Raw genomic sequence first — 72089 nt, forward strand, 5'->3', positions numbered from 1 at the left:
GCAGGGCAATTGCTCTGCAGATTGACATGGATGAAAATTAGAAATGACCCTTAATAATAGTGATAATAATAATAATCATAATAATTGTGGTATTTGTTAATGCTTACTATGTGCCAAGTACTGTTATTAAGCCCTGGGCTGGGTAAGAGCAAATCGGGTTGAACACAATCCCTGTCCCACATGGGGCTCACCAGCTCAATCCCCATTTTACAGCTGAGGTAACTGAGGCACAGAGAAGTGAAGTAACATGCCCAAGACCACACAGCAGACATGTAGCATAGCTGGGATTAGAACCCGTGACCTTCTGATTCCCAGGTCTGTGCTCTATCCACTACGTCATGCTGCTTGGCCCTTGGGACTCAAGGGATTCACAAAGAAAAAAGTTGGGACGGTATGTGAGGGACACATGAGAAATACTGAAATAGTCAAAATCACAAAAAAAAAAACTACAGATGAAGCACAGTGAATATAATAAAAGCAGTTAAACCTGAATTAAAAGGTGGGAGGGTTGCCGAGTCCAACCGTTCCCCAAATCCTAGCCACACCAAAATCAACCCCAACATTCCAAAGGTTGGGAAGACAAGCTGTCACATGTCCTCAGCCTGTTGTGTTGGAACAAAGAAGCAGCCCGCTGGCTGACCTTCCCCCCATCCCCTCGCCCCCATTAAGTGTCCCCGTCTCGTTGAGATGCCTTTGACTGGAAAGTGGAATATGCTGTGTTAGGGATGCCTCGGCACCAGCGGGCTGTGGACCTGCTCATGTTGATTCCATGTGAACTTTGGAAAAGATCATCTTGTTACATTTAAATATTTGAATACCGATGCTTCCTAATGAGCTGGAGTATTCTCTATCTTGAATGACAAATCTTGAAGGGCAAGCTGTAATTGTTTACATAGCTTTTGTAAGAATGAGCGAATCACCCTAATCTAGATGTTCAATTTCAGTATCAGGCTCAGATAATGGATAGAAAAATGCCTGAATACAGAGGGTGACCTCATGAGAAGCAGTGGGCCTGGGAGTCAAGGGTCTCAGCGACTTGCCTGTTGTGTGATTTGGAGTCACTTTACTCCTCAGGGCCTCAGTTTCTTCATCTGTAAAATGAGGATTCAATTCCCCCCTCCTATTTGGACTGCAAGCCTTGTGTGGGTTTGTAATGAATGTGCCTGCTACATAATAAACACTTAACAAATAAGTATTATTATCATTAATATTCTCATTAATATCCATTTGCATGTTATGATCTTGTTATTACATTCTGATAAAGCCAAGCTTGCACCGGCAGCTGGAGAGCTACTGTCTGGGAAGAACTAGACTGTCAGCCCATTGTTGGGTAGGGATTATCTCTATTTGTTGCTGAATTGTACTTTTCAAGCGCTTAGTACAGTGCTCTGCACACAGTAAGCACTCAGTAAATGCAGTTGAATGAACGAATGAATGAACGATTGAATGAACTGGGCCACGATAGTGAGAAGAAGCTAACGGGAGAGGAGGAGAGGGGTGAAATGGAAAAATCCTTCCATATAATGTTCCAAAACTTGGTGATTTCTTTTCTTAATCTCCTCTAATTATGTAGTGTGAATTGACAGAACGAAACCGGTAGTAATGTTTTATACTTTTCATTTGCTCATTTATTTCCAATCTTGAGGAGATCATGCCCTGATCTAGCGAAGGAACCTCCTCTAGGCCAAGCAGGCAGTGGGATTGGCTTCCGGTTGGGCCTGACTCTGCACAGCGGCATGACAGGTCACTCTAGAGAGTAGTCTACATTGGGACAGCGAGACCCTTCCTGTTTTTAATAATAAGGGGAGTTGCTAAACTCTTACCCTGTGCCAAGCGCAGTGGTGAGCACTGGGATAGATACACAGTGTTTTATGCAGGGGAGATGGCTCTGGGGGCAAGCAGCTGTGGCTACAACAGAAATAACTTTATAATATCGCCAAGATCTACACTTTCCTCTCCACCCAAACGGCAATCTTACTGTTACAGACAGACTACTGTGTCAGCCTGCTCTCTGATCTCCCTTCCTCCTCTCTCTCCCCGCTCCAGTCTATTCTTCACTCCGCTGCTCGGCTCATCTTCCTGCAGAAACTCTCTGGGCATGTCACTAGCCTTCTTAAAAACCTCCAGTGGTTGCCTATTGACCTCCGCACAAAACCAAAACTTCTTACTCTAATAATAATAATAATAATGTTGGTATTTGTTAAGCGCTTACTATGTGCCGAGCACTGTTCTAAGCGCTGGGGTAGACATAGGGGAATCAGGATGTCCCACGTGGGGCTCACAGTCTTAATCCCCATTTTACAGATGAGGGAACTGAGGCACAGAGAAGTTAAGTGACTTGCCCACAGTCACACAGCCGACAAGTGGCAGAGCTGGGATTCGAACTCATGAGCCCTGACTCCAAAGCCCGTGCTCTTTCCACTGAGCCACGCTGCTTCTCTAAGCAGCAGCCACGCTGCTACTCTAGGCTTCAAGGCTCTCCATCACCTCACCCCTTCCTACCTCTCCTCCTTCTCTCTTTCCACTGCCCACCCCGCACGCTCTGCTCCTCTGCCGCCCACCTCCTCACCACCCCCCGTTCTCGCCTATCCCGCCGTCGACCCCTGGGCCACGTCCTCCCGCGGTCCTGGAATGCCCTCCCTCTTCACCTCCGCCAAACTCATTCTCTTCCTCTCTTCAAAACCCTACTTAAAGCTCACCTCCTCCAAGAGGCCTTCCCAGACTGAGCTCCCCTTTTCCCTCTGCTCCCTCTAGCCCCCTCTTCACCTCTCCGCAGCTAAACCCTCTTTCCCCCCCTTTTCCCTCTGCTCCTCCCCCCTCCCTTCCCATACCCTGAGCACTGTACTCATCCGCTCAACTGTATATATCTTCATTACCCTATTTATTTTGTTAATGAGATGTACATCACCTTGATTCTATTTGCTATTGTTTTAATGAGATGTTCATCCCCTTGAGTCTATTTATTGCTATTGTTCTTGTCTGTCCGTCTCCCCCGATTAGACTGTAAGCCCGTCAAAGGGCAGGGACTATCTCTATCTGTTACCAATTTGTACATTCCAAGCGCTTAGTACAGTGCTCTGCACATAGTAAGCGCTCAATAAATACTATTGAAGCAACTCCTGCCTTGGGCCTGCTTGGCTACTTGATTTGAGTGGATCATAAAACCAAGTTGGATTGAGGTAATCAAATAACCAACTCATTTGAGTCAACCAAACAGCTAGTGTTGGCTTGAGTAAATCAAGTCATCAGGCACACCCAGTGGGTCAAGTAGGTTTAAGGAAGAGGAAAGATCAGAGAGAAAGGGGGTTAAATGCAGGGCCTTGACCATTGTGACCACAAGGCCAACTATTAAGGATCATCCAAGGATAAGGACTCCTTCCTTCAACACCTTTCCTCCTTCAGGGATGGATAAGCAGTCCTGGGAGACCTTCTGAGGGTGAGCCATAAGAACAGTTTGAAAGTCAGTACTTAGCAAACATACTTAATCATTATTCATTCATTCATTCATATTTATTAATAATATAATAATGGTATTTGCTAAGTGCTTACTATGTGCCGAGCAATGTTCTAAATGCTGGGGTAGATACTTGGTAATCAGACTGTGGGGCTTACAATCTTAATCTGCATTTTACAGATGAGGTAATTGAAGCACAGAGAAGTTTAGTGCCTTAAGATTGGGAGAACACAGTACAACAATTAACAGACACATTCCTTGCCCACAAAGAGCTTTCAGTCTGGAGGAGGGGACAGACATTAATATAAATAAATAAATAACAGTTATGTGCAGAAGTGCTATGGGACTGGGAGTGTTGGGGGGATGAACAAAGGGAGCAAATCAGGGTGACACAGAAGAGAATGGGAGAAGCAGAAAGAGGGAAGGCCTCTTGGAGGGGTTGTGCCTTCAAAAAGACTTTAAACAGGGAAAGAGTAATTGACTGTTGTGTTCCAGGTCAGAGGGAGGGGTTGGAGGCGAGATAGACGAGTTTGAGGCACATTAGAATTTCTACTGAACAAGGAACAGCAGCAATCAATTTACTCATACATTCAGTGGTATTTACGTAGCAGGTAGCTTCTACTGTGTGAAAAAGTACTGGGGAAGTGTACGATGAAGGGTAAATAAAACACAGCCCCTGTTCCTCAAGATCTAGAAGTGGGGTCCACCATCTAGAAGTGGGATGCACCATCTAGAAGGGGGGCTGGAAGGATGGTGAAAGATTGAGCAACGATTGACTACATAAAGACACCAGACATAAGAAGACCAGGACAACGCGATGAGCACGGTTCTTGCTTATGAAGGTTGGGGTTGATGGAGCCATTTTCTAGCTCCTCCCCCCACAGGCAGGACTGTCCAGAGTCCAATAGTTCTGGCAACCACAGCCTTCCCGGCGTTCTATGCTCTGTGGAAGCACCTGTTGCTGCTGCTGCTGCTGTTGCTTCCGATGTTTTTGTCTCACCCCAAATACAAGTCGAGTCAGGACCCAAATGAATGGATGGGGAGAGGAGGTCCCTGTTTCTGGAGGCCCAGGAGGACAGAAGCCATTGCTGCTGGCATTGCTTCAGTCTCTTTCCTCCCGGTTTGGCTGCTTTGGTCTACAGTACATGGCTCTATGTCCTAAGCCCTCTCAGACTCTTCCATTGCCGTCGAGAAAAGCATTCTGATAACTGTTGCCTTTCCTCGGACTATGGAGGGTCCCGTTCCCATCATGCTCCACACTCGCCAGGCTGGGGATAAAAGCTACTCCTGCAGCCTTTCGGGCTCCTCCATCCCTACTGACACGTTGAGCCTTTCTGTGCATTTCTTTGCGTTGTGTTTTAAGGTTTCATCGCTCTTGGTACATTCTTCTCCATTTTCCCTCTCTTCACTTCAATTCTTCGATTGAGAGGCCCACGTGGGCCAGGGACCCTATCTAATTCCCACCTGTGTATTCTCTCCCAGCACTTTATACAGGGCTTTGCACTCAGTAAGCGCTTAATAAGTACTATTACTACTACTATGTGCAAAGCACTCTACTAAGATCCAGGAAATAAATTTATGAAAGAAGTATAGACATAGTACTTGGTCCCCAGGAGACTCATATTCTAAGAATGAGAAAGAAGAAAGGGGTGGATTGGGGGTGGGGGAGAGGGTACGGATGGTGCCAGATGCATAAGGAAGTCAAACAAAAATACAAAAGAGAAAATTGTGGTATTTGTTAATGGCTTATTATGTACCAAATACTAATCACTGGGGTAGATACAAGACTATCAGTTCAGATGCAGACCCTGTCCCTCATCGGTTTCATAGTCTAAGGATGAGGATTTCTAAGCTTCAAAAGTCACAGCTGCAACTAATCAAGTCCTTCCCCAAGACGACTGGCAGGATTGACCAGAGCCCCAGCATGATGGCTTAGGGGCAGAGAGAAAGAGAGATAGAGAGACAGAGAGACTGAGAGAAAACGAACCTGGGTAAACCCTTCTGAAGTGACTGAAGAAAGGCTATTTCTACAGGTGATCAATAGAGACTATTACCAAGAGATCCTGTAATCACCAATCAAGTGTTCAATCTCCTGGGATTCACAGTAAAGAAAGAAAAATCTGCATCCTTCCCCAAAATTATTCCTTGGTCAAATTTCCAGAAAATTAAACCTCCTTATTCTCAAACTATGAGGTCATCTGCCTTAGAAAAATGTAGTTCGGCCCTCCGCTGAACAAAATAATAAAGTTTATTAATCTTATTCCCAGATCTTTGAGATCTTCCACTTCCATACATAACTGTTCTTCTAGAATCGCCTAGAAAGTTTCAAGTTGCAAGTTGCAAGTTGCAAGTTTCTATTTCCTAGAATGCGATGCAGAGTTATGAAATGATTTCACTTTCCATTTCTCTCATTGGTACCAGAAGTACGAAATACCAAGAAGTATTGGTACCAGCTGATGCTTTTGTCGTATTTAAACCCCAGTTACTCTGACTAGTCAACCCACTTTCAGAGTCACCTTTCTGAAGGGAATGCCATCTGGATTTACTGCACTTGCATAATCTGGTACCTGCTGATAAACAAGGACCATGAGGTAAATCTTCATTCTGCTTTTCTCTCCTGCAGCTTCATTGTTTTTATCTGACTTTCTCAACAAACTAATTTTCTTTCATTCAAATTCTTGAACAGCTTTCCTACCCCTTGGATTTGATTCTCTTTTACTTTGAAAGGCAGATAAATTTGGCTTTGAGATGCAGAGCTGTTGCAAAGATGCTAGAATCACTATTTTGAATGTTGAATTGACTTGTGTTCAGATTGAATATGTGCTCAGGTATTTTAATGTATTCTCCCAACTGCATGGTACAGTGGTCTGCACAGAGGAAGAGCTCAATAAATTCTATTGATTGATAAAGTCGATGGAAAAATCTACGAGTGCATAATGAACATGTATCACTGATTCACGTAGGCGGTGCTCTTGAGCTAAATGCCATTCAGATAAATTCAAGCTCTGCACCGCAGCTAATGAACTGCTGCCTGGGAAGAGCTTTCCTCTGAAATATGCACAGCAGACCCTTTTTCAGAGTAGTATTGTCAACATTCTATATGTGCTTTGATCTGTTGGAAGCACAAGTTCCACTCTGCTTCTCCCTCCCCTCCTCACAACTCAGATGATGAGCTGAGCTGTTCTTCAAATGCTTCCCCCTCCCCCTCCCGTCCAATAAAGAAATGTTGTTGATGCAACGTGTCCTCCTCTGGCCTCTCACAGTTTGTGTTACTCCCACAGAAAGGGCATAGGACCGTTAGTAGCTGGGAGACCTGCCAAACAAAGTACTTAATGGCTCTTTTTCCCAAGTTTCAAAAAGCTAGGCTGCTTTTGCTTCCAAAATGTTCCCATCTCCACAGTGGTGCACAGGACTCCACAGACATATTTTCCCACAAGTAAGATTGGGGACAATAGTCAACAGGCAGGTTTGTTCACTAATCTGATCCTGCCTGGGGGAACCAATCAGAGGAGGACCGGCTTCCAAAATGTTCCCATCTCCACAGTGGTGCACAGGACTCCACAGACATATTTTCCCACAAGTAAGATTGGGGACAATAGTCAACAGGCAGGTTTGTTCACTAATCTGATCCTGCCTGGGGGAACCAATCAGAGGAGGACCGCCGGTACGGTGTTGCTCCAACTACTGGAAAGCAGAGTTTTCCCAGAAGCTATCATTTGTTACTGGGGACGTATGTTAGCAAGCCTTCCATGAGTTATTTAAGATCTGTTAGAAATAAGAGAAATTAAGGATTACTCAGCAAAAAACCTGAAGTTAAAGAGCACCAGAGTCAGGGAGACAGTGAAGAAGCAGCGTGGCTTATTGGGTAGCACATGAGCCCGAGAGTCAGAAGGATCTGGGTTCTAATCCCAGCTCTGTTGCTTGTCTGCTGTCATTTAAATTCTCTTAAGACCACAAACCCCATATGGGACATGGACTGTGTCTAATCTGATTAATACAAGTGAGTATCTACCTCAGTCATTCATTCATTCATTCAATAGTATTTATTGAGCGCTTACTATGTGCAGAGCACTGTACTAAGCGCTTGGAATGAACAAGTCGGCAACAGATAGAGACAGTCCCTGCCGTTTGACGGGCTTACAGTCTAATTGGGGGAGACGGACAGATAAGAACGATGGCAATAAATAGAGTCACGGGGAAGAACATCTCGTAAAAACAATGGCAACTAAATAGAATCAAGGCGATGTACAATTCATTAACAAAATAAATAGGGTAATGAAAATATACACAGTTGAGCGGACGAGTACAGTGCTGAGGGGCTGGGAAGGGGGAGGGGGAGGAGCAGAGGGAAATGGGGGGAAAAGAGGGTTAAGCTGCGGAGAGATGGAGGGGGGGTGGTAGGGGGAGTAGAGGGAGAAGGGGTGCTCAGTCTGGGAAGGCCTCTTGGAGGAGGTGAGTTTTAAGTAGGGTTTTGAAGAGGGGAAGAGAATTCGTTTGGCGGAGGTGAGGAGGGAGGGCGTTCCAGGACTGCGGGAGGATGTGGCCCAGGGGTCGACGGCGGGATAGGCGAGACCGAGGGACGGTGCCATAGAATACTACCTGGCACATAGTAAGCACTTAACAAGTATCATAATTATTATTATTATAATTTAGTTCTCAAAGCTAGCACATAGCTTTAGATATGCACAATCATCTATATTTGTTCCTTCGTACCCACTGGGGCAAGCCGCTTTGAGTAGTTAGACACTCATGGCTCTGACACTTCTTGACCCCCTGAGTTCCCCATCCTAACTCGGGCTGGTCTCGGTGTGGGCATCCCCTGTCCCACTGGGTAGACAAGCCAGGTCCAGACCAGCTGCTGTCCTTTGCCAAGCAGCTCCAAAGGAACCCAAGCTTGGTCCCGGTTCCCTTCACCAGATGCGGAAATGCTGAGGGCTGTCACATCCTTAGCTCGTGATTGTCCACACACTGGGGTGACCTGGACCACTTGCCCTTGGGCACATATGCCATACCACCTCACCAGTTGAGCATGCCTAGAGTCCACGCTTTGGGAACAAACTCCTAAATTACTTTGTTGGGGATCCTTATGGGTGTGGGGCAGATGGTCATAGCTGGAGTTGGCAGGTGGGGGGTTGTGGGAGAGGGGAGAGCTTCTTCCTCTTATCTTCTGCATAACTTAACTTAACCCTCCACTCCCTAGTCTCCACTCCCATCCTCAACAAGCTTTTTTGCCAGGCTCCTTTCTCTGCCCCTCCACTCCCCACCAGGTAGTTTTGAGTGAGAATCTCCCTGGAATAGTGCAATTTCCATGATAATGCTTCTCCCCTGTCCCTCCCAGAACTCTGACTCAAAAACATGTTAGCCTGGGAATTTTGGCAGAGGGTGTGCTGAATGTAGGGAACAAGGACAGGGTAGAGATAGAAAAAAAGTCTGGGGAAGCACTGAATGTACTGTCCATGAAAAAATTCCTGAGAGGCAACAAGCAGCCTGAGTGCTGAACCAAGAATCATAACGGCCTCCACATCGGAGTCAGACCTTTGGTTTTGTTTGTTTTTGGTTTTTCTACAGTATTTTAAGTGCTTATTATTTGCCAGGCACTGTACTAATCACTGGGATAGATACAAAATAAGTTGGTCACAGTCCCTCTCCCACATGGGGCTCACAGTATTAATCCCCATTTTACAGATGACTGAGGCCCAGAGAAGTTAAGTGATTTTCCCAAGGTCCCACAGCAGACAAATGGAGGAGCCGGGGATTAGAACCCAGGCCCTTCTGAGTCCCAGGGCTGTGCTCTATCCACCAGGCCACAGTGCTTCTCATAGAGAAGTTAAGCAACTTGCCCAAGGCCACTCTCACAGCAGGCTAGTGACAAAGCCACTCAAGAATGGCTGACCATCTCGAGTGGCCAAGTCCCCATTATTTTTTCATGTATTCCATAATGATCTGTCAGGATCCCAGCATGCAAGGTTCTTATTGCCCAAATGTTTAGAAGTAAAGGAGAGCTCCCCTGCAGCTGCTAACCCGATGCCTTTGCCAAACCAACAGAACACTACAGTGAGAGACACACTGGAAAAAGAAAATAAACATTCTGCTGGAGAAATGCAAAGCAACTTTCTTTCAAATAAATATACATGAGTTTATTTTATTTCTCTTCCCATAACCTTTCTGGAACTCCTTACCATCACTCAGTCACCTTGGCCCCTCCTACCTCACCTCGCTATTCTCTTATTACAACCCAACCAACGTCCTTTACTCCTCTAATACCACCCTACTCACTGTTCCTCCATCTCATCTACCTCGCCATCGACCTCTCTCCCACTTTCTGTCTCTGGCCTGAAATGCCCTCCTTTTTCATAGCCAACAAATAATTACTCTCCTCCTTCAAAACCTTACTGAAGGCACATCTCCTCCAAGAGGCCTTCTCTGATTTAGCCCTCATTTCCTCCATTCCCTTCTGTGCTTCCAGGACTTGACCACTCCCTTTATTCGCCAACCCACTCTTCTAGCGCCAGCCCTCAGGACTTATGTATAAGGCCATAGCTCATTTATTATATTAATATCTGTCCTCCCCTTAGACTGTAAACTCGTTAGGAGATTAGCTGGTCACCTCTGCCTAAAGTGGATCAACTGACTTTTTAATAAAGTAAGGTGACCCACTGAGTGTTGTATGAAAGACAGTAGGTGCCAGGAGTCATTTATTGTCTTAAGTGAATAAAAGCTTAAAATCAGATCGAATCAGATTGAATAATCAATGCAAAAAGTGCCAGGCACTGTTCTAAGCATGGGGGTAGATATGAGATAATCGGGTTGGACACAGTACCTGTCCCTGGATTTTGGCAGAGTGCTCACAGTCTCAATCCCCATTTTACAGATGAGGGAACTGAGGCACAGAGATGTTAAGTTACTTTCCCAAGGTCACCCAGCAGACAAGCGGCAGAGCTAGGATTAGAACCCATATCCTCTGACTCTCAAGCCCATACTCTTGCCACTAGGCATAAATCATGGAAATTATGAATGGAATATTTTCTAAACAATCAAAGATGAGTGATTGAAATGCAAACACCTCCCTTTATGAGGGGAGGGTGAAGAAGGAGGAGAGACAAAAGATGCTTTTGGGTCACAGTCCACCCAACCTACTCATCTGGGATTAAAATTTTTCTCCATCCTTTCTCCAACCTCATCCAGTTTTCCAACCCCTAAGGAGTAAATCAAGTTAACACTAGAGATGGAATCCTCTTTGGCTGTTTTAGAGCACTGAAGAAGAATATAGTTTGAGGATTCTTTAAATCTGCTTCCCCACCTTTTCTCCACCCATCTCACCTTCAATTCTTTCAAAATAATGGGACGTGAGTTTCAAAGCCCCCACTGCAGGGAAATATTTCTTCTGGCTCAATAAGCATCCCCAATTTATAAGCCTTGCTTAGAATTTGATTCCGCCAGTGCCTATGATCCTCCCAAGAGTTGTGTCCGTGCATTCATTCTTTAAGATAAATGCATCAGTACAATAAGATATCACTTCAGTGGATAAAAACCGCACCCTCCAATCATGAAAGACAGCTGGAAGAATTATAGAAATGGGAAGGAACAGTTTACAAGACAGTAAGCTATCATCCTCCTTTAGGCTTTTACCTCTTCCTACCCACCAGACACAGGTCCTTTCCTTCACCCTATTTGCTAAAATGGAGCAAGCAGTCCTTGACACACAGTAAGTGCTTAACAAATGCCATTAAATAAATAGTAGAAATTGCCCTCCTCGATTGCCTAATGACTGATTGGCAGATGAATCAAAGGAATCTGATCAAGCCTGCAGGAAATGATCAGTCAGTCATATATATTGAGCGCTTACTGTATGCAGAGCACCCTACTAAGCAAGCCTACTGTGTGCAGAACACTGTACTAAATGCCTGGGAGAGTACAGTATAGCAATTAACAGACATTCATTCCTTGGCCACATGGAACTTACAGTCTAGAGGACTGTAATTAGAGGATTCTGTTCAGAAACAGGTCATACATAAATAAACCCCTTCAACTAGGTGGAGGACAATTAGATAAGGGAGACTAGGCAATTCAATTCAATCCTATTTACTGAGCATTACTGTGTGCAGTACTAAGTGCTTGGGAGAGTACAGTATAACAATAAATCAACACATTCCCTGCCCACAGGGCACAATTGGAGTTCAGTGAAATACACTTTTAGTAATTAGCACCCAGGTATTCTTCTCTAGGCATTCCTGTGTTTAAGGTCAGGAAGAGAATCAGCGAGGCCCTGAAAGTCTCCCCTTGTGGTGCTGCAGGTTCTTGCCCTGTATAAAATGCTGGAGAAGCAAACTGACTGCTTTCCCACCAGTGCTCTCCACCTTCTCTCCTCCACTCTTGCTGGTGTTGCTGGGCCTGAAGACAATAAAAATGTCCCAAAGGGGGAACCGTTATTTAATACATTTTAGTAATAAATGGGCACCAATGAATGGTACATATTCATATGAAAGAACCGGTTGAATCATCTACAATGTAGGAACCTGTTTTGTGCAGCCTCTAAGTGTTATCATTTTTATCCATTCTAGTGAGAAGACCCAGAATTCCTTACTTACTGTTCTGCAGCAATTGACCTGCCATTTCACATGGGATTTACAGGAGAAAGATATCCCCCTCAAAGATCTGGAAGATAGAATCTGTGAGCAGATTGAGTTTCTCATCACAAAATCCAAATTCACCATATACAATCTCTTGGCTTATGCCAAGCACTTAAAAGGCCAAAATGAGGAAGCCTTGGAAAGCTTGAGAAATGCAGAAGAGGAAATTCAGATGTATTCCAAAGGAGAAGCTGAAACTCGACGTCTGGTTATCTGGGGAAACCGTGCCTGGGTACATTATCACATGGGCAATCTTGCTGAAGCTCAGAACTACATAGACAGGGTAGAGAGAATGTGCAGCAAGCTTTCAAGCCCCTACCGCTACAAGGTGGAGCAGCCAGAAATCTTCTGTGAAGAAGGGTGGGCGCTATTAAAGCTTGGAGGGAAATATTATGAAAGGGCTAAGGTGTGTTTTGAAAAGGCTCTGGAACAAGAACCCGACAACCCGGAGTTCAATTCTGGCTTTGCCATCTCAGTGTATCGTCTAGATGACATAGACAGACAAGACCATCCTAAAAAATGTTTCTCCCTAGAGCCTCTGAGGCAGGCAGTCAAGCTGAATCCAGGTGACCCATACATCAAAGTGCTTTTTGCCTTGAAGCTTCAGGATGTAGACCAGGAAGCTGAAGGGGAAAAGTACATCCAAGAGACCTTAGTTGAGCACTCATCGTCACCTTACGTCCTCCGCTATGCGGCTAAATTCTACAGAAGGAAGGGCTGTGTCGATACATCTATGGAACTTTTACGGAAGGCCTTGAAGATTACGCCCAAGTCTGCATTCCTGAACCATCAGATAGGGCTTTGCTACCGGGTAAAAATGATTGAAATAAAGAAAGCCACAAATAAGCCACAAGGAACAAATAAAGAGAGGGTGGAGAAATTAGGTAGATCAGCCATATATCACTATTCACTGGCCATAGAACAGAAACCAACATTCATATGTGCATGTATAGACCTAGCCTTCTTGTACATCGAGGGAGGTCAGTATGAAAAAGCAGAAGCTGTTTATCAGAATGCTTGTCAACTGGAGAAAATTACAGATCTAGAAAAACAAAAAATCAATTTGCAATACGGTCGCTTTCTACAGAGCTGCAAGAAATCTGAAGACAGGGCCCTTACTCACTATGTGAAAGGCTTAAAAGTAGAAAAGGAATCACCTGCAAGAGAAAGCCTGAAGAATGTGGTACAGAAAATAGCCACAAAGCGACTGGAACAAAATGCATCAGATTCGGAGAGTCTGGGTCTCCTTGCGTTCGTTCACCAGCTGAAGGGAGAAAGGAGGGAAGCAATTGACTGCTACCAGAAAGCCTTGAAGCTGGATCCTGCTAACGACGAATACTCCAGTGCTTTGTGTCAGCTGCAGCTCAAAATATAAGCCTGGGCCTTTGCTTCAATCAACCCACATCCTGCATAAATACCCTCCTTAGTGTTTTTGTTTAAATACAAGTGTGGTTAGTGTTATCTTTCCAATGAATTAAACTCACAATCTTTTCATCTTTAGTGATTAACAGCTCAGCAACAAGCTAGGCGCTCTCCTCCCCTGTTAACTTTTCTAGAGATCTTGGTCAGTGACTCATTCATACCTCTTCCCCATAGAGGAAAATGGCAGCATTAAAAGAGTTTAAGTATTTTGGAAAAGATTGTCATGTCCCTTTGGTCTTCATCGTTCCTTTTAGGATCAGGCAGGGGGTTTGGCTGAAGAGACTTTAAATAATAGGATAAACTACTCAAGTGGAAGATGTTTGTTCTCCTCCTTCTAATGTATTTTAGTGTTTGTCTCCTTCCCTAACTGTAAGCTCCTTGAGGGCAGGAATTGTCAAATTATTGTTCTACTCTCCCAAACACTGAGGGGAGTGCTCAGTAGAGGGTAAGTGCTTAATATGCTCTACTGGTAACTATTATTCTATGGATGTGTATGTTTGTATGTAGGAGGTGTAAGTGTGTGTGTGTGTGTGTGTGTGTGTGTGTACACGCATGCCTGTGCATATATGAGTGTTTGGAAGAAATAGTCTACCCTTTATCTGGAAAAAAAGAGAGAGAAACAAACTTCAAAGGATTCCACACTGGCCTGCTAAATATTAGAAATCGAACATAAAGTGATCAGAAGTGTCCATTAACAAAAAAGAGGAAATTTGGGGAAAACTAAGTAGATCCACAGAGGGCCCAGGGAGTTGTAAGAAGCAGAATCAAGGTGGAGCTGGGAGTCATCAGAAAGCTGAAGGCTCCATCATCTTCAGATGATAGCACCAAATGGCTGAGAGCCCTTCCCTTCAGGACTTGGTGCACAGGGGACAAAAACCAAGATTGCCTGCCCTGAGTGAATATAGTGAATGCAGTTACTAGGTTACTTGGGTTCCTCAGGACCTAAAATGGAAGCAGAAGACAGGAATGCCAAGGTTCCGGGGTTCAGGAAGATCCAGGCCCAAGGTTTTTCTCTACTGGTATGGGAACACCTATTCCCAGTGGCAGAGAGCTCCCATTACATGCACCTCCCTAGCAAAGAATCTGAGCCTTGTGATTAGCACAAGAATAACTGTGGTTGCTAAGTTCTCCCCCTTCTTTTGGGTGCACCTACCAGTGAACAGACTTGATGCAGATTAAATGATTTCATTATTTCTACATTCATATCCCTTGGTCCCATCCCTGCCATGACATGGAGTGCCATGGACCTTTCTGAGATGTTCCTTTTCTTCCCAAAGAAATAGGGCATGGAGAGTCATGTAGCTTTAAGGGTGGTTGGCTAAAGCCCCGCACTAATCCTTGGGACCCCCATCACCTAGCTTCAATCATTTTCAACTAGAGGCTTTCAGTACCCCCTTACTTCTGTGTCTCCCATCTTAATGACTCCATTTCTTCTCATTAGTAACAGTAATAATGATGATGATGGGAATGTGTCTACCAATTCTGTTATATTGAACATTCTCACATATTTAGTATAATGCTCTGCACACAGTAAGCACTCAATAAATGCTATTGCTTAATCGAGTGATTGGTCTGTATCTTTTCTCCAGCAGCTGATCTTTCGCCTACTTCACAAGCCTGGATTTCCATTTTACACCTGGCCTCCCACCTGACATCCTATTTGCAATCCTGGCTTTTTTGCCTCACATTTTTCTTTGCCTTTCTGGCCTTCTGTCTTACATTCTTCAGCCGGACTGGGTTAACCTAGAACCTGCACCCAGAGTCTCCTGGTGTCCTTCATTCCCCCAAGGCCTTTACCCACGGTAACCATGTGTAGCACTGATGCCACGGGCTTGTATCACGCGGGACGAACTGTGTAAGTACATGTGGGAGTATTTTTTTTAATTGGTATTCTTTAAGTGCTTAGTACGTGCCAGGCGCTGTACTAAGTGCTGGGGTGAATACAAGCTAGTCAGGTTGGACACAATTCGTGTCCCACATGAGGCTCACAGGCTTAATCCCTCTTTCATAAATGAGAAACTGAGGCACAAAGAAGTGAAGTGTCAAACAGCAGGCCAGTGGTGGAGTGGGGATTAGATCCCAGATCTTTCTGACTCTCAGGGCCGTGCTCTATCCACTAGGCCATGTTGCTTCTCAGACTAGGAAGAGGCTGCCAAAATGAGGATGATGACGATGATGATGATGATAATGATAATGGAGTCTCCTATCCAGTCTCTGCTTCACTGACACCATCCTCTCCTGGTTCTCCTCTTATCTGTCTGGCAGCTCAGTTTCTTTTGTGGGCTGCTCCTCTGCCTCTCACCCCCTAACTGTGGGGGTCCCTCAGAGTTTAGTTCTGGGTCTGAGTCCTTTTCTATTCTCCGTCTACCTACTCCCTTAGAAAAATCATTTGCTCTCCCATGGCTTCAACTACCACCTCTAGGCATATGACACCCAAATCTTTGTTTCCACCCCTGGACTCTCTCACTCTCTGCAGTCTTCTTCCTACCTTCAAGACATCTTTACTTGGTTGTCCTCACACCACCTCAAGCTTACCATGTCCAAAACAGAATCCTTATCTTTCCACCCAAACCCTGTCCTCCTGCTGACATTCCCATCACTGTAAATGGTACCACCATCCATCTTGTCTCACAAGCCCATAATGTTGGTGTTATCCTTGACTCCTCTCTCTCATTCAACCCACATATTCGATTACTCAGTAAATCATGTGTGTTCACCTTTTAAAACATTGCTAAAATCCACCCTTTCCTCTCCATCCAAACTGCTAACACATTTAGAAAATCACTTATCCTATCCCACCTTCCTATCCCACCTCTATTAATGTATCAGCCTCCTCGCTGACTTGCTGGCCTTCTGTCTCTCCCCATTCTAGTCCATACTTCACTCTGCTGCCCTGATAATATTTCTACAAAAAGGTTTAGGACAAGATTCCCCACTCCTCAAGAAACTCCAGTGTTTACCCATCCACTTCTGCATCAAACAAAAACTCCTTACCATTGGCTTTAAAGCACTCAATCACCTTACTCCCTCCTACCTCACCTCGCTACTGTCCCAGACCTCACACTTCACTCCTGTAATGCTAACCTTCTCACTGTACCTCAGTCTCATCTATCTCGCCACTGACCCCTTGCCCACATCCTGCCTCTGGCCTGGCACCCCCTCCCTCCTCAAATCTGACAGACGATTACTCTCCCTAAAGGCGTATCTCCTCCAAGAGGTCTTCCCTAACTAAACCCCTCTTGCCAATTCTTCCACTCCCATCTGCATCACCCTGACTTGTTCCCTTTGTTCTTCCCCACTCCCAGCCCCACAGCACTTATGTACATATCTATAATTTTATTTATTTGTATTTTATCCGTTTCCCCTGCTCTAGACTGCAAGCTCACTCTAGGCAGGGAATGTGTCTGTTAATCGTTGTAGTGTACACTCCCAAGCACTTAGTACAGTGCTCTGCGCAAAGTAAGCGTTCAAGAAATATGATTGAATGAATGAATGATTCCCAGGCCCAGTTTTTTCCAGTAGGTCATGCTGCTTAAGCACTTAGCACAGTGCTCTGTACACAATAAGCAGTGAATAAACAAAATTGATTGATTGATTGATTGATTGATTGATTGCTTCCTGCTTGAAGAAGGAGAGAGCCATGGTCTGGTGAATTTGAGGGTGGTCCAAGGAGGGGAAAAGACAGATCTGAAGCAGAAGAGACAAGATTGAGATGCAGTGAGTAGATTAGCTTGAGAGGAAAGTTATTTGCAAGCAGGTGTTGTAGGAGGGGAGAAGAGTGGAGAGCTAAGAGGGAGAGAGCTGATGGAGTGCCTTACATTCGGGACTAGGAGGTTCTGCTGGATGCACACAGGAATGGGTAACTGCTGAAGAGTTTTCAGAAGTGGAGAATGATGCTTTAGAGAAATAATCAGGGCTTCAGAGGGAAATACGATCTACAGAAAGACTACAGAAAAAAAAGCCAATGAGAAGACTGATCCCAAAGTAAAGCTGGAACATGGCCAGGGCTTGAACGAGGGTAGGGGTCACTTGGATAGAGAGGAAGGGGCTGCACTGTTAAACGCTAGGGCAGAAACACCAACAGGATTTAGTGGCAAACTAAATATGAGAGTAGAAACAGAGGGATGGGGCAAGGTAAATGCCCAAGATTGCAGAACTGTCAACTCTAACATTAAGCTGATATGTAGGGGAAGATTTGGAAAGGAAGGTCAGTGGTTCAGGTTTGGAAATATTGAGTTTTAGGTGCTAAAAGCATATTCATGTGGAGTTCTGAGGCAGGGGAAATGGGAGATTGTTGAAAAGATGAAAAGGCAGGGCTCATGAGGTCACCACGGGAGCAGATGAACTTCCAGAAGTGCCGGCAGTGTGGGAAAAGAAGAGGGTTCTGTTTGAGATTCCCACCTATCCTTCAAGACTCCATTTTAGATCCCTGCTCTTCCAGCCTGTCCCTCAGGGCTCCTTTTGAGATCCCTGTTCTTCCGGCCTGTTCTTCAAGGCTCTTTTTTGAAATCTCTGCTCTTCCCGCCTCTTCTTCAAGACTCTTTTTGAGATCCCTGCTGTTCCCACCTGTCCCTCAAGGCTCCTTGTAAGATCCCTTCTCTTCTGGCCTATCCCTCAAGTCCCTGTTTGAGATCCCTGTTCTTTCCTTCTGTCCCTCAAGGCTCTGTTTAAGATATCTCCCCTTCCTGCCTGTCTCTCAAGGTTTTGTTCGTCATCCTTGCGAGATAGGTCTCAAGAGCATGAATTTTCATTCCTTCTTGGCATATGGGGAAACTGAGTCCAGCGAGTTAAATGACTGGTCCGAAGTCATACAGTTAGTCAGTGGCAGAGCCAGATTTCCTGAGCAGAGAAGCAGCATGGCTTAGTGGAGAGAGCACGGTCGTAGGAGTCAGAAGGTCATGGGTTCTGATCCTGGATCGGCCACTTGTCTGCTGTGTGACCTCGGGCAAGTCACTTCACTTCTCCAGGCCTCAGTTACATCATCTGTAAAATGGGGATTGAAATGGTGAGTTCCACATAGGACAGGGACCGTGTCCAATTCAATTTGAGAAGCAACGTGGCGCAGTGGAAAGAGCACGGGCTTTGGAGTCAGGGCTCATGAGTTCGAATCCCAGCTCTGCCACTTGTCAGCTGTGTGACTGTGGGCAAGTCACTTAACTTCTCTGTGCCTCAGTTCCCTCATCTGTAAAATGGGGATTAAGACTGTGAGCCCCACGTGGGACAACCTGATTCCCCTGTGTTTACCCCAGCGCTTAGAACAGTGCTCTGCACATAGTAAGCACTTAACAAATACCAACATTATTATTATTATTATTATTTGCTTGAATCCACCCCAGCACTTAGTACAGTGCCTGGCACATAGGAGGCACTTAACAAATACCATCATTATTTTCAGTATGTCCTGCCTCCTTTTTCTTCTCCCCACTGGATCATGACAGATTACAAAAATATAGCTTAGTTCTTAGTAATGTTTACAATTCTAGTATAATTGCTTGGGGATCCTCCAGCCTGAGAATACAGGGGCCATGAGCAATATGAGGCACTGCCCACCCTGAGACTGCATCAAAGGAATGACCACGGAGGCAGAATGCCGACTTCCACCCGACCATGCCTTCGGAGGGCTCTGCCCACAGCCATGAGTTGAATGCTTAGAATTTGGGGGAGGGAAAACTGGCATAGCAACTCCTTCGTCAGTTCAGACCTCGTGGGACCTGATAATGATGATGATGTTGATGATGATTGTGGTATCTGTTAAGCATTTACTATATGCCAAGCACTGTACTAAGCGCTGAGATGGATACAAGAAAATCATGTTGGACACAGTCCTGTCCCATGTGGGGCTCACAGTTTCAATCTCCATTTCATTGATGAGGTCCCTAAGGCATAGAGAAGTGAAGTATCTTGCCAAGATCACACAGCAGACAAGTGGCATAGATGGGATTAGAACCCATGACCTTCTGACTCCCAGCCCAGTGCTCTAACCACTAAGCCGTACTGCTTCTCTGCTTTGGGAAAGTCACTTAACTTTTCTAGACCTCAGGTTCCTCATCTGTCAAATATTCATTCAAAATATTCAAAATATACTGCCCAGTACAAGCTTGCAGTCCAATACCTGTCCTCCCTCCTACTTAGACTGTGAGCCCCATGTGGGACAGGAATTGTTTCCAGCCTGATTAACTTGTATCTACTTAGAACAGTGCTTAACACATGATAAACATTTAACAAATGCTCTGATTATTAGCTGTTATTGCTCCAGACTTTCTTTGCCAAACACCTCGATCTCCCCCTGCACTCTCAGTCACCTTCATCTGATCACCCCTTCCTGTTTCTTTCTCTCTCCCTGCCCCCCATGACCACTGGACTGGCCCCCCTCAGCTTACTCCCATATAACCCTCATCACCCCTCATGCCATCCCCTCCCTGCTCTCATCCCTATCCTCCTTTTCCAATGCTGCCCCTCATTCCCTTCCCCTGGACCAGCCCTCATCAGCTCCTTCCCACCGAATCCCTCCCTACCCCTTGCACTATCCCTTTCCCACACCCTTGTCCCACAGCTTCAGTCAAGAGCAACCTGGGGAGAGCCCACTCTCTCTTGGGAAAGCTTCCCTTCATCCTTGACTTGTCCCAGACCCAGTTACTGCTCTTCCTTGCCATCACTGCAACCTAGCTCTCCCCAGATGACACTGTCTTGCCTGCTGCTCTCTTCAGAGGGGAAATTCACTTCCTCCCACTCTCCAAGATTCACTGGGAAAGGAGGAGGGGGAGGAGGGGTTGGCTTCCTTATTGGTCCCCCGTGGATAGATCATAGGCTTGGAAGTCAGAAGGACCTACATTCTAATTCTGACTCCACCACTGCTGTGTGATCTTGGGTAAACCACTTCACTTCTCTGCGCCTCAGTTATCTATTCTGTAAAATGGGGATTAATACCATGATTCCCATGTGGGACATGAATGAGTCCAACCTGAATAGCTTGTCTCTATCGCAGTGCTTATTACAGTGCTTGGCTCATAGTAAGTGCTAAAAAAATACCATAAAGAAAAATCTGACCTCCCCTAACCCTCTCTTTCCCTCCCTTCAAAATCAATCATATTTAACAACTGATTACTAAGAACTAAGAGTATTAAGCACTTGGAAGAGTACAGTATAACACAGTTTGTAGACATGTTCCCTGCCCACAATGTGCTTACGTCTAAGGGGGAAACAGTCATTAATATAAATAAATAAATTATGAATATGAGCATAAGCGCTGTGGGGCAGAGGGAGAAGGGAACAAAGGGTGCAAATCCAAGTGCAAGGGAAGCACAGAAAGGAGTGGGAGGAGAGGAAATGAGGGCCTAGTGGGGGAAGGACTCTTGGAGGAGATGTGCCTTCAATTAAGCTCCGAAGGTGGGGACACATCTTCTGTCGGTTACAAAGAAGGAGGAAGTCCCCACACAATCCACCTCTATTTCCCACTCTAATTTCTCATAAGTGATTATTTACTGCCCCCCCTCCCACCCAGATTCCACCTCCAACTTGCTGAACCATTTCTACCCCTTTCTCCCTTTCCTCCTCTTTTTCTCTATTCCAACACTGATACTGGGGGATTTCAACATCCATGTGAATGTTCCTGAAAATCTTTCCATTGCCTGCTTCTTCTCGCTCTTCAACTCCACTGCCCTCCTGCTCCACCCCACTTCTCTACTTACCCATATTCTTAATTTCACTCTACTTACCGTACAATCCCCAACCTTACCAACTCTGAAATTGCCCTCTGGGACTACCACCTTCTGACCTGTGTTCTCTCCCACACACTCCCTCCCTGTAAATCTGTCCTGTTCCCCAACAGAGATCTCTGATCTTTTCACTGCCTCCAATTTTTTGTAAAGTCATCATGCCCCATTTTGTTTCCATACCCAACCTACCTTCTCTTGACACACAAATCCACACTCTCAACACCACCCTTTCAAAGTAAATTCATTTCTCTCATTCTCCCGCCCCTCCACCAATCTCATACAACTAACCCACAGCCCTGGATCAACTCCACAGTATCCTTCCCCTGTTCTTTCACATGTGCTGCCCATTGCTGATGACATAAATCCAGACACCAGGTTGACCTTGTCCAATCTCTAATTTGTCTACTACTTTAATTCTGCCCTCTCCTCCACTTGGCACCAATACTCCATCCTTATCAAGTCCCATGTAGTTTGCCACAACAGGTTTTTCGGACTTCTGACTTCCTCTTCAGACCTCACATTCCTCCACCCCTCTCCCATCTCTTGCCCCTAATTCATCCATTCATTCAATAGTATTTATTGAGCACTTACTATGTGCAGAGCACTGTACTAAGCGCTTGGAATGTACACTTCAGCAACAGATAGAAACAATCCCTGGCCAATGGCAAGCTTACAGTCTAATTGGGGTAGACAGATGGACAAAAACAAGACAACACAATCATGATAAATAGAATCAAGAGGATGTACACACCTCATTAACAAAATAAATAGGGTAAAAAAATATATACAAATAAGCACAGTGCTGAGGGGAGGGGGAGAGGGGGAGGAGCAGAGGAAAAGGGGGCTTAGCTGAGGAGAGGGGGGGTGAAGGGGGGAAGGGGGAGAGGAAGCAGAGGGTGGAGGGGGAGCAGAGAGGGAGAAGAGGGGGCAAAGGGCAAAGGGCAAAGGGGAAGCTCAGTCTGGAAAGGCCTCTTAGAGTAGGTGATCTCTCAGTAGGGCCTTGAAGAGGGAAAGAGAGTTAGTTTGGCGGAGGTGAGGTGGGAGGGTATTCCAGGACAGCGGTGGGATGTGGGCCAGAGGTCGACGGTGGCATAGGTGTGAACAGGGGACGGTCAGGAGGTGAGCGGCAGAGGAGCTGAGTGTGCAGGGTGGGCAGTAGAAAGAGAGAAGGGAAGAGAGGTAGGAGGGGGCAAGGTGATGGAGAGCCTTGAAGCCCAGAGTGAGAAGTTTTTGTTTTGTGTGGAGGTTGATAGGCAACCACTGGAGGTTTTTAAGGAGGGGAGTGACATGCCCAGAGTGTTTCTGCAGGAAGATGATCTGGGCAGCAGAATGAAGCATGGAGAGACAAGAGGAAGGGAGATCAGAGAGAAGGCTGACACAATAATCCAGCCGATTTATTATGAGAGCTTGTACCAGTACAATAACCGTTTGGATGGAGAGGAAAGGGCGGATTTTGGCGATATTGTAAAGGTGAGACCGGCAGGCACTGGTGACGGATTGGATATGTGGGGTGAATAAGAGAGCTGAGTCAAGGATGACACCAAGGTTGTGGGCTTGAGAGACAGGAAGGATGGTCGTACTGTCCACAGTGACAGTGAAGTCAGGAAGAGGACAGGGCTTGGGAGGGACGATAAGGAGCTCAGTTTTGGACATGTTGAGATTTAGGTTGCGAGCGGACATCCAAGTGGAGACATCCTGGATGCAGGAGGAGATACGAGCCTGAAGGGAGGGGGAGAGAATGGGGAGGAGATGTAGATTTGGGTGTAATCTGCATAGAGATGATAGTTGAAGCTGTGGGAGTGAATGAGTTCACTAAGGGAGTGAGTGTAGATGGAGAACAGAAGAGAGCCAAGAACTGACCCTTGAGGAACTCCAACAGTTAGAGGATGGGAGGGGGAGGAGGAGCCCGTGAAGCAGACTGAGAATGAACGGCCAGAAAGATAAGAGGAGAACCAGGAGAGGATGGAGTCTGTGAAGTCAAGGTGAGATAAGGTGTGGAGGAGAAGGGGATGGTCGACAGTGCCAAAGGCAGCTGAGAGGTCAAGGAGGATTAGAATGGAGTAGGAGCCATTGGATTTGGCAAGAAGGAGGTTATGGGTGACCTTTGAGAGAGCAGTCTCAGTAGAGTGGAGGGGACGGAAGCCAGATTGGAGGGGGTCCAGGAGAGAGTTGGAGTTGAGGAATTCAGGCAGCGAGTGTAAACGACTCATTCTAGGAGCTTAGAAAGGAAGGGTAGTAGGGAGATAGGGCGGTAACTGGAAGGGGAAGTGGGGTCGAGAGAGGGTTTTTTTAGGATGGGGGAGAGATGGGCATGTTTGAAGGCAGAAGGGAAGAAGCCATTGGAGAGTGAGTGGTTAAAGATAGAAGTTAAGGAGGGGAGGAGGGAAGGGGTGATGGTTTTTAATAATAATAATGTTGGTATTTATAAAGCGCTTACTATGTGCCGAGCACTGTTCTAAGCGCTGGGGGAGATACAGGGTAATCAGGTTGTCCCACATGAGGCTGACAGGTAATCCCCATTTGACAGATGAGGTAACTGAGGCACAGAGAAGCTAAATGACTTACCCATAGTCACACAGCTGACAAGTGGCAGATCCGGATTCGAACTCATGACCTCTGACTCCAAGCCCGTGCTCTTTCCACTGAGCCACGCTGCTTTTATAAGGTGAGCGGGAATGGGGTCCGAAGGACAGGTGGAGGGGGTGGCACTTGCAAGGAGGGAGGCGATCTCCTCAGAGGATACTGCAGGGAAGGATGGTAAAGTAGGGGAGAGGGTTGGGGGGGGAGCAGAAGGGGAAAGCATGACTTCGGGGAGCTCAGTCCTGATTGTGTTAATTTTTGTGATGAAGTAGGTGGCCAGATCGTTGGGGGTGAGGGATGGGGGAGGGGGAGAAACAGGGGGCCTGAGGAGAGAATTAATTTTCAGAACAGTTGTCAGGGGTGACAGGCATAGGCATCAGTGAGGGAAGAAAAGTAGTTTTGCCTGGCGGACGAGAGGGCAGAGTTAAGGCAGGAAAGGATAAATTAGAAATGGATAAGGTTGGCTTGGTGCTTGGACCTTCACCAGCAGCGCTCCGTAGCTCAAGCATAAGAGCGAAGGAGGTGGACAGAGGCAGAGATCCAGGGCTGCGGGTTAGTGGAGCGAGAGCGGCGGAGGGACAGGGGGGCGAGAGAGTTGAGATGAGTAGAGAGGGTGGAGTTGAGAGCGGTAACCTGATCGAGAGTGGGAAGAGAGGATAGGGAGGAAAGGTGGGGAGAGATGCTTTTGGAGAGACGGATGGGATCAAGAGAGCGGAGGTCTCTGTCGGGGAGTAATACAGATTTTCAGGGGGAGAGAGTGTGAGAGAGGAGGCAGGTGAGAGGTTATGGTCCGAGAGAGGGATTTCAGAGTAGGTGAAGGAGGAGATAGTGCGGCAGTAGGAGATGACGAGATCGAGGGTATGACCAAGTCGATGAGCGGGAGAGGTGTGGTGGAGCAGTAGGTCGGCAGAGTCGAGGAGCGATAGCAGGCCGCTGGCAGAGGAGTCATCGGGTACATCCATGTGGATGTTGAAGTCTCCGAGGATCAGAGTGGGGAGAGAGAAGGAAGGTGAGAAAGGGGTCAAGGTGGTTGAAGAAGTTGGAGGCTGGGACCAGGAGGATGGTAGATGATGGCTACTAGAATCTTGAGGGGATGGTAGAGGTGAATAATATGGGCTTCAAAGGAGGGGAAGGAGAGGGAAGGGGGAGGAGGCACAGTGCGGAAGCGGCATTGGGGTGAGAGAAGGAAGCCGCCGCCGCCTCCTTTTCTGGTGAGTCTGGGTGAGTGGGAGAAGGAGAGGCCTCTGCTGGAGAGAGCAGCAGAAGAGGCTGTGTCTTCATGAGTGAGCCAGGTCTCCGTAAGGGTGAGGAGGAGGAGAGAGTGGGAAAGGAAAAGGTCAAGGATGAAAGGTAGTTTGCCTGTAATGGAGCGGTGGTTCCAGAGGCCACACTTGACAGCAGCTGTGGGTGCCGGGGGCGAGGGAGGAGGGACCGGGGGGAGGGGAGGGTTTAGATGGGAATGAGATGGCGGGGCCCTGGATGGGGAGCGGGGGGATGAGGGGTGGCGGTGGGACAGGAGGACTGGGATGGGGCATGGGTGGGGAAGAGGGAAGGGGGGAGGGTGGGAGGTGGGGGTTTGGTGGGGAGGAGCGTAAGGGGAGGGGGAAGAGGGGTGGTGCTGGTAAAGTGGGGTTCTAGGGTGGGGGAAGGGAGGAGGGGAGGAGGCAGAGGAGAGAGCAGAAAAGAGCTGGGAAGGAGAGGGGAAGGGGAAGGGGAAGATTGGGTGGGGCAGATGGAAGGAGTGGGGGTGGAAGGACAGGGTGAGGTCAGAGAGGAAGGTGGCAGCACCGAGAACAGTTAACAATAACATGCCAAACTGGTAATATAGTAGCATGATACAATAAGATATTATTAATAAATGGGTGATGTCCAGGGTCGGGTGTTGACTAAGGGCCAATCGGATCAAAATCAAAAGGCTAGCTGCAAGGAGAGTCCTGGGGCTTGTGGTCCAAATGTCTCTGAGGCGGCGGAGGGAGCCCTGAGGGTGTCCAACATGGGGAAGGGTGGAGCTGATGTAGGGGATAGAGGAGGGGAAATTCATGGGGAGAGGAGTAGTTGCGGGCACAGGTAGCAGCTGAAACCATTTAGCCTGGTCTCCCTAAACTCTCCCTTGTTCCTCTCCAGTCCTTTCCTTCTCCTGCCTGCTTTTTGACTCTCCCATTTTTCCCAGCCACATCTCAAGAAGGGATGCCCATCTCCTTTCAAAATTGACACTCCCAGCCTGTGCCTCTGACACTATCCTCTCGCACCTTATCAAAAAAACTTGCCCTCTTTTTCCTTCCTTCCTTGTCTGCTATCTTCAACTGCTAACTTTCCAATGGCTCCTTCTCCACTGCTTTCAAACCCCCTTCACTGCCAAATTCATTGGCTTCTATCCTTCTTTGCTGCTTCAACACTGTTGGCCACCACATTCTCCTGGACACACTACCTAGTTTTGGCTTCACCAACATAGTCCTCTCTTGGTTCTCCTCCTATTTCCTGCCTTGACTATTACAACAGCCTCCTCAATGACCTCCCTGCCTCCTGTCTCTCCTCTCCCCAGTCCATACTTCACTCTTTTGCCCAGATCATTTTCTTAAAATCCATTCAGTCCATACCTTCCCCTCTCCTCAAAAACCTCCAGTCACCTCTGCTCCTAATAGAAACTCTTTATCATTAGCTTCAAGGCACTCATTCAGTGGTGTTCTTCACATCTTATCTCGCTGTTTTGAGCAATGTTCGGATCCACTCCCACAAATGACACGCTGTACACTTCTCTATATTAGAATAGTTTAATAATCATACAATGCAAGGCATAAGAGTTCTACAGTAACAAAGCCAACATAATAAGAGAAAAAATAACACAGATTAAGAGCAATGCAATAGTTAAGACCGAAAAGAAAGTTAAAGAAAACATCACCAATTCGGAGGAGCACCGACTCGAGTTCTTAGTGGCTGGGGAATCCCGGTTCAACAGCCGACGAGTTCCGAATGGGAGGGTCCCAGGCAGAGCGTCCTCTCCATGGGTGAGATTCCAAAGGGCCTGACTAGGGGACACGCCTTTTATAAACTTTTAGGATAAAGAAGGCTCTTTGCCAATGCTGTTGGACGTATGCCTGGTGTTCTGGGCTATATTCCAAACTAGAGAAGCAGAGTGGCTCAGTGGAAAGAGCACAGAATTTGGAGTCAGGGCTCATGAGTTTGAATCCCAGCTCTGCCACTTGTCAGCTGTGTGACTGTGGGCAAGTCACTTAACTTCTCTGTGCCTCAGTTCCCTCATCTGTAAAATGGGGATTAAGACTGTGAGCCCCACGTGGGACAACCTGATTCCCCTATGTCTACCTCAGTGCTTAGAACAGTGCTTGGCACATAGTAAGCGCTTAACAAATACCAACATTATTATTATTAAGACACAGATAAATTCAAGGACATACCATGAGGGGCCGCAGAGTAAAGTTTGAATAACAACACGCTTGGGAGAGTAGCCAGCCCTCCCAAGCAGGGTTTGTTGTGTTCCTTGGAGTGGCTAGTTCCTGGAACATTGATACACGGTCAACATCTGCATGAGATATCCCTGAAAGGTCACCTAGGAGTTGAGTAAACAACTCATACATAAGATATCTTTAAGGAGTCAACTGGGGGCTGAGTGAACTTATTTAATAACAGGAATATTTTAATATTCCTTCATTAATAACACAGGAATATTTTAATATTCCTTCACTCGCTGACCTCTTGCTACAACCCAATCAACCCACTTCACTCCTCTAACACTAACCTACTCTCCAAACTTCAATCTTGTCTATCTTGCAAGCGACCCCTTGCCTAAATCTTCCCTTCAGCCTGGAACTCCCTACCCCTTCATATCTGATAGACCCCCACTTTCCCTATCTTCAAAACCCTTCTAAAATCACATCTTCTCAAAGGGACCTTTCCTGACTAAACCCTCATTTCCCATCTCCTCCCTCCTTTCTGCATTGACTATGAACTTGGTTTTGTACCCCTCAAGCACCTTACTACTCACCCCACCTCCACAGCACTTATGTACATAGCCTTGTACTCTTCTATTTCCCCTACTCTGTAATTTATTTCAATGTCTCTCTGTAGACTGTAGGCTCCTTCTAAACAGAGATTGTGCCTATCAGCTCTATTATACTGTACTTTCCAAAAGGCATAGTACAGTGCTCAGCACCCAGTAAGGGCTCAATGATGCCACTGATTGCTTAATGGGTATTTGTTAAGCATTTACAATAGCCAGTTTACTGGGCTAAACTCTGGAGTAGACACAAAGCAGTCAGATCAGACAGTCTCTATGCCACATGGGGCTCTCAGATTTAGGGAGGGGAAAAAACAAGCATTTCATTCCCATTTTATAGTCAAGGGAACTGAGGCCCAGAGAAGTTAGATGACTTGTACTAGGATCACACCACAACCAAGTGTGATATTCCTATTTCTGAATCTTTTTTTTTCCTTGAAGCTCCCACTCCAGCAAATGAGTAATTACTTATCTAAGATAGTAAAGTTAGCTCCACTGCCTGTAAATTTCACCTTCCGAGTTTGAAAGTTTCACTTTCCGAGTTTGAAACAGTTTCACTTTCCATTTTCCAGATTATTTAAATGCCTAAAACGAGGTCCACTTCCTCTTTGGTCACACATCTGGCTAGAGTGATCCAGGGAAAAGAAGTGCCTGAACCATCTCTTTGAAGGGAGAAAAAAAACGGATTGGACTTCCTGGACTTGAGTTCTGGAAAACTTACTGACGAACAGCAGTCATGAGGTAAATTAATCATTCATTCATTTATTCAATTGAATTTATTGAGTGCTTACACGTGTAGAACACTGTATTAAGTGCTTGGAAAGTGCTGCTTCTCTCCCCTGCAACCAAAGGGGGTGTCCATCCTGTCTCCTCCCCTTTCTTAATTGTATTTGTTAAGCTTTTACTATATGTGCTAGGTACTGTCCTAAGGGCTGGGGTGGGTGCAAGGTTGGGCACAGTCTGTGCTACACAAGGTGCTCACAGTCTTCATCCCCATTTGACAGATGAGGTAACTGAGGCCCAGAAAAGAGTCATACAGCAAACAAGTAGCAGAGGCCTCCTCTCTCGCCCCCTCTCCAGACTATTCTTCACTCCGCTGCCCAGCTCATCTTCCTGCAGAAACGATCTGGGCATGTCACTCCCCTTCTTAAACACCTCCAGTGGTTGCCTATCAACCTCTGCTCCAAACAAAAACTCCTCACTCTAGGCTTCGAGGCTCTACATCACTTCGCCCCTTCCTACCTCTCCTCCCTTCTCTCTACCGCCCACCCCGCACCCTCCGCTCCTCTGCTGCCCACCTCCTCACCATCCCTCAGTCTCGCCTATCCTGCCGTCGACCCCTGGGCCATGTCCTCCCGCGGTCCTGGAACGCCCTCCCTCCTCACCTCCAACAATCTAATTCTCTTCCCCTCTTCAAATCCCTACTTAAAGCTCACCTCCTCCAAGAGGCGTTCCCAGACTGAGCTCTCCCCCCTTTTCCCCTCTGCTCCCACTATCCCACCCTTCACCTCTCCGCAGCTAAACCCTCTTCTCCCCCCTTTCCCTCTCCTCCTCCCCCTCTCCCATCCCACCCCCTCAGCACTGTACTCGTCCGCTCAACTGTATCTTCATCACCCTATTTATTTTGTTTAATGAGATGTACATCACCCTGATTCTATTTATTTGCCATTGCTTTTATGAGATGTTCTTCCCCTTGACTCTATTTATTGCTATTGTTTTTGTCTGCCTGTCTCCCCAGATTAGACTGTAAGCCCGTCAAAGGGCAGGGACTGTCTCTATCTGTTACCGATTTGTACATTCCAAGCGCTTAGTGCAGTGCTCTGCACATAGTAAGCGCTCAATAAATACTATTGAATGAATGAATGAATGAATGACACATCTCTCTCAGAACACCCCACCTCCATTTTCAATCTTGCTGGTAGTGTATCCATAGGGTTTTCCTGGTAAAAATATGGTTTACCATTGCTTCCTTCCACGTAGTAAATCTGAATTCCACCCTCGACTCTCTTTCATGCCGCTGCTGCCCAGCGCAGGGGAGTTTTGACTTGTAGCAGATTGCCGTCCACTCACTAGCCACTCCCCAAGCTAGGAATGGAATGGATAGGACTATGCTTGACTCTCCCTCCTGTAGTAGAGACTGGGAGAGTACTGGAAACTCTTCAGATGTGACCCTGAGAGGGGAACTTAACAAATACCATAATTATTATTATTTTTACTTCACTTCTCTGTGCCTCAATTACCTTATCTGTAAAAAGGGGATTGACACTGTGAGCCTCATGAGGGACAGGAACTGTGTCCAACTCGATTTGCTTGTAGCCACCCCTGCAGTGCCTGGCATCTGGTAAGTGCTTAACAAATACCATCATTATTATTATATTATTATTAATAGTAATAGTCATAGTAATAGTCGCTCGCTGCCCCTGGAAGACTGGGAAATGTAATTCTCCCCCTCCTCTGTCAGCTTCAGATCCTGGATATTGATTGACCAGAGGCAGCTCCACTATCCTGGAATACCCTCCTTGAGTTATTCTTGCCTTTGTAATAATATTAATAATAATGATGAGGATGGTACTTGTTCAGCACTCACTATGCACTCACTATGTGGCAAGCACTGTTCTAAGCACTTGGGTAGTTAAAAACTAATCAGGTTGGACACAGTCCCTCTCCTACGTAGGGCTCACAGTCTTAATCCCCATTTTACAGATGAGGGAACTGAAGCCCAGGGAATAATAATAATAATAATAATAATAATAATAATAATGTTGGCATTTGTTAAGCACTTACTATGTGCAGAGCACTGTTCTAAGCATTCGGTAGATACAGGGTAATCAGGTTGTCCCACATGAGGCTCACAGTCAACCCCCATTTTACAGATGAGGTAACTGAGGTACAGAGAAGTGAAGTGACTTGCCCAAGGTCACACAGCAGACAAGTGGTGGAGCCAGAATTAGAATCCACACCCTTCTGAATCCCAGGCCCATGCCCTATCCACTAGGCCAAGCTGCTTCTTTAAATTTTAGGCCGGAGGGGAGTAGTCCAGGGCCTGAGCTTTCCCCCTTGCAGGCTACAGCCACTGAGCCACTTGAGAAGCAGCGTGGCTCAGTGGAAAGAGCACGGGCTTTGGAGTCAGGGCTCATGAGTTCGAATCCCAGCTCTGCCACTTGTCGGCTGTGTGACTGTGGGCAAGTCACTTAACTTCTCTGTGCCTCAGTTCCCTCATCTGTAAAATGGGGATTAAGACTGTGAGCCCCATGTAGGACAACCTGATTCCCCTATGTCTACCCCAGCGCTTAGAACAGTGCTCGGCACATAGTAAGCGCTTAACAAATACCAACATTATTATTGCTATCCTGGGGATTGGGGTTGGGGGTGGAACGGGATGATCACCCCAGCAGCACCTTTTTCTCTCCACCTTCCCCCATGTTTCTGGGCCTGAGGACGATAAAAATGTCCTGAAGCAATAACTGGTATTTGGAAAAATTCACTTACAAGTGGCTCAAAATTAACTTTAACCTTCATTTAACAACTAAACAAATACATTTAATTTTGAATTTTAAAGGTAGTCAGGAACAAATTCTGTCAGCTATGGTACAAACCTGTTTGGTACAGTCCTTAACTTAATTTATCATTTTTATCCACTTTAGTGAGGTGGCCCAGAATTTCTTACATACTGCTCTGCAACAATTGGCCTGCCATTTCACGTGGGATTTAAAGAAGGAAGACATCACCCTCGACGATTTGGAAGATAGAATCTCTGATCAGATTGAGTTTCTCTTCACAAAATCCAAATTTACCTCATACAACCTCTTGGCTTATGCCAAGTACTTAAAAGGCCAAAATGAGGAAGCCTTGGAAAGCTTGAGAAATGCAGAAGAGGAAATTCAGATGTATTCCAAAGGAGAAGCTGAAACTCGACATCTGGTTATCTGGGGAAACCGTGCCTGGATACATTACCACATGGGCAATCTTGCTAAAGCTCAAAACTACGTAGACAGGGTAGAGAGAATGTGCAGCAAGCTTTCAAGCCCCCACCGCTACAAGGTGGAGCGGCCAGAAATCTTCTGTGAAGAAGGCTGGGCACTATTAAAGTTTGGAGGGAAACATTATGAAAGGGCTAAGGTGTGTTTTGAAAAGGCTCTGGAACAAGAACCTGACAACCCAGAGTTCAATTCTGGCTTTGCCATCACGGTATATCGTCTAGATAACTTGGACAGACAAAACCATTTTGGTAAATGTTTCTCCCTAGAGCCTCTGAGGCAGGCAGTCAGGCTGAATCCAGGTGACTCATACGTCAAGGTCCTTCTTGCCTTGAAGCTTCAGGACTTACAAAAGGAAGCTGAAGGAGAAAAGTACATCCAAGAGACCTTAGATGAGCACTCATCGTCACCTTACGTCCTCCGCTACGCGGCCAAATTCTACAGAAGGAAGGGCTGTGTCGATACATCTCTGGAACTTTTACAGAAGGCATTGAAGATTACACCCAAGTCTGCCTTCCTGAACCATCAGATAGGGCTTTGCTACCGGGCACAAATGATTGAAATAAAACAAGCTGCAAATTACAAGCCACAAGGCACAAATAAAGAGAAGATGAAGAAATTAGTTAGATCTGCCATATTTCATTTTGAATTGACACTGGAACAGAGACCAAACTTTATATTTGCCAAAATAGTCCTCGCTAGCATGTATGCAGAATTAGGTGAGCATGAAAAAGCAGACGACATTTTCCAGAAAATATTACAGATGGAGAAAATGGAAGATACTGATAAACAAGCAGCCCACTTGTACTATGGTCGCTTTCAAGAGTTTCAAATGAAATCTGAAAGCAATGCCCTTATTCACTATGTAAAAGGGCTAAAAATAACAAAAGACTCAGAGGTAAATGAAAAACTTAAAACTTTAGTGCAGAAAATAGCCAAAAAGCGACTGAGGCAAAACACGTCGGATTCGGAGAGTTTGGGTCTCCTCGGGTTCGTTCACCAGCTGCAGGGAGAAATAAAAGAAGCGATTGACTGCTACCAGAAAGCCCTGAAGCTGGATCCCACTAACGATGAATACTTCAGTGCCTTGTGTCTCCTGCAGCTCAAAATAAAAGCCCAGGCTTTTGATTAATTAACCCATCTCCCTCATGAATGCTCTCCTGAGCATTCTCTTCCAAAAATAAGTGTGAATGGTGCTATCTTTTCCAACAACTATACTCAATATGTTATTTTAAAATATTTTTGTTGGACTTTGTTCATTGACTTTTTTTCACTCCCCTTTCCCTTGGAGAGTAGGGGAAATCTGCTGATTTCCTACTTTTTTAGATGCTCTGAGCTTTTGCCCTAGAAGTTTTTAAATTGACTTTCTTAAAAGATTGGTTAGGAAATGATTGATCGACAGCAATACCAGATTGCCATTCCCCTTTATCTTCATCATTTTGTTTTGGAATGGTTGTAGTAATAAGAGTTAAGTACTGGACATGGGAGTTTTCTATCCGATCAATGGGCAACTCTGTTGGTAAAGATTCCACCTCCTCCTAGAAGACAAATGAACCTCCTCTCTGTAACAACAGCTGGCCAAATTCCATTACTGGGGATTGCCCTCCATCTATCACTTTACCACTGAGCAACCCTCTTCCGACAAAAGCCGAAGTTCAGTACTCTTAGGATTCACCTAAAGTGAACCCGCAAAACAGTATGGATACAAGGGCTGGGTGACATTGATCCGTCTTATAACCTTCCAATAAATTTCAATACAACTGCAATCACGTCATTCATTCATTCCATGGTATTTGTCGAATGCCCACTTTGCTCAAATCACTGTAATTAAGTGCTGCGAGATAACACAAGAAAGGTGTATAAAACATGTTCACTGGCCCTCAAGGGGAGCAGCATTGCCTGGTGGATAGAACACATGCTTGGGAGCCAGATGGTCCTGGGTTCTAATCCCATTCCACCACTTGTTTACTGTGTTACCTTGGGCAACTCACTTCATTTCTCTGTGCCTCACTTACCTGTCAAATGTGAATTAAGACCGGGAGTCCCAGATGAGACAAGGATTCGGTCCAACCGGAGTAGCTTGTATCTACCCCAATGCTTAGTACAGTGTCTGACACATAGTAAATGCTTAACAAACTGTTATGGATTTTACCAGAGAAACGACTCTGATCTCTCAATCGCATGAGAGGGTTTCGTGACCTTGGCGTAGAAATGCACAGACTCAAGAGAACGAGCCGAGAGATCAGGAAAGGGAGGAAAGTGGCTGCCGTTCACGCCATGGGGTTCGAGGGACCAACAGCCACGAACTGTCCCCAACCTGGTACCTTTAATTGCAAGCATTTCTTCATTCCACTCGACTGCAACTCTTCCAGTGCCCACCCCAAATCCCACCCAACCCCCTTGCATTGGCCAGAACTCCACCCTCCATTCAGATAATAATAATAATAATGTTGGTATTTGTTAAGCACTTACTATGTGCAGAGTACTCTTCTAAGCGCTGGGTAGATACAAATTAATCAGGTTGTCCCACGTGAGGCTCACAGTCTTAATCCCCATTTTACAGATGAGGGAACTGAGGCACAGAGAAGTGAAGTGACTTGTCCAGAGTCACACAGTTGACAAGTGGCAGAGGTGGGATTAGAACCCATGACCTCTGACTCCTAAACCAGGGCTCTTTCCACTGAGCCACGCTGCTTCGCTGAACCAGGAACCAGTTCTTAGTTATGGTAATATAATTGACACATCCCGTACCCAAATTCAGCTAATTGATCTTCCACAGGAAGGAGATTAAATGGAGACAGGATGTCTAGCACAATATTGGAAGAAGATAGAATGGAGACAGGATGGTCAATTGCCTAGTACAATATGGGAAGGAGACAGAACAGAGACAGGATGGTAAATCGTCTAGTACACAAATGCCTTAAAGAAAAGGGGTGCACAATCTGGAAGGGGGCCTGGAAGGTTGGTAAAGATACCGGCCACAGAAGATCAGGACAACTCCTCGAAGAGTGGGGTTTAGTGCAGTGCTTTGCACGCAGTAAGTGTTTAATAAATACCATCGACTAATGGATTGATACAGTGAAGGGGCTATAAAGAAATACAGTCATTTTTGCCAGAACATATGTTTCCCAGCGGATTATTTTATGGTATTTGTTAAGAGCTTGCTATAAACCAGGCACTGCTCTAACCCCCTGGAGTAGATACAAAATAATCAAGTTGGAAATAGAGTTACACATGGGGCTCACAGTCTTAATCTCCATTTTACAGATGAGGTAACTAAGGGATAGAGGAAGTGAAGTGACTTGCCCAAGGTCACACAGCAAAGTGGTAGATTCAGAATTAGAACCCAGGTCCTGCTTACTCTGAGGCCCATGCTCTACCCATTCGGCCATGTGGCTTTATACATTTGTACTAGAAAATGATAGTCGAATTAGGGAACTATCTTTTGAAGAGGGGTGTCCATCAAATTCAGGGCAATGTGTGATGAACTGGCTGAACTCATTTACAGATTGTTGGACCCAAGGTGAGTACTTTAACTTGATTAGTCCCTAAAATGGGGTTTCTCAGTCTAGGAAGTCCATTAGGTGGGCTTACTGTGCAGCACTTGTATGTCACGTATGCTTGGCATGACCATTTATGTGAGTTTCGATGTAAAGTCCTCATTTTTGCTTCTGTGTATGTTTGAAGACACAGGTGAGCCTATGGGAAGTCAATTTCACTCAGACTTAATCTCTTTCTCATAGACCTGGAGGGCTCCTGGCTCCTTGTATTTAGCTCGAGGCTCCATAACACAGCACACAATCTCCTTTACTGCCTTATCTTGGAAACACAAACTTTCCCCACCAGGGGCACCTCAATGTTAACTCTCTACTTCCCACCCAAATTCCATAACAAAGAAATGCAGTTACCGCTACACTTTAGCCTGTGCTATGTCCTGTTCCACGCAAGATAGCCAGATAGAGCCTGACCAAATGATTGTATGCATTATGTCTAGACTGCAACTCCTTGTGGACAGGAAACCTGCCTACCAGCTCTGTGGTATTGAACTCTCCTAAGTAGTTAGTTCATTGTTTTGCACACAGTAATCACTCAGTAAATATCATTGATTGATCACTAGCCTGTAAACTCCTTGTTGGCAGGGATTATGTCTACCTACTCTTTTGCATTCTCCCAGGCACTTGGCACATTGCTCTGTACACCGCCAGAGCTCAAAACCCCCCCAACAAAAAACATAGATTTACTGATGGATTGATTGTGATCCCAAGATGTCCTGCCTTCCCTTTAAACTATAAGCTTGTTGTGGGCAGGGAATGTACCTCTTACATTGTTAATAATAATATATATTATAATTATATAACATATAATAATATAATGGTATTTGTTAAGCATTTACTATGTGCCAAGCACTGTTCTAGGTGCTGGGGTAGATACAAGGTAATCAGGTTGTCCCACGTGGGGCTCACAGTCTTAATCCCCATTTTCCAGATGAGGTAACTGAGACCCAGAGAAGTTGTGACTTGCCCAAAGTCACACAGCTGACAAGTGGCAGAGTTGGGATTAGAACCCACGACCTCTGACTCCAAGCCCAGGCTCTTTCCACTAGGCTACACTGCTTCTGTTATGTTGTAGTCTCCCAAGCACTTAGTACAGTGCTCTCCACATAGTAAATTCTCAATAAGATTGATGGATGGATTCTGTACCGCTGCAGGAAGATTTCAAAGATTTCATGCCTTCATTCCACTGCAAAGAGCTAGCCACACTTCAGAAAAAGCAATTTAGATTCTCTAGACTGTACGCTCTCTGTAGGCTGGGAATGTGTCTACCACCTTTGCTATATTGTATTCTCCTAAGCAGTTAGTACAGTACTCTGTGCACAGTAAGTGCTTACTAATTACCAGTGATTGATCGATCTAGATCTTTTCATATTTTCAGGGCCTGGGCAAAATCAAGTTTGGTTTTAAAAGAAACCGGGCAGAAGGCCTGAAATGAGAATATGTTTAGTTTACTGTTTTTGTCAGGTTTTCTTAGTAATTTGTTTTTTGAGGGAACTGGCAACATGTAGACTATTAAAGAGGGTAGCTATAATTACAGTCTTGATAAAGGGAGTGGATCCAGTGCAAATTTTTAAGTTTATGGAAACATTTGGTTCTTCTTATCTCCACCTCACATAACATTCTGTTTAACAAGGATTATCAGTTAGAAAAGTTAATGGCAAGCAAAATTGTGTGGATATATTTGCAAAGTGTGCCATCCATTGAGTGAGCCCAGGTTTATGATTCGGTTTGGTGTAAGAAACACTAGCTCGACCTGAAAACCAGTTTTTGGACATTATTAATCAATCAGTCTTATTTATGGAGTATTTACTGGTGCTTGGGAGAGTACAATTCAACAGAGTTGATAGACACAATCCCTACCCATAAGGATCTTACAGTCTGTGGGGGGACAGACATTAAAAATGTATGGTGTATGGATATACCACAGGCCTGGGAGTCAGAAGGTCATGGGTTCTAATCCTGGCTCTGCCATTTGTCTGTTGTGTGACCTTGGGCAAGTCACCTAACTTCTCTGTGCCTTAGTAACCTCATCTGTAAAATGGGGATTGAGACTGTGAGCTGCATGTGGGACAAGGGACTGAATCCAACCCGATTTGCTTGTACCCAACCCTGTGCTTACTACAGTGCCTGGCACATAGAGGCACTTAACAAATACCATTAATAACAATAATGATAGTAGTAATAAAAAATTATGGATAGGTACATAAGTGAGGTTGGGGCTGAAAGTGAGATGAAAAAAGGAAACAAATATGAGTGCAAGAGTGATGCAGAAGGGAAAGGGAGTAGAGAAAATGAGGGCTTATTTGGGGAAAGTCTCTTAGAGAAGATGTGATTTTAATAAGATTTTGAAAGTGGGGAGAGTGATTCTGTGTTGGATATGAAGGAAGAGAGAGTTCCAGGCCAGAGGCAAGATGTGGGCAGGGGGAGATAGATGAGATTGAGATATAGTGAGTCGGTTGGCATTTGAAAAATAAAATAAGGAGGGGGCAAGGTGATTTAGTGCTTTAAAGCCAAGGGTAAGGAATTTCTGTTTGATGAGGAGGTGGGTGGGCAGCCACTGGAGGTTCTTGAGGACTGCGGAAAACACAGACTGAACTTTTGTTAGAAAATGATCCAGGGAACAGAGTGGAGTATGGACTGAAGTGGATAGATACAAGAGTCAGGGAGGTCAGGGAGGAGACAGACAAGTAATCAGGGCGGGATAGGATATATGCTTGGGTCAATGTAGTTAGCAATTTGGATGGAGATGAAAGGGCAGATTTTAGCAATGTGAAGGTAGTATTAATAGGATGTGGCGATAGATTGAATATGTGGGTTGAATGAGCGAGATTAAGCACTTAGTACAGTGCTCTGCACATAAGTGCTCAATAAATACTATTGAATGAATGAATGAGTTGAGGATAATGTAAAGGTTACAGACTTGTGGAAAGGGAGAATGATGGTGCTATTTACAGTGATTCATTAATTCATTCATCCAATCATATTTTTTGAGAGCTTGCTGTGTGCACAGCACTGTACTAAGCGCTTGGGAGAGTACAATATAGCAATAAGCAGACACATTTCCTGCCCACAACGAGTTTACAGTCTAGAGGGAGAAACAGACATTAATATAAAGAAATAAATTACATTATAATTACATCTATAACTGTTTTATGTGGCCTATGAATAGTGTACACATTCTTCCCATATTTCCACATAGTCCGCATTCATTCTCTCCAGCCATCCCCTCAGAGTTGACTCCCAAACTCTAGCTCAAAACAAAGAAAGCCAACAGAAAGGAGAAGCAGCCTCTGCACAATTAATTTTACAGCTTCTCCCTGATTTCCGTGAAGTCAGACCTCTTTTCTTTTAAATCCTGTGCTCATGGGCTGCCCTAACCATCTTCGAACACAGCGGGGCTGAAAAGTTATGATGTGACAAGACGGGTTATTGGCAAACCAATAATCAAAGGAGAAAACTAATGAGATACCTTCATAGAGGCTAGAGCCTAGGGATTCTGCAATAACCAATCAAGGTACAAGGAATGCGAAGAAAGGAAGGGAGGGAGGAATGGATGGAGGAAGGGCATGAAGAAGGGAGATAGGGAGGGAATATCAGTGTATATCCCTTTGAGGAGACAGAAGAAGAGCAATTCCTTCAGGGGATCAGAAGTTAATTTATATTTTGGAGTTCCTGGTAAACTTGGCTTCCTCAATTCTGCTCTCCTGAGAGTCAATGTAAAGAAATAAAAATCTCTTACTACCTGCCATCAGCTTATTCCATGATGGGACTTCCAGGAGATCCAATCTCCAGATTCTCCACTGGGAAAGCAGTCTGAGGCCATCATAACCCCTGGCTTTCCAGGGATGGAGCGGGGTCGGAATCGTTCATGAGAGGTAAAAAGCTTTTATCATATTTTATCTCCACTCACTTTTGTTCATAAAAATAACTTGGGAGGAAAGTGTGAGGGAAACAATGCTCTTAAATTTGTTACTGACTCTAGTGAAATAAAGAGGGGGCTTTTGTAAGGAATAAAAACAAATAAAAATATTGTATTTGTCAAAAAGTACGTCTAAAACAGAGGGAACATCTTAAATAAAACAGCAAATGTTAAGTCATTTATTTAATCCTCCTAAAATGCTACACTTCCCTTTTCATATTGGTGTGATTGTTTTAAGAAACATGTCATATTCTTGAGCCTCACCATCAGCATTTACATGCTTACTGCAGAGAGACACCAATTCTGGGTATTTACAGACGTGTTTCTTCGGTTTTGGTCTCTCTCAGACATTTTTGGGTCTCTTCCCTGGGTTTCCTTTCTTCTAACCAACATCCTCCTTTATGAAATTTTTGAGCAGTTTCTTGACAACTATGAAATGAGAGACCTAATATTGTAAAACTCCTCCATAAATAACTCTATCCTTAATCTTTCTTGTTAATGAATTGCATCTGAAACTACAGCTAATCAGAATCCTTTATTTAGCATCTTAGTTTGCATTTTATTTGTTTGCTTACAGATGAATTATTTTCCACTTTTTCAGTTGGCCTCCATTTTGTGTTATTTCATATCCAGTTTCCAAGCACAGAGCATTTTACACAGCCAGAAAAGAGTTTAAGCCTAGGGCTTTAATAATGAGGGCTTAAAACAAAAGTGAACAAATTTCCAGTGTTTTTGATCTGTCCAGGGCATAGGTCTCAATCCATTCCCTTGTCTTTAGCAAAAGAGAATCTATTTTCCTCAAACTAGCACCTAGAATATTCTCTCAGCCCACTTTAAGGTTGGAGAGCTACATTTAGGACAGGAAGCTGTGGGGATACATTCATTTTGAAGTGATGCTGCATTCCATGCTCTAAGGTGTGCCATGACTGACTACTTTCTTGGGAAACCTGAAAAGTTTGACTAAATAGACTTGTCTACACATTTCTCAATGTAGGTTAAATTTAGAGAAGAAGTTACGTGCATATACTTTGCCCTTCAGGTTTGGGAAAATCCTAAATGTATTGGATACCTGGAAAAAATGACAGAACAAACTTAACCTTTCTTCAGTGACAATTTATAGGTGCTCTACATATCTGTGATTGGAATTAAAAATCCTTTTCCATTTTTTCTAACACATTTACTGCTATTTAATTTTACCAGAAAGTTTTCTTCTTGCATTAGTTTTCAAATCAAGTGACTATAAAGAGCTTTGAAAGAAAATAAGAGATAATAATGGAAACCTCATTTAAATTTTCAATATATCTGCCTCCTGTCCAAACTGAAGTTTGCTTACTCTGTTCTTATCTCCAGTGATTTTCAATCTCTCATGTCCCCAGCTGCTTTTGAGAAGATAAATGTTCAGAATAATCTCTACAATTATCACCACCTGCAATTTATTATTATCAGGCTTCTCTTCTGCCCTGTGAGCTTCTTGGAATAAACTCATAATTGAAATACCAGGTATTAGTATCAATTTTATGATCAGTAATTATGATATATGTATTATGAGTATTTTATAATTAATTAAATTTATGGGGTGGAATTGACATTTTATTAATTTCAGCCTTCAAGTAGTATTTTAATCAGCATATTTTATGGTTATCTTTTCAAAAATATGTATTTTTTTACAAATTTTCTAATGAAATGATGGTTTAATTTTAAAAAGCCAAATGGTATTGTTTCAAATAAATATTTTGTGGTATTAAAAAAGACAAAAATAAACCGATCAGATTAAGAATAAAATTTGATAGGAAAAAAATAATAATTGTATTTGTTGAGCACCAACTAGGTGCCAAGGGCTGTACTTAGTTCTAGGGTAGGTATAAAATAATCAAGTTGGACATAGTTTCTGACCCACATGGGGTTCACAGTCCAAATAGCAAGGAGAACAGATATTTAATCCTCACTTTACAGATGAGGAAAATGAGGTACGGGGAAATGACCTGCCCAACATCCCCCAGCAGGCAGGTGGCAGAATCTGGATTAGAACCCAGGTCTTCTACTTCCAGGCCCAGCCTCCTTCCTCTAGGCCATGCTCCCCCACCAGTTTGTCATGACTGATTTTACTGACAAATATTTCCTTCTTTTTCAAGAATAAAGCCTCTCCAGCTGCCCTTCTCAGTCTGGTGAAAATTGGTTTAATATAATATTGCCAGTCTCCGATTTTCCATTTAATACTAAGCTTTGTATTTATTAGAAGACTTACATTTGGCAGCTGCGTAATGGATGGGTTTATTTCAGAGACTATGGAATCCAAATTTGAAAATCCATGTTCATTACTTAAAGCTAACATAGGAAGAAGCATGGGTCTTTAACCATTTCCTAATTGAAATAAGAGAGAAAAGGAATTTTTATTAGTACTATTTCCTGTTGAACACTTATGGTTGGAGCTAGTGTAGTGATTTACCGCTGGGCAGGTGTTCAATGAAAATTTATGGTTTTGCTTTATAAACTGTGGTAGAGAAAAACTGAAAATCAATTTGCCTTTCTTTTTGGGCGCAGGCACCTGATTAGGGACTTAATGAGTCTTTTGAATTTAGTCTTGAATAACAGGGCTGATCGTTGCTACATAAAAACAACTACAGTATTTGCTACTGTCTATTTAGACAATGTTAAAATAAGTTTTTGTGATTTGTACATTTCTTCTGGAGAAATTATGCAGCTATAATTTGGACTATAGTATCATTGTTTTTAGGAAAAAAAAAGACCTATTTTCTTCCTGCCTTCCTCATACTATCACTAACCCCCATTCTAAGGGTTTTCTGAATTTAGAATTTGAAGACGTACTTCATTCATTAGAAGAATATAGTATCAGTCAATCAATGTATTGAGTGATCGCTTACCCTGTGCAGAGCACTGTACTAAGTGGCAGGGAGAGTATAATACAGTTGAGCTGGTAGGCAGTTCCCTGCCCATGACAAGCTTATTATTGGTTCATCTTTCCCCCTTCATTTCTTGACTTCTTTCTCCAGGGTTTTAAAAAGCAAATGACAGTAAATAAGGCAGCCTGAAATAGAAGGATTATTGTGTGACTTGCACTTCCGAGGGCAACACTCTGTTTTAGATTTTTCACTAAAACCTATTATTGTTCATGCTGAGAAGGAGTGTGGCTTAGTGGATAGAGCACAGGCCTGGGAGTGCTATGGATCTGGGAGGGTGGATGAATAAAGGGAGCAAGTCAGGGCGACACAGAAGGGAGTGGGAAAAGAGGAAAGGAGGGCTTAGTCAGGGAAGTCTTCATGGCGGGTAATGCCTTTAATAAGATATTGGAGGCAGGGAGAGAGTAATTGTCTGTCAGATTTGAGGAAGGAGGGAGTTTCAGGCCAGAGACAGGATGTGGGCTTACCCGCCAATCCTGTGATCAGTCCCTGAGCGATTGTTAAGGGTAGAGAAGGACGGAAGATACGCATGAGTGTGATCATTCTCTGTTGGGCTAGGAAAGTGGCATGGGGGAACCAATGAGGGGATGGTGGGAGGCTCCGCAATAAGTGCTGCTCAGTTATGTCATCAGAGGTAGCATGATGTCATCTGCCACATCGGGAGGCACCCCACTATCCGTTAGCCCCAGACCAATGGATTAACATGGCCCCAGTCACTAGTGCTAAAAAGCATCAAATGTAATAATAATTATGGTACTTTTTAAGCACTTACTATGTGCCAAGCACAGTTTTAAACACTGAGGTAGATACAAGTTAATCAGCTTGGACACAATCCCTGTCCTGCATGGGGCTCAGAGTCTTAATTCCCATTTTACAGTTGAGGTACCTGAGGCACAGAGAAGTTAAGTGACTTGCCCAAGGTTACATAGCAGACAAGTGGTGGAGCCAGAATTAGAACCAGGTCCTTCTGATTTCCAAGCCTGTGTTCTACCCACTAGGGCGTGCTGCTTTACAGTCATAGTCTAAGATACAGCCGTGAATTGTTCCTTGAAAATATGGATGTATCCAGAATGGCTGTATCCTGGGGATGCTAAACTCATTGCGGTCAGGGACTGTGTCTGTTATATTGTTATATTGAACTCTCCCAAGCATTTAGTGCAGTGCTCTGCACACAATAAGTGCTCAATAAATATGATTGATTGATTGACTGACTGATTGTCCCATAGTCTTACATATAACTCGTTGGATTCCTTTCCAGATTGTTATTGACCAGCTCCTTCAGAAAGGTGAAAATGATATTTCAATCATTTACCGTCTTTTCTTGACTTCTCTTTCCTTTCCCTAATGGTTTTCTGGCTCCCCATGTCCTGGACTTGGTTCCTCACTCCCCCGTCTCCCCATCCTGTGCTCTAATACAAGGGCTGCCCAGATTGAAGTAGAGTTATGTTCCTTAAAAATATGGTTGTTTTGTGAGTGACTGTATCTTGGGGAATACTTTTTCCCATAGATTAACTGAGTATAAATTGAGGTCTCTTCCAAATTTTCTGGAAAAGTCATATGACATTCATTATGTTACATACTGTTACATATTGTTACATTAAGCATTAATAAACTATTGCTTGATTTTTGTTAAAATAATTCCAGGCATAACATTACAAAATCAACTCAATGAGGAGTCATAGAATAGCTACAAATCTTGGCAGGAGGCTACAAAAGTACAACCTTGTTCGGCTGATTGTAGTAGTGCTTTTTTCCTTTTTTTAATGGTAATTGGTAAATGATTACAATGCTTACTACATACCAGGCACTGTACTAAGCACTGAGGTAGATACAAGATAAACAAGTTGGATAGAGTCCATGACCCATATTGGATTCGCAGTTTTAATCCTCATTATACAGATGAAGTAACTGAGGCACAGAGAAGTCATATAGCAGATAAGTGGTAGAGCTGGGATTAGAAGCCAGTTTCTCTGACTCCCAAGCCCATGTTCTTTCTATTAGGCCGGCTGCTTGTCTCAACATTAGTGAAATATTTGTCCAATTTGATTGAATAGTCATCTTCAGAAAGTGTCAAGTATCAGGCCAACTCCTCTTGAGCACTTCTTCAACCCTTTGAATGCTTCTCTACTTCAGGTCTTCTTCAATCACGTTTATAAATTTGTCTTTTTTTTTTAAGGATGATGCAAGCTTTCTTAATTCCAAAATCTTAGCTGATGGTAAAGAAACCATAATTTTTTCATCGGTTTTGTCATCTTGCATTTGATACATTACACTGCACTGCATTGTAACAAAATATCAGACCCGCAACTGCTTCAACTTGGGGTATCGGAATAAAAGTATGGCTGAAACCCGAGTTATCCCTGTATTGTCCTATATTTTTTTATAATGCTATTTTCTGGAAATGCTTCCAGGTGGTATTGGAGTTGTTCATTGAAATCACTGAGAAGCAGTGCTTCCTAGTGGATAGAGCATGGGCTTGGGATCAGAAGGATCTGGGTTCTAATTCCTGCTCCACCACTTGCCTGCTGTGTGACCTTAGACAAAGTCATTTAACTTCTCCGTGCCTCAGTCACCTTATCTGTAAAATGGGGATTAAGACTGTGAGGTCCATGTGGGACAGGGGCTGTGTCCAACCTGATTGGCTTGTAACTACCCCAGGGCTTGTATAGTGCCTGGCCCATAGCAAGTGCTTAATAGATACCGAAAAAAATAAAAATCAGAAAGAGTAATTTTAAAATGTTTACAAAGAATTCAATAATATTAGGAAAAGCATTACCGGATCAGACTAATGGTTCATTTATATTTTCTTTCTGAGGGCAGCAACTCAATTCTTGAAGGATCAACTCTATAGTACTGTACTTCCCCAAGTGTTTAGTGCAGTTCTCTGCATATAGTAAATGCTCAATCAATACAATTGATCAATCGATCAGTCAGTCGATCAATGGACTGACTGCCCTCCTTGATTCCCATCCTCATGGTTATGGATGCACCGTCTAACATCCCTTTCTGGGTCTCTAGTAATCCATGATGAATTGCTCATAAGTGAGCTTATCCAAACCCAAAATCAAGTCATATTTGAACCTGCCCATCTTTCATAATAATGTTTCATTTTTTCCCAAAAGGTTTCCTTTCTATTCTTTTATTTAAAATGTATTATCCCATTAGGAGTGGAAATTCATTGGCAAATTTCTCAGAAATAAGAAAAGTGGACTCAAGACTTGCTGTCTGGATCAGAACAAACAAGAATGGATATAATATCAATTCCTGCCAACTTGTCTAGTTGTCCAGAATTTGGAACTCTGTCCTGCCCTCCAACTTCCAGGCCATTTCATGTTCGGGTGATAATGTATTCAGTCATGTCTGGGGCTATGTTTATCACTGTCTTTGGAAACCTGGTAATCATGATATCCATATCCCACTTCAAACAACTTCACTCCCCCACCAACTTCCTGATCCTTTCCATGGCCACCACAGACTTTCTACTCGGCTTCATCGTCATGCCCTACAGCATGGTCAGATCTGTGGAGAGCTGCTGGTACTTTGGAAGTGGCTTTTGCAAATTCCACGCAAGCTTCGATATGATGCTCAGCCTTGCGTCGATATTCCATCTTTGCTCTATTGCTCTCGATCGGTACTATGCTGTGTGTTATCCTTTACACTACCCAGTTAAAATGACAAACGGGATGATAAAGAGATTGCTGGCGTTTTGCTGGTCAGCCCCAGCTATCTTTTCTTTTGGCTTGGTCCTATCTGAGGCCAATGTCTCCGGCATGCGGAGCTATGAGATTCTTGTGGCGTGTTTCAATTTCTGTGCCCTCGCCTTCAATAAGCGGTGGGCAACGATATTGTTTATCACATGTTTCTTCACTCCTGGTTCAATTATGATTGGCATTTATGGTAGAATTTTTGTCATTTCCAAAAGGCACGCCCAGGTTCTCCACAACTTGCCTGAACATACCAATAGTGAAGTGAAAAAAGCTATCTCAAAGAAAAAAGACAGGAAAGCGGCTAAAACTCTGGGAATTGTCATGGGGGTATTTTTGGCATGCTGGTTGCCTTGCTTCTTGGGCGTTTTGCTTGACCCTTATCTGGACTTCTCTACTCCTATGATCGTGCTCGACCTCTCGGTATGGTTGGGCTATTTCAACTCCACCTGTAATCCATTAATCCATGGTTTCTTCTACCCATGGTTTCGGAATGCCCTTAAATACATCATATCAGGCAAAATATTTAGCTCCCATTCAGAAGGTGTAAACCTGTTTCCTGAATCACATTAAAAATATAGACTAGCAAAGTGGAAGGTAAAAAAGTGTTTATGCTTAATTAGGTAAATATGGTGGTCTTAGTGTCATGAGGGTATATTTCCATATGTTCTCTGATTGACGTATTTCATTTACCTCTCTCCCTGTCCTTCATATACAGAAATCATTCAGACAAGTGCTACATTCTTGCTATGAGCAGGAGATGAATAAAAATTATTTTTTAAACCATTTGGGGATAGGCTCAGATAGTGCCGGCTGGGCCCACTGAAAACCTCTTGTCTGAACCTGAGAAGATGTGACAATGCCAGGGAGACTGTGTGATGGGCAGCTGCTCTTTGGGAGTGCTGGTGACACTGCATTACGGTGTTCACCCTACTGTCACCCGACCTAGACTCCATCTGACGACTGGACAGAAGGCAACAGTCACAGGGTCTGAAGCTTTCAGGCCACTAACACTCCTTGGGTGCCCAATGGCAGAGCCAAAAATGCAGAAGTGAAGCCCAGCCCCCAGAAACAAAAATGTGGGCACAAGTCCCTAAACAACAAGGAGGATCTTGGGAAGCTTGGGGTGGTTTGGACTAGACTGTTTTCCCCCTCTAGACGATTCTTCCCCTCTGGATGGTAAGCTCATTGAGGACAGCAAATGTGACTGTTTATTGTTATATTGTACTCTCTCAAGTGCTTAGTACAGTGCTCTACACACAATAAGTGTTTAATAAATAAATACTGACTGACTGATCAGAACAACCCAGCCTGGAGCCGTGAGGATCAGAGTTCCTCCTAAATGGAAATCCACGGCTGTTACCGACTAGCTCATCTCAGTCTGCTTTCTTTATTTCTCTTCTTTCCCTGTGTGTCTGCCATGCCCCACCTCTTAGACTGTGAAACCCTCGGGAGCCAGTGACCGTGTTTGAATCAATGTGCCCTTATTCTCTCCAGCTCGTAATCCAGCACTTTGCTCTCTTGGAAAGACTCAATAAATGCTTTTATTTAAACACAAATGTCTCCTTTGATTCCCAGACTCCCTCTTCTTCCCTTTCAAATTTTGCTTCCCTTCTGCTAGAGGAAGCACGTTGGGAATCCAAGAGAATCAGTGAACTGAATCTGGAGTTGAACCACTGAACAGAGGTTCAAGGGAGTTGGTGAAGCAAATGTCTGCTGTGTGACCTTGGGCAAGTCATTTTACTTCTCTGTGCCTCAGTTACTTCATCTGTAAAATGGGGATTAAGACTCCAAGCCCCATGTGGGGCAGGGATTGTGTCCAATCTCATTCCCTTGTATCTACCCTAGTGCTTATAACAGTATCTGGAACATAGTATGTGCTTAACAAGTAGTAATACATATATACTGAGAAGCAGCATGACTTAGTGGAAAGGGCACGGGCTTGGGAGTCTAAGGTCAAGGGTTCTATTCCCAGCTCCACCACTTAGCTGTGTGACTTTGGGCAAGTCACTTCTCTGTGCCTCGGTGACCTCATCTGTAAAATGGGGATTAAGACTGTGATCCCCCCCTTGGGGCAACCTGATTTACCTTGTATCTATCCTTGTTCTTAGAACAGTGCTTGGCACGTAGTAAGCACTTAACAAATGCCATCATTATTATCTATCTATACATAAATAGATAAACTAGAGGGGATGTCATGGCTCTCCAACTGTCCTCTGGAAATGCATATGAACTGCTGGAGTTTTATCAGTATATCAACTGCATTTATTGAGCACCTACTGTGTGCAGAACACACAGTAGAAGTAGATCTCTGTCCTCAGAGAGCTTATAATCTAATGGTATAAAAATGAACAAATATACAGTGGCTAAAAGAGAGGTAAATGGTAGTAGGCACCAGAGGCAGCATGGCCAAGTAGAAAGAGTAATAATAATTATTATTGTTATGGTACTTGTTAAATGTTCACTATGTGCCAAGCACTGAGCTAGATACAGGTTAATTGAGTTGGACACCATCTCTGTCCCCCATGGGGCTCACACTCTTAATCATTTTACAGATGAGGTATCTGAAGCCAAGAGAAATGAAGTGACTTGCCTCAGGTCACACAGCAGAAATGTGGCAGAGCTGGGATTAGAACTCAGCTCCTTCTAACTCCCAGACCCATGCTCTATCCACTAAGCCACTTTATGGGGCTGGGAGGTGGGAGACCTGAGTTCTAATTCCAGCTCTGTCCTTTGCTGCTGTGTGACATTAGGCACGACGCTTAACGTCTCTGGGCCTCAGTTTTGATGGATCAGAGGATGAGAGAGTTGAGAGACGATTAAGGGGTTTGCTTGGGAGGATCAGAAAACACCCTTCCTAACTTAACCTGGGCTGCTACTGCAAAATTTGGGAAGCTGCACTTAAAGAATAGAGATGGGGCATGAAGGTGGTTACAAGGAAAGTGGTCTCTGGCCCAGAATCCAGAGATTCTCTTTACTAAACTGTCTTTACTAAACTTTACTAAAGAGAACTATCATTTCTCTTTACCAAAGACCTTTTGGATTTATACTACCATGGTGTAAATGCACCCTTTGATTCTATTTCCAGTTCAATGTGTTCCTTCTTGCTACTGTGACGAGGAATTAGGGAGTCCCTTTCAAGGTCCTGCAGTTTGAGACACTATACAATTAAAGTGCCAATGTACCTATTAATTATGGTATTATTGTTAAGCTCTTACTATGCATCAAGCACTCTTCTAAGCACTGGGGTAGTTACAAGATAATTAGGTTGGGCACCGTCCCTGCCCCACATGGGACTCACAGTCGAAGTAGAAGGGAAAACAGGCATTGAGTCCTCATTTTACTGATGAAACTGAGACACAGAAAAATTAGGTGACCTGACCAAGGTCACACAGCAGCTTGATGGAGTCAGGATTAGACTGATGGAGTCGGGATTAGAGGCCAGGAACACTGATTCCCCGGCCTGTAAATTATCCGCTTAGACCATGCTACTCCTTAAAGAGAAATCGTGTCTCCCCCTCCTGGTTCCAACAGGATGATGGCACAGCATGAACTTCACTGAATTAGCTCTCTCTGGAATTGCAAAAATCTCTTTGGTTAAGGAGCACACTTCCACAGAAAGCGGTAGAGAACACACCAGAGACCTATTTGCAAAGGTCATTTGGGGTATATAAGTGGACTACATCACAGCTGTTAGCATTCATGGCCTTCAGTGAAGCAGGTCAGAAAGTCTGATGGGACCACAGGTGACCAGAACGAAGTTTCCATTTGAGTGGTAAGATATATGGCAGTGGGATGAATGGACTCAGACTTTTTATTATTTTAAATAGAACAATCAAAAATCATGTGAAAGCATGTAGAGGGTTGAGACATTCAAGGAAGAGAATCAGTCAAGTTAAACCAGAAAAGGCCTGGGTACATTAATATTATGCACAGTGCAGTGACTGGCACTTTTGGAAAAATAAACCCTGCTCCAGAGTGGCTGAGATAGTTTATAATACATCTTTTAAATCACTAAAGAACAAAAAGTGATTATTCTGAAGTTTTACCTACAAGCTATTTCTGGCTAAGAAATTATAATATTGATAAAACCAGCCATCAAAATGAGTGGTGCAGAAGGTGGGGGAGGTGGGTTAAAAGATCAAGAGGTTTTAGATACAATGCTAACAGGGAGTTTCATCAATTTTGTAGTGAAATGACATCCATGATGTGTGTAGTCCAGCCTTGGGGATGCTTTTGAAAGAAAGTCCAAATGGTATATTTTTATGAGACAGCTAAAGAATAATAAGACCATTTATGAACATAGGTGGTTAGTCTTAAATGACTGGAGGACGATTTGAGTGACAGATCACTAAAAGTGATCATCACTAAAGGATGGGTGACCATCACTAAAGTTCAAAAATATTTTGACCTTTAATAGCATTTTCAAATTACAAAATCATTTGGATAGGTAAATTATCTAGATGTTTTTAGACAATGCTATTTATAATTCTTCACCAAACAGCTATGAAAGACAAAACTCCATTCTCTGAACTAAAATGAGATGGGGACTTTAAACATAGAAGCAAGTAAGAGAATGTTCATTCCTGTTTGAGTTCTATGATATGAGAAAGGTGACTGCGCCTTGCCTTCAGAATCCAAGTTTGTGTTCACGCTATTGAGCTGTGTCCATCAAATGATCAATCAATGGGATTTATTGAGCACTCACCACGTGCAGAGCACTGTACTAAGTGCTTGGGAGAGTACAATATAACAGAGTAGGTCGACATGTTGCTCCCTTTGATGAAAAAGATATGCAGCCCTAGCTAGAGAATAATAACTAAAAATGACAGAAGAATGTTAATGCTTTGTTCCCCTTCAAGCCACAGCCCGGTAATTCTGGGCTGATTATTTAGCAAGTCCTTTATCATTCCCTCTGTCTCTTTGTTCCCTCTTTTCTCTTCCAGTTTCATTCTTTTCCTCTTCTCATATCTAATGTGTTTCTTCTTGTTTTTTTTTTTTTCATTATGCAGGGCCTTGTTCTCCCTGACAGCAGGAAATAACAAGGATCTTGCTCTACTTTCATTATATTAGTTTTCCAATAATTTGATTCTTTTAGGATTGAAGATATATTACTGAGCAAAATCTAGGTCACAAAGGATTTTTTTTTTTGGTAAGTTCTCTGGGAAGAGTAAACTTTTAATAGTGGTGTCACTAAAGTGTTGCAAATATTCCTCCAACATACCAAAAGAAATATCCAGTTATTTTCTTAGAAACCCCCTAACATATTGAACATATTTTATATAACCTTTGGTTAATTGGCTAACCTTTTTCTAATTGAAAGAGTAGTTCTTGTCTAAATTTTTGCAAAGCGTATAAAATACATAAAAACAGAAAGATGTGAAAGCATGGATGATTTCTCAAACTTCAATAATTTTAATGATAGTACTTATTTCAAAATAGAGGAAAATATAAGGACAACAGAATTTTTGTTGTTGTTGTTGTTCTGCATTAGTAGAACAGCATAGGAAGCTGTGTGACCTAGTGGAAAGATCCCAGGGCTTGGGAGTCAAGAGGACCTGGCTTCTAATCTAGTGCCACTTGCCAGATGTGAGACCTTAGGCAAGTCGTTTAATTCAATTTCCTCCTCTGTAAAATGTAGATTTAATACCTGTTCTCCTTCCTATTTAGGTTGGGTGTTCTACTAGGGATAGGGACTTGATTATCTGGTATCTATCTAAGCACTCAATACAGTATGTGGCATAAGAGAAGCAGCGTGGCTTAGTGGAAAGAGCATGGGCTTGGGAGTCAGAGGTCAAGGGTTCTAGTCCCAGCTCCGGCACTTTGTCAGCTGTGTGACTTTGGGCAAGTCACTTAACTTGTCTGTGCCTGTTACTTCATCTGGAAAATGGGGGTTAAGAATATGAGCCCCATGTGAAACAACCTGATTATCCTGTATCTCCCCCAGTACTTAGAACAGTGCTTTGCACATAGTAAGCGCTTAACAAATGCGATCATTATATAGTCTCCATCTCCTCTGTGTCCTTCTCTGTCTCCTTGTCCTCTCCTTGTCCTCGTCCCCTCCTAGTGGCAAGAACAGGGGCTTGGAAGTCAGAGGTCTGGGTTCTAATCCCTCCTCTGCCATTGTCTGCTGTGTGACCTTGGGCAAGTTACTTAACTTCTCTGTGTCTCAATTACCTCATCTGTAAAATGGGGACTGAGACTGTGAGCCCCATGTGAGACAACCTGATTACCTTGTATATAGCCCAGCGCTTAGTTTTGGCATATAATAAGTGCTTAACAAATACCATTATTATTATTATTATTATTATTATTATATTGTAAGCATTTAACCAATATGATAATGACTAAGATAGGAATGTAAGCATAGGATTTCCCTAAAATATGAAGTTGGACTTCTGAAACTTTCCTCTGAGGAGATCAAAACTTTTTGCTCATGTAATAAATATTTTTATTAGAGTGAACTATGCCAATCTTATTCTGTTGCATTGTCTTAAACTGGTATGTTCCTTGAATAAATATTTTCATAATAGGTTTATGCCTGAAACAGGATTATGAGTGGTCTTTTTAATGCTATTAATAAATATTCTTTAGAAATATGAGAAAAAAATATTAAACATTTACAGGTTAAAATAGACTTAAAACAAAACTTATAGAAAGTATCAACTATAAACCTGTGGAAAATAAGAAAGCTAGAGAAGTAAATCAAAGTCCTCTCTTTTAAATGAAAAAGATATGAATGTTCTATTACTCTATCACTCAAAACTATTTCTTGAGCATCTCTACACTGTAAACTTCTTGTGGTCAGGGAATGTCTGTTTAGAGTTACATTGTACTCTCTCAAGAGCTCAGTACAGTGCTCTGCACACAGTAAACGCTGCAGACTGACTGTAGCACACTATACTAATCCTTGACAGTGATACAAAATAATTCATAGGTATGGGTCCTAACCTCAGGGATCTCTGAGTCCTCAAGTGCTTATGTGAAATGGAAATTCTGAGGAGGCAGTTGGGAAAATATAATGTAGGGAGCATCAAAATTAATCAGGGAAAATCTCTTTGAGAAGCAGCGTGGCTCAGTGGAAAGAGCCCGGGCTTAGGATTCAGAGGTCATGGGTTCTAATCCCAGCTCCACCACCTGTCAGCTGTGTGACTTTGGACAAGTCACCTAACTTCTCGGTGCCTCAGTTACCTCATCTGTAAAATGGGGATTAAGTCTGTGAGCCTTATGTGGGACAACCTGATGACCCTGTATCTATCCCAGCACTTAGAGCAGTGCTCAGCACATAGTAAGCGCTTAACAAATACCAACATTATTATTATTACATGTGATTTCATCAAGTCTTTAAGGATGGAAAGAGCTGGGGTTCATTTTAAAGCATGAGGGGATTCTAGGTAAGCAGGAGGGAGTAAGCAAGAGGTTTATGGTGGGAGAGATAAGACCATAACACAGTGAATAGGGTCACTTTAGAGAAATAAAGAGTATGAGATCTAGGATATGGGGTGGGGAGGGAGGAGAGAATGGATAAATGGAGAATGGAAGGGTGCCGATTGAGTGTCATAAAACTGATGGGTCAGGAGATTCTGCTTGATCTGGAAAGAAGTGAATAACCACTGGAGGTTTTTGAATAGTGGTAAGATATGTGCAGAAGAATGTTTTAGAAGGATAATCCTAGCAGTAGAGTCAAATTCAGACAGGACCAGAGAGAGATTGAATCAGAATATGTGGGGAGGCCGGTGTAGTAATCAAACTGGGATATAATAAATGCAATCCCTTTATATGACCCTGAGCTAAAATGGTATCTGTTAAAATATGCAGCAGTGGTTGTCTCTATAAATAATGTATTATAAATAGAAGAGTAATGATAGATTGTGGATAGATCGGTGATAGGTAGGTAGATAAATCAAACAATGGTATTTATTGAGCACTGACTATGGGCAGAGCACTGTAGTAAGTACTTGGGAGAATACAATGTATCAGAGTTGGTAGACATGTTCCCTGCCCACAAGGAGCTTACTGTCTAGAGATGGGGATAGCCATTCATATAGATAAATATATTACAGATATGTGTGTGGAAGCATAGTGGTCAAGGTCCTCCTACATTTATCCCCCACTTGACCACTTTGGGTGTGCCTGATGGGTTGATTGACTCCAGGCTTCCTTACTTGATTCAATCAAGTCAAGCCCAGTAGTTTGTTTTAACCCGAACTACCTAGTTACTTGACTTACTCAAAAGCCAAGCCCAATCATTTGACTGACTTAAATAACTTGGCTAAATGATTGACTCATATAACTTGGTTACTTGATTGACTCAAATTTGAGTAATCAAGCTCCATCTCAGTCAAGCATATTACAACAAAGGTGTAAAACCAGGCCTTTGAATCAATCAAGCCCCTGACCCTACTTATTACCTTATCTAAGGAGGTCTGTGAGAAGCAGCGTGGCTCAGTAGAAAGAGCATGGGCTTTGGAGTCATAGGTCATGGATTTGAATCCCGGCTCTGCCACTTGTCACCTGTGTGACTGTGGGCAAGTCACTTCACTTCTCTGTGCCTCAGTTACCTCATCTGTAAAATGGGGATTAAAACTGTGAGCCCCACGTGGGGCAACCTGATTCCCCTGTGTCTACCCCAGCGCTTAGAACAGTGCTCTGCACATAGTAAGCGGTTAACAAATACCAGCATTATTATTATTATTATTATTATTGTCCAGGACTAAACAGAATGCCCCAGGAACTCACTGCTTTCTATCCTAAAGTATTTGTCCTATTGAAGGCGTGGCTGGAGAAGCAGCATGGCTCAGTGGAAAGAGCACGGGCTTTGGAGTCAGGGCTCATGAGTTCGAATCCCAGCTCTGCCACTTCTCAGCTGTGTGACTGTGGGCAAGTCACTTCACTTCTCTGGGCCTCAGTTCCCTCATCTGTAAAATGGGGATGAAAACTGTGAGCCCCACGTGGGACATCCTGATTCCCCTGTGTCTACCCCAGCGCTTAGAACAGTGCTCGGCACATAGTAAGTGCTTAACAAATACCAACATTATTATTATTGCATTGTTCTCATCATTGTGAATGCTGTACTAATGGCATATAGAGAATATCTGTATTGTTTGTAGTTAATAATAATAATTATGATGGTATTTGTGAAGCACTGTTCTAAACGCTGGGGTAGGTGCAAGACAATCATGTTGTCCCATGTGGGGCTTTCAGTCGTAATCCCCATTTTATAGATGAGGTAACTGAGGCACAGAGAAATTAAGTAACTTGCCCAAAGTCACACAGCTGATAAGTGACGGAGCCAGAATTAGAATCCAGGACTTCATTCACTCACTCAATAGTATTTATTGAGTGCTTAGTGTGTGCAGAGCACTGTACTAAGCACTTGGAATGTACAATAGTGACAATCCCTGCCCAACAATGGGCTCACAGTCTAAAACGGGGAGACAGACAGCAAAACAAAACAAGTAGTCAGGCATCAGTACTATCAAAATAGATAAATAGTATCATAGATATATACACATCATTAATAGAGTAATAAATAGCATATACAAATATACACAAGTACTGTGGAGAGGGGAAGAGGGTAGATCAGAGGGAGGGAGTAGGGGGAATGGGAAGAGGAGGAGGGGCAGAGAGATCACATACGATCCCACATGGGGATCACAGTCTCAATTCCCCTTTTACAGATGAGATAACTGAGGAACAGAGAAGAAAAGTGTTCTTCAAAGTCAAAGTTGTTCAAAGTTGATCAAAGTCACACAGCAGACAAGTAGTGGAGCTGGGATTTGAACCCATGATCTTATGACTCTGAGGCCCGTGTTCTATCCACTACACCATGCTGCTTCTCTAAGTGTAGCCTATAACTTCTGACTCCCAAGCCCTTGCACTTGCCACTAAGCCATGCTGCTTCTCGTTGAGCTGGCCTTGACTAACAGGGGAATCTCTTGTCGCTAAATGCCTCTCCCTCCTAGGGCCAGGTGAAGCACTAGTAGTAATAAAACTTGCCTCTGACATATCTTTTTCTGAACACAACACAAAGTCTGTAAAGTGTTTTTTGTCCACATGTCCATTAGTGTTATGGGGTTGAGTGAATATCAACTGCTTAAAGGGTGCAGATCTTTTTTTAAAAAATAGTATTTGTTGAGCACTTATTATGTGCCAGCTCCATCCTAAGTGCTGAGGTACAAGCTAATCAAGTTGGACACAGTCCATAACCCATGAGGAGTTCACAGTATTAATCCCCATTTTACAGATGAGGTAACTGAGGCACGGAGAAGTTAAGTGACTTGCCCACAGTCTCACAGCAGGCAAGTGGCTGAGCCAGGATTAGAACCCAGGTACTCTGACTCCCAATTCCAATGTTTTTATCCATTATGCCATGCTGTTTCCAAATGCATAAGCAACACAGAAGGGACAGGTAATAGGGGAAAAGAAAGCTTAATCGAGGAAGGTCTCCTGGAGGAGACATGATTTTAATAAGACTTTGAAGATGGGGAGAGTGGTGGTCTGTCATGTGGAGAAGGAGGGAGCTCCAGATCAGAGGGAAGTAGATGTATATTTGCAGAACTAAGAAAGAAATGTGGGGAATTAATCAGTGGTCTTTCGTGAGCACCTACTGAGACAACTATTTTAGGTGCTTGCTCATTTTTTTCATTCATTCAGTAGTATTTATTGAGCACTTACTGTGTGCAGAACATTGTACTAAGCACGTGAGAGTACACCATAACAATAAACAGACACATTCCCTGCCCACAGCAAGTTTACAGTCTTGGGGAGGGGTGGGGGGAGAGTATAGACATTAATATAAATAAATAATTGCAGATATGTACATAAGTGCTGTGGGGCTGGGAGGGGGGATGAATAAAGGGAACAAATCTGGGCGATGCAGAAGAGATTGAGAGAAGAGGAAAGGAGGGGTTAGTCAGGGAAGACCTTTTGGAAGAGATGTGCCTTCAATAAGGCAGAATACAAATTGGCAGAATACCGCAGAAGTAAAAGCCATATCCCCTGCCTTCAGCAGACTTATAATCATGAGGGAGACCGGCTGACAAAAATCTTTTACAAATCCTTTAACTTCCAGTATAGGGCTGGGAGGCCCTTTCTTCTGGAACAACGGTGGTGGAGGGAAGCGGGAGTCAGGAGGACCCTCGCTGGAACCAAGCGGCACTGATGGCGGACATCGGAGTCTGCCCGTACAGGGTTCAGATCAGGGGAGAGTAAAGAATTACTCAGAGGATCAAGCCACTAGCAAACAAGAGCACCTGTATTCCAACTGATTACAAGTACCCCCGGTAGGCCGAATCAGTGTAACACAAGCAGCAGGTCTCCACTCCTTAAGGAAGGTGGCGCGCCGGGTCCAGTGGTTGGCTTCTTCTTATAGCTCCCTTCTTAGGGTGGAATCTGCTTTTGAGCCCGTTCATGTGGAACGGTGATTAGACTGATGTTCGCTGCCTTTCTGTCACCACCTGGAGGCCATCCAGGTTCCAGTGTCGAAACTCGACCGGAGACTGGTTAGTCATCTAGGCAGAAAAACCCCTTGTGACCCCATCGGGTTCCACGCTTCCCTCGGCCTTCTTTGATCTGAGTCAGCCGCATCCCAGGGTACGGGTTGAACATCAGGGTAGCTTGCCCGTAAGGCTAAGATAGCTGCCTGTTAGGGCAACAGTTATTTACTTGCGGGGTTCAGGTAGTTGGACAGGGCATTATCAGGCAGGACAGTTGTTAGCTACATGAGTAAGTGCATTATCAAGGCAGCAAAAGCACACCGTGGCCTGCTCTTCAAGGCAGCAAAAGCACACCAGGGCCTTTTTCCGCCATCAGCATCTCCTACCCCATCTTCTCTCTGCCACTCCTGCTCTGCTCTGCCAGGACCTCTCCAAAAAACAAAGGTGCCTGAGTTTGGGGGATGCCTTAGTTGCCTCATTTGTAAATGATTGCGAGCCTCATATGGGACATAGACTGTGTCCATCTAATTACCTTGTGATTTAGTATAGTACCTGGCACAGAGTATGTGGTTAGCAAATACCATTAACAACAAACAAACAAAAAAAGGCGTGGCAGGGAAGCTCCTCCCTTCCCCTCAATGGAGATGACACCGCACAGTCTTATTGAAGGCACATCTCCTCCAGGAGACCTTCCCTAAGCCCTTCTTTCCTCTTTTCCCACTGCCTTGTGCTTCACTCTGACTTGCTCCCTTTATCCATCCCCCATCCCAGCCCCACAGCACTTAGGTACATATCTGTCATTTATTTGTTTCTATTAATGTCTATCTTCCTTTCTTGGCTGTAAGCTTGCTGTAGGCAGGGAATGTGTCTGTTTATTGTTATATTGTACTCTCCCAAGCACTTAGTATATTGTTCTACCCACCATAGGTGCTCAATAAATAAGACTGAATAAATAAATGAGATTGAGTGAATAAATACGATCGAATGAAGGGGCAGCGCATCAGTGATGTGTGTATGTGAGTGGACTCCGTTGCATCAGGTACTCCGATTTTCCATTTCACCCAATCCCCAAACTTCCTTTTACCACAAAACCCATTTTCTCCCTCTCGATTCGCTATCTGCTTAATGACCACCCTCAACAAGAAATAAACAACATTCCTCCCTCAGGCACTGAAATAAAATTGGAGAGAGGGGTGGTGATTAGCTCATATTGTATTAATTACTACCGCCACATACATACATTCTGGGCTAACTGAGAAGAAGTAGAAGGTGTGTGGGCGTGGGGAAATCTTGGGAAATTTAAAGCAATAATTCACAACCCAGGCCCTCCTGGGGTGAACTTTGGGATATACACATTTTTTTCCTCTTGCCTTCCATTCCTGGCCTAAACCAAACTGACTTTAACTCACTTAAAGGGCAGTGGTGCCTCACGGTGGCCATTTGGGGAAAGTTTATTTAGGACATCATTGTCATTTTCCAAGCAGGGCCCATGTGGGTAAAGTGGGGTTACAATTTTGGGGTCCAAAGCCCTCCTAAATCAGAGGCCCGTGGGTGACAACGCCTCCTGGTAATCCAGCCTTGATAGGGACCCCATCCCCATCATCAGATCATTCAGTCATCATATTTATTGAGCACTTACTGAGCACTTTATCGCAGGAGGAGGACTGTATTTAGCCCTTGGGAGAGAGTACAATATAACAGAATTGGGGGGCACGTTCCCTGCCCACGAGGTGCTTACAGTCTACCAGGGGACATAGACATTAAAAGAAATTATGGCTATGAACACAAGTGTGTAGGGTTGAGGGTGGGGTGAATAAAGGGAATAAATCCAGGTATGAAGAGCAGCCCACCACTGCCACAGGAACAAAGATGAATAATAAACTGTAAACCGCCCAGCATGTAAAAAAGAGCTGAGCGAGCCTTGCGAGCTGTAATTTGGTCACTCCAGATTTAGTGCATTGCTGCAGTGAATGCAGTGGTCTGGGAGACTTAATACACCTCCCAAACCACCCAATATACAGAAAGTGAACTTAGACCCCAGGAGAATTGGACTCATTAAAGGAAAATTCTGATTCTGAAGGAAAAGCAGTGGCATAAATCTGGTTGAAAACTGACTTATACCAGAGGTGTTGCTCATTTTCCCTGCTTTCTCAGTTTTGGAAGAACTCTAGCACTTTCGACAAGGGAAGCTTAACTCTTCGCCGGAAGAATGAATCCTCCAGCCCTGTGGAACCCCTCCGACGTTCAGTATTGTTTTGACTTGAACAATTCCTGCCCAAGGAATGTCAGACCTGTGTTCGGTTCCTGTGCCATGTACATGGTCATGGGAGGAGCCATCACATTCACCATGCTTGGAAACTTCCTCATCATCATTTCCATCTCTCACTTCAAGCAGCTCCACACCCCGACCAACTTTCTGATCCTCTCCATGGCAACCACCGACTTTCTGTTGAGCTGCTTGGTGATGCCCTTCAGTATGATAAGATCAGTGGAGGCCTGCTGGTATTTCGGAGACATCTTCTGCAAAGTCCACAGTTGCTGTGACATCATGCTCTGCACCGCCTCCATCTTCCACCTATGCTTCATCTCCGTGGACCGCTACTATGCCGTGTGTGATCCGCTGCATTATGTCACTAAGATAACCATCCCGGTGATTGAGGGCTTTTTGTGCGTCAGCTGGTCTGTGCCGGTCTTCTTTGCCTTCGGGCTCGTTTACTCCGAGTTGAATCTCGATGGCATGGACGAGTTCATTGCCGCCATAGACTGCGGGGGGCTTTGCGTGCTAATATTTAACCCACTCTGGGGAGTGCTGGCTTCTCTCGTTGCCTTCTTTCTCCCAGGAGCGGTGATGGCGGGGATTTATATCCACATATTTGCAGTAGCCAGGAGACATGCCAAGCAGATCAACACCTTTCCTGGATTGCAACAGGGGAGCTTGGAAAGCAGAACCATAAAAGAAAGCAAAGCCACCAAGACTTTAAGCTTAGTCATGGGGGTCTTTGTGTTGTGTTGGCTGCCATTCTTCCTCCTGACTGTTATAGATCCATTCCTGAATTTCACCACCTCTGAAGATGTCTACAATGCTTTCCTTTGGCTGGGCTATTTCAATTCCACTTTCAACCCCATTATTTATGGGATGTTCTATCCTTGGTTCCGCAAATCATTTAAGCTCATTGTGACGGGAAGGATCTTTCACGCAGATTCTTCCTGCCTGAATCTGTTTCCGACACATGCTTAGGTGATTCCTAGAAAGGTCTTAAGATTTCTGCCTGAAAGAGACAGATTAAGAGTGGTCCTGCCTCAAGGCAGAAGATTGGACTAGATGGCCTCTTAAGGTCCATGTCCACCTATGACTCTGTAACCATAGATAAGACTTTCTTTTTGACTGAGGGAAGCAGCATGGTCTGGTGGATAGAGCACAGGCCTGAGAGTTAGAGGACCTGGCTTCTAATCCCAGCTCCGCTACCTGTCTGTTGAATGTCCTTGGGCAAATCACTTAACTTCTTGGTGCCTCATTTTCCTCATTGTAAAATAGGGATTAAGACTGTGAGCCCCAGCCTGATTAACTTGTATTTACCCCAGTTCTTAGCATACAGCCTGCGCATAGTAAATACTTAACAAATTCCATAAAAAGAATTGAGAATCATTTAAATGGGATTCAAGAATTTCTACTTATTTTTAACACTCCATGGTTCACATAAACTTCATTATGATATTCTTCAAAATATCAGAATACAGTGTGGCCTAGTGGAAAGAGCAGGAGCCTGGGAGTCATAGGATGAGGGTTCTAATCCAGGCTCCACTACATGTCTGCTGTGTGACCTTGGGCAAATCACTTCACTTCTCTGTTCCTCAGTTCCCTCATCTGTAAAATGGGGATTTGAGACTGTGAGGCCCAAATGGGACAGGGACTGTGGCCAACCCAATTTTTTTGTAGGCATCCCAGTGCTTAGTACAGTGCCTTACATATAGTAAGTGCTTAACAAATACCATCATTATTATTGTTGTTGTTACATTGTACTCTCCCAAGCGCTTAGTACAGTGTTTTGCACAGAGTAAGTGCTCAATAAATTTGATTGACTGAAAAACAAACAAAGAAAAAAATTATCTTGCAAAGTTGAAATTTCCTTCCTAGGATTTTGGGCTTCAGGTGGCAGCACTGACACCCAGTCATTCCTGATAAATTTCAAAGATCTACTTAGAACTTAGGATCAAAAATTTCCTCTCCTGTAACGTATACTGCTCTGATTTATTTCTATAGTCTTTCCATCACAGATATGATTTCCTCCCTCCCCTCAACAAATAGCTACTTGTCTCTGGACCCAACTTTCTGTCCAAGACAAGAGTGGTGCCACCTTTTAAGGACACTTAGTGCTTCACTCTTCACATTTGTAAAATCAGGATCATGGTATGGGCCTCCTGCCTGTCTCACCAGAAAATCGCCTATTAAGAACATCAGAATTCCTTATGCCGAAGAACATTTTTAAGTAAGATCAGTCAGTCAATCATATTTATTGATCGCTTATAGTAACCAGAGCAGTGTACTAAGCACTTGGGAAGAGTACAATACAGCAATAAGTAGAAACATTTCCTGCCCATAACAAGGTTAAATAAGGTTTTTTGCCTACATCCTCCCTAGGCTTCTTGAGAGCAGGATCTATGTCATTTACTTTCCCATGACCCTAGTACAGTGCTCTGCACACAGCACACAGTAAGTAGCAATTCAATAATGACTATTTTTAATAATATTTGTTACATGCTTACTATGTGTCAAGCACTGTTCTAGGCATTGGGGTAGATAACTTAAATGCATGGGAGAGTACAATACAAAATACAACAGAGTAGATAGACCCTTTCCCTTCCCACAATGAGCTTACAGTCTTGAGGGGAAACAGACATTAATATGAATAAAAATTTTATAACATTAATATACAAGTTAATCAGCTTATACATAGCCCTTGTCCCACACAAGGCTCACAGTCTAAGTAGGAGAGAGAACAGGTACTAAATCTTCATTTTGCAGTTGAAGCAACTGAGGCACAGAGAAGTTAAGTGACATGTCCCTGGTCACACAGCAGGTAGCTGGCAAAAGCCAAGATTAGAACCCAGGGCCGCTGGCTCCTAGGCCCCTGCTTTATCGATTAGACCACGGTGCTTTCTTGCATTATTGTATTCCAATTATACAAGCACAAGTGCTTAGAACACACATGCACAGTATTTGCTCAGTAAACCTTATTGATTGATTGAAAGATGAATTGATTAATAGATATTGCTATCCACATCACTGTTCTGATTCCAGGAGTACAGCAGGATAATTGGAGGCTCGGAGTGATGGTTGTCCTCTTTGCCAATCATCCTCGTGCTTAGGGATAGGTCTAATTTCCAGAGAAAGGGTATATATTAAGCTGCTGCTTCTCACAGCTGAACTATGAAAGGAAGCTAAAGATATCTTAAAACCCAGAGTTAGTTTTCTAAATAGTTCCACCACTTTAGAGAATCTGTACCCCCAAAGGTTGAGTTCTGCATCCTATCGTAGCAATGAATTAATCAGCGATACCTACTGAGCGCTTACTTTGTGCAGAGTACTGTCCTAAGCACTTGAGCACTTATTATGCCCCATTAGTATGTAGGCTGGATCCACGGCTAGTGCACACTCATGCCACCTGCCACCGAGGACAACATCTCTCAGCACCTAGCGTCTCCTTTTTTTTTTAATGGTATTTGTCAAGTATTTACTATGTGCCAGGCACAGTACTAAGTGCAAGAGCAGAGAAGCAGCGTGGCTCAATGGAAAGAGCCCGGGCTTGGGAATCAGAGGTCGCTCAATTGTATATATTTTCATTACCCTATTTATTTTGTTAATGAGATGTACATCACCTTAATTCTATTTATTGCTGTTGTTTTAATGAGATGTTCATCCCCTTGATTCTATTTATTGCTATTGTTTTTGTCTGTCTCCCCCGATTAGACTGTAAGCCCGTCAGTGGGCAGGGACTGTCTCTATCTGTTGCCGATGTGTTCATTCCAAGTGCTTAGTACAGTGCTCTGCACATTTTAAGCGCTCAAAAAATACTATTGAATGAATGAATGAATGAAAGGTCATGGGTTCGAATCCCGGCTCTGCCACGTGTCAGCTGTGTGACTGTGGGCAAGTCACTTAACTTCTCTGGGCCTCAATTACCTCATCTGGAAAATGGGGATTAACTGTGAGCCTCACGTGGGACAACCTGATTACCCTGTATCTCCCCCAGCGCTTAGAACAGTGCTCTGCACATAGTAAGCGCTTAACAAATACCAACATTATTATTATCATAAGCTAGTCAAGATTAGTCCATGTCTCATATGAGGCTCACAGTCTCAATCCCCACTTTACAGATGAGGTAACTGAGGCATAGAGAAGTGAAGTGGGTTGCCCAAGGTCATACAGCAGACAAATGTGGGAGTCAGTATTAAAGCCCAGGTTCTTCTGACTCGCTGGCCCATGTTCTAGCCACTAGGCCATGCTGCTTCTCATTCTCCCTCATTCTTCTGTTGGCCATCCCACCGCTATGCGGTTATCTCCACCCCCAGCTCACCTCTATCTCCTCCTCAGCCTGCTCTTCCTAAGCCACTCATATCCATGTGAGCATATTAAAAATCCATTTGTGCCCATCATTCTAGAGATAGGACACTGTGAACAAAAGGTTTCTTCAGCTTTGAGATGAGCATGTCCCTTTATTCTTTGTGCTATCGACCTGGGAATGCTTTTGAAAGAAAACCTTCGATTTAAGGGAAGAGGCCACTGATTAGTTTGTAAGAAGCACAAGTAGAGGGACACCGAGCCTGGCCTTAACAGGATCACAACTCTCTGCAGTCTTTTTGTTGTTGTTGTATTATGCTGTCGAGTTGTGTCTGACCCGTAGCGACACCTCTGACACATCCCTCCCAGATTGCCCCACTACAGTTGTTCTGGTAGTGTGTCCATAGAGTTTTCTTGGTAAAAATATGGAAGTGGTTTACACTGCCTCCGTCCATGCAGTAAACTTGAGTCTCTGACCCTCGACTCCCTCTCCCCGCCTCCCGTGCCATTGCTCCCCCCACCCCAGCCGTGCCACTGCTGGACAGCACAGGTGAATTTTGACTTGTAGAAGATTGTCTTCCACTCTCTATGGACTGACCAAGCTAGGAATGGAATGGGTATGCCTCTGCTTGACTCTTCCTCCCGCAGTCAAGACTTGTAGAGTACTGGAAACTCTCCAGGTGTGACCCTGAGAGGGGTACTGAACGTTTGGGAGAGTACAATAGAACAGAATTAGCAGACGTGGCTCCTGCCAATATCCAGCTCACAAGCCACTCAACCTCTCTGAACCTCACTAGCCTTTCATATAAAAGGGAGACAATATAAGTTGGGTCTTGGGCACAGTCTGAGAATTCATGAAACTGTATCTGTGAAGCACTTTGACAGGAAGACAGCTACAAAGACAAGTTAAGAATTGCCTGATTTTACTTGACTCAGAAGTTTACCATTTTAGCATGTCATAGCATTGAAAAAACAAATAGCAGATGTTTCTGAAATGGGGTAAAAACTAAGTTTTTGGATACCTTACCCGGAGAGGCTCAAAAAAGGAAGTGTCTATGGACCTGCAGTCTATGACTGAAAATTTCCCATTAACTACGGTAAAGTTGGATTTAGGAAATGGCTCACAGGGAATCTCTCACCTCCCAAGTGAATCCACATTTTGAAGCCGGCCTGGTTAAGATTAAGTGCTGCAAGGACAGTTATATCCTGCTTTAAGAAAACTGGATTCTTTCTTCCTTGGTTTCTTGCTACCTGCACGGTAAACACTTTCTGTTAGTTTACCAGCAGCTCTTCAGTGAGATGGTTCAGATCAGATCTGATGGCCAGCAGAGTGGACTGTTCTTTCCTGGCTTGGGCTCCTCAGCAGCTTTTTATTTCTCTGTTTCCCCACCTTTCTAATAAGCGATTGACTTTGTCCCCTTTGTCTTGAAGGATCCCCAAACAATGGGTGTGCAGTTTTTTTCATTCAATTGTATTTATTGAGTGCTTATTGTGTGCAGAGCATGTACTAAGTGCTTGGAAAGTACAATTCAGCAACAAATAGAGACAATCCCTACCCAACAACGGGCATTTTTGATCTTTCCCTCCCACATATGTGTGTACTCCAGATTAGTTGATCGCCTTTTTTACAAATCTTCTCTCCTCCGCACTGTTGGTGTGACTTTTCTAGAGTGGTCAGAGCCACAGTGCTGTGATTTTTCTGGAGTGCTTTGTTTCCTGGTGTTAGTGCACCTTTTCTAGGATGGTCAGTGCCTGATAAAGGAACTAAAAGCTGCTCTGCCGCAATTATCATTTCAATGACATATTTATTCAATAGGGGAAATAGTGGAAATACTTCCTGCACCTTCTTATACTTGAAAATCAGAACGCTGAGTTTAGCCCTGACTTGTGTTCTGATCCATGGCTCACGCATGCTCTACTCTGTGCCTGTTTCTATCTCCTGTTCTGTCAGTCAATTTATCAATGGTATTTTTAGATGTCTACTGAGTGCTGAGCACTGTGCTAAGATTTGGGAAAGTACACAAGAATCATAACACCTGTTGCCTACCCTCAATGAATTTATAATCTAATAAGGGAGAAGGCAGAGACTAGAGATTACAAACGTGACAGCAGGGGAAAGAACAAGGTGTATTGGTGGCATAGTGGATAGAGCACGGGCCTGGGATTCAGAAGGTCATGGGTTCTAATCCTGGCTCCACTACATCTCTGTGTGTGACCTTGGACAAGTCACTTCACTGTGCCTCAGTTACCTCATCTGTAAAATGGGGATTGCAACCGTGAGCCCCACATGGGTCAGGGACTGTGTCCACCTTGATTCATGTGTATCCACCCCAGTGCTTAGTACAGTGCCTGGCACATAGTAAGTGCTTAACAAAGACCATCATCATTATTATTATTATTATTAATGCCACTATAGTTCCCATAGAATTCCTCTAGACTATGAGCTCACTGTGAGCAGGGAACGTGTCTATCAACTCTGTTCTGTTGAACTCTCCCAAGTGCTCAGTACAATGCTGTGCACACAGTAATCACTCAATAAATTCCACTGATCAATTGACTGATATTAATTAATTAGTTCAATCGTAGTTATTGAGTTTACTGTGTGAGGAGCACTGTACAAAGCGCTTGGAAAATACAATTCGGCAACAAATAAAGACAATCCCTACCCAGTAGTAATAGCGTGAATGTCAGGATGAAATAGCTCAAGAAACATTTGGGTATAAAAGTCTATATAAGTGCTGAGGATGGGCATAAAATACATAAATTCCAAGGGTGGCTTTTGGATTTTGGGGAAGGGATTTTGTTTCATTGTATTCTCCCAAATGTTTAATTCAGTGTTGTGCACACAATAAGGACTCCATAAATATGATTGATTGATTGAAGAGTTGTGATTAGATGAACTTGGCCAGGGTACAGGGAGAAGAGTTCCAGGTTGGGGGAACAGAGTGAGCAATAGGTTGGAGGCAAGAAACTCCAAACAAAAACTCCTCACTCTAGGCTTCAAGGCTCTCCATCACCTTGCCCCTTCCTACCTCTCCTCCCTTCTCTCTTTCTACCGCCCACTCCGCACGCTCCGCTCCTCTGCCGCCCACCTCCTCGCCGTCCCTCGGTCTCGCCTATCCCGCCGTCGACCCCTGGGCCACGTCCTCCCGCGGTCCCGGAACGCCCTCCCTCCTCACCTCCGCCAAACTGATTCTCTTCCCCTCTTCAAAACCCTACTTAAAACTCACCTCCTCCAAGAGGCCTTCCCAGACTGAGCTCCTCTTCTCCCTCTACTCCCTCTGCCATCCCCCCTTTACCTCTTAACCCTCTTTTTCCCCTTTTCCCTCTGCTCCTCCACCTCTCCCTTCCCATCCCCACAGCACTGTACTCGTCCGCTCAACTGTATATATTTTCGTTACCCTATTTATTTTGTTAATGAATTGTACATCGCCTTGATTCTATTTAGTTGCCATTGTTTTTACGAGATGTTCTTCCCCTTGACTCTGTTTATTGCCATTGTTCTTGTCTGTCCATCTCCCCCGATTAGACTGTAAGCCCGTCAAAGGGCAGGGACTGTCTCTATCTGTTGCCGACTTGTTCATCCCAAGCGCTTAGTACAGTGCTCTGCACATAGTAAGCGCTCAATAAATACTATCTGTTGCCGACTTGTTCATCCCAAGCGCTTAGTACAGTGCTCTGCACATAGTAAGCGCTCAATAAATACTATTGAATGAATGAATGAACTATTGAATGAATGAATGAATGAAAAGAAGATTGAGAGTGAACTACAATGAGACTATGAGCTTAGGAAAAATAGAGAGCACGAGTTGGGAAGCAGCACAGGAAAAAAGCCAATATGTCAAATGGGGAATGCTGAGAGAGAGCCTTGAAGAATATGAGAAGGAGTTTTTGTGTGTTGCGGAGGTATCTGCCCTTTCTGGATCTTTTCAACCCACATATACCCCTCCCCCACAACACTGGAAACTTTTAGGGCACAGATGCAGCCAAAATGTCACAACTAAGAGTCATTCAATCAGCCAGTGATATTTACTGAGTGCTTACAGTGTGCAGAGCACTGTACTAAGTGCTTGGGAGAGTACATCACAATACAAAAGACACATTCCCTACTCACAACGAGCTTACAGTCTAAAATGTGACTGAAAGTCATTGAGAACTGCACTATTCAGAGTATGTATTTCATGCCTAGCAGATGGAAAAGGTTCATTTTTGCCCACTACATTGTACTGAACTCTCCCAATCGCTTAGGAGAGTGTTCTGCCTATCATAAGCACTTAATGGATATCAATGATTAATAATAATAATAATAATAATAATAATGTTGGTATTTGTTAAGCACTTACTATGTGCAGAGCACTGTTCTAAGTGCTGGGGTAGATACAGGGTAATCAGGTTGTCCCACATGAGGCTCACAGTTAATCCCCATTTTACAGATGAGGTAACTGAGGCACAGAGAAGTGAAGTGACTTGCCCACAGTCACACAGCTGACAAGTGGCAGAGCCGGGAGTCGAACCCATGACCTCTGACTCCGAAGCCCAGGCTCTTTCCACTGAGCCACGCTGTTGTGGTTTGGTTGTATCCTCATACTGCTGTATGCTGAATTCCTTCTCCTGCTCTCTAGAGGTCATATTGAAGAGCAGCCCCGGGAGCCTGCCCTTGATCGCCTGATCCATCTAACTCTACTTCATTTTTGAATTTGATGGTACAGATTGTGAGATTCTATGAGCACAAATTCGAGAAGCAGCATGGCCTAGTGGAAAGAGCATGGACCTGGCAGTTAGAGAACCTGGGTTCTAATAACACCTCTGCTACTTGTCTGCTGTGAGAACTTGAGCAAGTCACTTAACTTCTTTGTACCTCAGTTACCTCATCTGTAAAATGAAAATTATGACTGTGAGTTCCACATCGGACATGGATTGCATCTAATCTGATTAGCTTTTTAGTGACCCCAGTGCTCAGACCAGTGCCAGGCACATAGTAAGCACATACTTAACAAATACCATTAAAAAAGGCAAGTTTGGTGGAGGTCAGCTCCTGAAAACTACCTTCCACTTTTTCCCATATAGTTCCTAATATTGTTTAGCACACTAGAAGTTCGATTCAGGATCTGCTTCTGTTTTTGAGCCTGTCTTTGGCATGCCTTTTTTTTAAACGTTATTTGGCACTTACTACACACCAGGCACTGTACTGAGCACTGGCATAGATTCAAGCTAATCAGGTTGGACACAGTCCATGTCCCACTTGGGGCGCACAGTCTTCATCCCCATTTTACAAATGAGGTAACTGAGTCACAGAGAAGTCAAGTGACTTGTCCAAGGTCCCATGGCAGACAAGTGGCAGAGCTGGAATTAGAACCCAGATCCTTCTTATTCCCAGGCCTATTCTTTACCCACTAGGCCATGCTGCTTCTAAAAACCTTTGGTCAAGGACTGTTACCCTTCTTCTGAGTGTTGCCTGCCAGTCTGGTCTACCTGCTGAATGGGCTCCCAAAGTGACAGTGCTTTGGCATGATGTTTGAGACTGTGCTAAAGTAATGGCAGCAATCCTATTATCGCTTTACAATTTTAATGCCCAACTTCCCTGCTTTCGGCCCACTTCCCTCCCTCTAGCAAGAGCATTTGTATCAATTTTTGAATAAAACAAATAGTCTCGGTCTGTGTTTTCTTATATAATTCCAAATAGCATTTCCCCCTGTAAATTTTCATTTACTAGCACACGCTTCTTGATGCATTATTATTATTATGGTATTTGTAAAGTGCTTACTGTGTGCCAGGCACTGTACTAAGCACTGGGGCGGATACAAACAAATCAGGATAGACACAGTCCCTGTCCCACGTGGAGCTCACAGTCCCAATCCCCATTTTACAGTTGAGGGAACTGAGGCGCAGAGAAGTGAAGTGACTTGTCTAAGGTCACACAGCAGAAAAGTGGCAGAACCAGGATTAGAACTCTTGACCTCCTGACTCCCAGGATTGGGCTCTATCCACTACGACATGTTGCTTCTCAGATAATGATTCTTTTAGCTCTATTTATGCTGTTAGGTTAAACCCACAGATTTTCTCGGCTCCAGGTAATAAAAGGATAGAGATCAATTTAATCAAATAATAAAGATAATGATGGCATTTGTTAAGTGCTTACTATGTGCTAAACACTATTCTAAGCGCTGGGGTAGATACAATGTAATCAGGTTGTCCCATGTGTGGCTCACAGTCTTAATCCCCATTTTACAGTTGAGGTAACTGAGGCACAGAGAAGTTAAGTGACTTGCTCAAAGTCACACAGCTGACAAGTGGCAGAGTAGGAATTAGAACCCATGATCTCTGAGTCTCAAGCCCGTGCTCTTTCCACTAAGCCTAAATTCTTATTATTTCAACTTTCATTAAAAATGGATTTATTTAAATCTCATTTGCTCCTAACGACCTACAAATGCAGTAGTAGTATATATAGGATTGTGGTGCTGTAGTGTAGTGTTGTAGTGTAGTCATGAATAAAAAGTCCTTTGAGTGTAAGCTCCTTGTGGATGGAGAAAGGGTCACTTCCTTATTTTTGCTTTTTTACTTCCCAAATCTTTAGTAGAGTGCACTGAATCCAGTGGGCACTCAATAAATACTACCCCACTACTTAGTGTGGTGGCAGGCAGCACAGACACCTGTAGCTTTTAGAGCAATTTCACTAGTAATAATTATAATTATTATAAAAATAATAATTACATTACTTGTTAAGTGCTTTCTTAAGCCCTGGAATAGATACAAGTTAATCAGGTTAGACACGGTCCCTGTCCCACATGGGGCTCACAATCTCCATCCCCATTAGCCAGATGAGGGAACTGAGGCCCAGAGAAGTTAAGTGGCTTGCCCAAGGTCATAGAGCAGACATGTTGTGGAGCCGGAATTAGAACCCAGGTCCTTGGAGAGTTTCCAATCCTCTACCAGTCTCGACTATGAGAGGGAGAGTCAAGCAGAGGCTTGTCCATTCCATTCGTAGCTTGGGCAGTGGCGAGCGAGTGGAAGGCAATCTGCTACAAATCAAAACTCCCCTGTGCTGGGCAGCAGCGGCGTGGGAGAGTCGAGGGCGGAGACTCAACTTTACTGCGCTGCAGAAGGCAGTGGTAAACCACTTCTGTATTTTTACCAAGAAAACTCTGTGAATCCACTACCGGAACAATTGCAGAAGGAGGTGGGGCGTTCTGGGAGAGATGAGTTCATAGTGTCGCTATGTGGGTCCGCGATGACTCGATAGTATAAGATCAGAATAAAATGATACAAATATTGCTATCTACTATGCTGTCACATTGACAATTTGTAGGGTCTGATGATAGCTTTGAATTTGCCTTTTGCAATCAAATGCTTCCAGAAGCTTCTTCCTCATATCCTGATTCACTCAGTTAATCGATAATATTTATTGAGCATTAACTGTGTGCAGAACACTGCACTAACTGCTTGAGAAAGTTAAAAGAAAGATTAAAAGCCACAAGTCCTATCCTGAACAAATCTACAACCCCACAAAGAAGGTAAACACACAACTATTTAGAGGTGGAGGAAAAACACACTGGAAAGACGGCTAGATGGATGAATAAGTGCTCGTCAGCTGATGAGGGTAGACTATGAACATGGATAAACTTTTCACTCAGAATACCACTAGAGAGTTAATAGAAAGTGTGGTATTCAGCCCGGACATAATAGAATTCTTTGCTCAGTCAGCAAAAGCTGGAGCAGCCTTAATAGAAAACCCGAGTCTATCCAAACCAACCCAAATGATTATTTTTTAAAAATTATGATAGCAATAACTTTACCATTTAACTCCTCATTGCCTTGATTTAATCCTTAACAATTTCAGGTTGAAGAAATTGTTGGTTAAAACAACAGACTTTACATAGACATAGACACACAGCTCAAAAAAAGACATTCCACCTCATAGCAATTGTTCTGGTTTCAGTATTTGAAATTAACACTGAGACCATTAATGAAATAATTTCCTCTAGCTAGTTCTTTGAGCATTTCCCCTTGAATTCCAAGTGTCCATAGGAAAATTGAAGAGACAAATCACGGGACCTTAAAGTCCCTAATATGGGCCTTTCTGGAATGTGCTTTATCCTGAAGATGAAAGGACTTTCCGGAACTGAGTCTATTTCTTTCAACAGTTTTCATTATTTATTTATCGTACATTAAGTGATCCTGATAAAGGCTTAAGATACAAAAAGTCTACT

General features: G+C 43.9%; 4 protein-coding genes across 4 annotated transcripts; all 4 read left to right on the forward strand.

Moving 5' to 3' along the window:
- The first annotated feature begins 5884 nt into the window (after positions 1-5884).
- LOC100074857 (interferon-induced protein with tetratricopeptide repeats 5-like) lies at positions 5885-13724 on the forward strand. Its single transcript, XM_001506372.5, has 2 exons — positions 5885-6045; positions 12016-13724. Exons 1-2 carry the CDS (start codon positions 6041-6043, stop codon positions 13457-13459), a joined length of 1449 nt encoding a protein of 482 aa, XP_001506422.3. The 5' UTR covers positions 5885-6040; the 3' UTR covers positions 13460-13724.
- Positions 13725-28393: 14669 nt separating this feature from the next.
- Positions 28394-33556, forward strand: LOC100074815 (interferon-induced protein with tetratricopeptide repeats 5-like). Its single transcript, XM_007671619.3, has 2 exons — positions 28394-28554; positions 31458-33556. Exons 1-2 carry the CDS (start codon positions 28550-28552, stop codon positions 32920-32922), a joined length of 1470 nt encoding a protein of 489 aa, XP_007669809.1. The 5' UTR covers positions 28394-28549; the 3' UTR covers positions 32923-33556.
- Positions 33557-45426: 11870 nt separating this feature from the next.
- Positions 45427-46458, forward strand: LOC100073810 (trace amine-associated receptor 3-like). The gene has a single exon (XM_001506434.2). It carries the CDS (start codon positions 45427-45429, stop codon positions 46456-46458), a length of 1032 nt encoding a protein of 343 aa, XP_001506484.2.
- Positions 46459-59429: 12971 nt separating this feature from the next.
- On the forward strand, positions 59430-60561 carry LOC100074778 (trace amine-associated receptor 4-like). The gene has a single exon (XM_001506304.2). The coding sequence runs from the start codon at positions 59533-59535 to the stop codon at positions 60559-60561; it is 1029 nt and encodes a 342-aa protein (XP_001506354.1). The 5' UTR covers positions 59430-59532.
- Positions 60562-72089: the final 11528 nt, after the last annotated feature.

Source organism: Ornithorhynchus anatinus, chromosome 2 (genome assembly GCF_004115215.2).
Source record: "Ornithorhynchus anatinus isolate Pmale09 chromosome 2, mOrnAna1.pri.v4, whole genome shotgun sequence".
Taxonomy (NCBI): Eukaryota; Metazoa; Chordata; class Mammalia; order Monotremata; family Ornithorhynchidae; genus Ornithorhynchus; species Ornithorhynchus anatinus.

Coding starts and splice junctions, on each gene's coding strand:
- LOC100073810 (XM_001506434.2), top strand. CDS start 45,427: ATGGATATAATATCAATTCCTGCCAACTTGTCTAGTTGTCCAGAATTT.
- LOC100074778 (XM_001506304.2), top strand. CDS start 59,533: ATGAATCCTCCAGCCCTGTGGAACCCCTCCGACGTTCAGTATTGTTTT.